Genomic DNA, 72,089 nt, shown 5'->3' with positions numbered 1-72,089 from the left:
TGAAGCAGAAGAGTTGGTATTTTTTTAGTTTTCACTCATCATTTAACATCTTTTTGTTTGTTTGATTGATTGTGCGTCTGTTTGTTCGTTCGTTCGTTTATTTGTTTGCATGTACATATGTTAGTTCGTATTTTTTTACCTTTTGTTTAGTTTTCTCCTCACGTTTATATCTTATAAACGAGGTTCGTTTCTAACTTTTAGTATTCTCCATTCAACGTAATTCTTCCATTCCATAAAAGATGGTTGTGTTTCAGCATATATATTTATATTTGTTTGTTTATTAATTTATTTTTTAAATAAATAATTCATCGTTAAATTTGTACCTGGGTCAGATTATTTGAAGGCTTGGCAGTACCAAACGACAGGGACTTTTTTGAAGAGTTGGCGTCGTACGTTGTGCACGAGGAGACGTGCGTCCAAGTTGCTGCATCGTCTGCCATCGCACTGGCCCTCCAACAGCATCAACAGTTTCTCGATTATATTCTGAAGCTGATCATCAATTATTATGACGATAAGTTGTTTGTTAGTGCCATTTTTCACACTTTCAAGTGATGCTTTTGTTTTTACAATTTCCAAGCTGAATTTTAGTCCATATTTAAGTTATTTTTTTTACATATAGACACATTATCTTGATTAAATTTTTGTATGATTTGATGTGTTTGTTATATTTCTATGCAACCTTTTGACGTGTTTGTTATATTTCTATGCAACCCATCAGATTGCTCCGCCAATCAAGGACCAGTTTGGTCGCATTGTTAAAGAATCTCCACCTGATGATTACCATTCCAGACACGGCATTGCCATGATGCTTGGGAAGATTGCTTCACTCCTCAACCAAAACACTGTTGAAATTTTATTCGATTTTTTTGTGAAAAAAAGTTTGTCTGATTGCAATGAAGAAGTGAGACAGGAAATGCTGAAATCTGCATTATTGATCATCAATGAACATGGAAAAGTTGGTTGAGCTTTCATTAAAAATACTTTTAATTTTGATTTCTTTTTTGTACAAAATTAAGTTTTTTCAAATTTTCTGTTGAAAATATGCTTGGATTTATTTAGTTTATTAACTTATTTGTTAAATTGTATACTACAATTGCAAACCAACCACCTAGGACAACATCGGATACCTGCTGGGCGTCTTTGAAGACTTTCTGGAATCGGCTCCAGTGACAGCATCGTACGATTCAGTTCGCCAATCAGTGGTCATCATGATGGGCACCCTGGCCAAACATCTCGATGCAGATCATCCAAAGTTGAAGCCCATCGTCGGTAGGTTGATCGCCACCTTGGCTACTCCTTCTGAACAGGTAGTTACGAATGCTTCTTTTGTTGTAACTTAAATGCGTAATAATCAAACAGTCCCAGTGGTATTGTTGATTGTGCATGTATGCATTCAAAAGCATTGTTTTGCATATACAGCGTCCCATTTAAATACGACGCACCTTAATCTAATACAACGTACCATCCAAATACAACCTACCCTTGGAAAATCACATACAAATACGAGATACCATTCAAATACAGCATACCATTCAAATACAACCACATTAAAAAAAACAACCACATTAAATAAACGTTCTTTTAACGTAAATTCTCATGCAGGTTCAAACGGCAGCAGCCAACTGCCTGCCAGCGTTGGTTCCATCAATGAAGGCAGATGCACCTGATCTCGTGAGAGACCTCATGTGCCGTTTGTTGGAGTCGGAAGTTTACGGGGAAAGAAGAGGGGCGGCCTACGGACTGGCCGGCATGGTGAAGGGGTTAGGTATCCTCTCGCTTAAACAACTGGGCATCATCAGCACAATTACTGAGGCGCTGCAGGACAAGAAGTCTTTGAGACGAAGGGAAGGTTAATATTGATTGATTGATTGGTCGATTGGTTGATCTATTGGCTATAATTGGCTTATTGGTTGGTCGATTGATTGGTCGCATTAAATCAGTTTATCGTGATTTGGACATGTTAATTTTCAACTTTCACATTTGTTTTTAGTTTGTTGACATTTTCACAAATTACTTATTACTTACTCCCGTGTCGTTCTTCTTGTTACTTTGCACTGTTTCGGTTATTAATCTTAATAATCGCAGCAATTAGTGTAGTGCTGCATTAAATTTGAAGTAATTGTTTTACAATGATTAATATTAATGTTAATTAACTAATCATTGCAGCAAGCAGTGTAGTGCTGCATTAAATTTGAAGTAATTGTTTTACAATGATTAATATTAATGTTTCTTTGTTAACTATTTTAATTTTGTGGACTGGCGGCCTGTACCAGAAGTTATGATAGATTTTTGCTTGACTGGATTTAAGGAATAAACGAGCTTGATTTGATTTATTAATTTTTGTAATAATATTATTTTGTTCATGTAATTCTGTGGCTATTAATGTATTATCATGGAAATACTTAACACGTGTTAAAATTGAAAGGAGCATTGTTTGCTTTTGAGATGTTGTGTCGAATGTTGGAGCGTCTCTTCGAGCCATACGTTGTGCACCTACTGCCACACCTGCTCCTCTGCTTTGGAGACAACAGCCAGCACATCAGGGATGTCGGTACCGTTCAATTCAAATTAATCAAAGTCGCTTCTAAATTTTTAAATTCAGCTGCTAATTTATACATTTTTTAAAGCAACTATTATAATTTGTAACAGTTTCTCAAGAGCTTATTATTTAAAAAATGTTTTTATTAATGTCAACAATGAAACAAAGCAAACACAAATACAACAACAGGCAGCAGATGAGACGGCAAAAGTTGTGATGAGCAAATTGAGTGCCCACGGTGTTAAGTTGGTGCTGCCCTCACTGCTGACTGCTCTGGAAGAGGATTCTTGGCGGACCAAATGCGGTTTGTTTTGATGGTTGATAATTGTTTATTAAATTGTGGAAATAAAAAGTTATTAATTGTTGGAATTAAATTTAAAAAATTATTTTTTTAAATTTTTTTCAGGATCAGTTGAGCTGTTGGGAGCCATGGCATTTTGTGCCCCAAAACAATTATCTGCATGTCTACCAAATATCGTTCCAAAGTTGACAGAGGTTCTTTCTGATTCTCACCAAAAGGTTCAAAAGGCTGGTTCACAAGCCCTCAAACAAATTGGTTCTGTTATAAAAAATCCTGAGATTCAAGGTTTATAACATTTTTGAAATCGAATTTGGGTTAGGAATTAGCTCAGACCGTGTCATGTCTTGTCTTGTGTCATTGTTATTGCTGGTTCAAATACTGTCGGTTTGAAATTCAAATGTGGTGAAACTTGTGTGTATGGGGCGTGATGCATGCTTGCGGAGCATGGGGTTGCACGCACGCGCACGACAGGGCATCAGGCAGGTTCGTCGTATGGTCGTGTGGGGTGGATGTGCATTACCACAAAATCATGTTCATTGCCAAATAAGTAAGGAATGATTTGTAGTCAACTCTGCGCCATTTAGAATCGGAAAATAAAATTCAATCGTTTGTTCAGTGTTTTTATTTTTAGATTTTAATTATCCAATTCTTTTACTGGCATTGGTTTTTTATGAAGAAAATGACGTTCGCTATAAAATTGATAGAGCAGATAGTTTCATAAAAATTTAACGCCAACAGTTGTGGTTCCTCTGCTTCTGGAAGCCTTGCAAGATCCCACAAAGAAGACCACAGTAGCCCTGCGGAAGTTGTTGGACACAAAATTTATACACTTCATAGACCCTCCGTCGCTGGCCCTCATCATGCCTGTGGTACAGAGGGCGCTGTCCGATCGGTCAACTGAAACTAGGAAGATGGCGGCTCAGATCATCGGCAACATGTACTCACTTACTGAACCAAAGGTGACCGCGCCACTTTTTGCTTCTCATTTCTACTTGTAATTTTAGCTGCTGTATTTTTTTTAGTAAACATTTGTTTAATGTCGATTTTATTGAAGAAGTTTTTGTTGTTCGTTTCTTGATGACTTGAAATAAAGTTATAAACTTTTGTTATTTTTAATATGGGCTTATTGTTAAATTGCGTCTGCATATTATTTTGTTAGAATTGTCAATAAAAGTATTTCGATGTGCGTAATGACTAATTTACATTTCCATGGATGACAACGGCTACTCGCCTAACAATGAAACTTGCATTTGATGTGTTAACGCTTGTTTTTAAGAATTTGCTTTATCAACATGATGTTTACACGACATTTTCATGAATATCACATGAAAATAATGAATGATACAGGGTTTGTCTCCTTACCTTCCAACCATGATTCCCGGATTAAAACAATCCCTCCTTAATCCAATGCCTGAGGTCCGATCAGCATCTGCTCGAGCGTTTGGTACTATGGTGAAGGGCATCGATGATAAAAGCGTGGACGATCTGATTTCTTGGCTCATGTTGACGATGACCTCGGAGTCAAGCACTGTTGACAGATCTGGAGCTGCTCAAGGTGAGGCTGTTTATAGTGCTGCATCATATTTCTTCTGTCCAGTGTTGTTTTGCGTTAGGTGTTTTATGTCGCTTTTAAAATTCATCTGTTTTGGGTGATTTTTTGATTTGTAGTCAATATTAATAATGTATTCTTATCATTTGAACAATGAATTGTTATGGCCTATGCTGACAGCTGATTCTGTTTTTCTTCACATGAAGTTGAACAGCATTTAAAAAGTTTTATTCAACATCATCTGACCAGGCTTGTGTGAAGTACTTGGAGGGATTGGCGAGCACAGACTGCACAGTCTCATGCCAGATATCATACGCATCGCCAGTCGAACAGATATCACTCCAAATGTGAGGGATGGATATATCATGCTCTATATCTATCTGCCTGGTGCTTTCAACAAAGTATTCGTTTCTTATCTTGGAGATGTCATACCAACTATACTCCAGGTTAAAAAAATGTTATCATATTCTTATCATTTGAACGATGTTTTTGCTATTTTTTAATTATTCATTGTTAAAAATGCCTATAAAGTACTAATCGAATCGTTTTCAAAAGCGCTCTCACCAATTGAACTGCAAAGGAATGAAAAGTTGTAACTAAATTGAGTCTGTTCAAATCAACAATAACTCAAAAAAATTAATAACTTTTAAAATATCCTTTAAAATTATTGAGTCTTTGATCAGAATTCCTCAAAGATAATGGCAGACTGCTTCAAACAATGCAGTGATATCACATAATCTAAACTGCAATTGCTGATATTTTCACAGATTTCTACCTCCCATTTCAATTTTCATTGCTACCATTCTCCCAATTTGGCTTTTCCAATAAGTTTTTTTGTTTCACCTCGTTTTCCAATATTATGATCACGACTCAATCATACCTGATTCAGTTCATCGATTATTAATTTTGATTTATAAATATATAATAGTAATAATAATAATAATAATAATAATAATAATAATAGCAGTAGCTTATAATGAGCTCAAACTAAGAAGTCAGCATGCCCATGTTTAAAAACATAAACCGTTTAACAGAATATATATAACCAAACAATGGTGTCCATGTTATAAACAAAAATAAACCATGCAACAGTATATGAAAATCAAAATAATCAAAAATAAAGTCTTTGTAAGCCATATACTTATCAAGTTTAAATTTAAATTCGACGACAGTATCAGATTCAATAATTTCTTTTGGCAAGTTGTTCCATAGTGAAAAGATCCTGTTGGTAAAGAAGAATTTTCTGTTATTGTTATATTTCTGCACTTGTATTTTGAAATGATGTCTTCTGGTTCGGGATTCAACACTAAAATCAACTTCTGGAAAGAATCTTCTGTCTACACGACTAGTGGCGATGTTGTACATTGTTATCAAGTCTCTCCTTGTTCTTCTATACCTCAAAGTAGGTAGTTCCAACAACTTCGAGCGACCGATGTAGCGAAGTCACGCACCATCTTAGTAGCACGCTTCTGCACTCGCTCCAACTCCTCAATTTCCTTCTTCCATGGTGACCGAACAGTGGCTGCTTACTCGAGTTGCGACCTTATTAGAGATTTGCAAACTAGTAAAAATGAATTTTTATCTAATTATTTAAAAGTCCTGTTTATTATACCTAATCAGCAAAAACAATTATTTATTATATTGTGTATTTGGTTAGAAAAACTTAGGGAACTGTGAAATAAAACCACTTGATCAAACAATCATTTATACCGCATCTACTGAACTTTTCAATTAACAAGCTATGCGGGACCCTATCTAACGCTTTTGAGAAATCTGGGTAAATAACATCTACACCCAATCTATTGTCAATAGCCTAACTCCAGTCATCAAGCAGTTTGAGCAGTTGAAGAGTGGTAGACATATCTTTTGCAAATCCATACTGCTTACTATTATTATTGAAAAGGCATATCAAGTGATCTTTAACGATGGATTTTACCAATTTTCAACACATTTACAACACAAGAAAACCGGTTTATAATTTTCAACTCTATGTTTATCCCCCTTCTTGAATGGGAGCAATAATACTGTTTCCAATCATCCGGAATATTACAGCAATTTACCGGGACCAATACTTTTACTGTTATTACCATCGTCATGATAACTGGATTGCCATAATCACTATAAACATTGATCTTTCTTGCAGGCGCTGGCAGATGAGACTGAGTACGTGAGGGAGACAGCGCTGAAGGCAGGTCAACGGATTGTCAACCAATATGCTGACACTGCCATTGAACTGCTGTTGCCCGAGGTCGAGAATGGCCTCTTCGATGAGAATTGGAGAATCAGGTTGGTGTGATTGCTGAAGGTTGTTGTTGCTGAATGTTGTTGTTGATGAATGTTGTTGTTGCTGAATGTTGTTGTTACTGAATGTTGTTGTTGCTGAATGTTGTTGATTCTTTAGTTGGATGTTGTTTTTTGGTGTTGCTTCTAAACTTAGTTCGTAGATTTTGTTTAAAAATGTTCCGGTATAAATCAAAAATTGCTTGTTGGAATTCATTTTTCTTTTGAAGCCCTTTGTGTCAAAAAGACTATATATAGATTTGAATGATGATTGAATGTTTTGTGGAGCATGGAGCACTGGTATAAGTTGAAAAACATTTCAACCTGCATAATATTTCATTGGAATTATTTATTAATTTTTTTAAAGTTATTTTTTCAGATTTACATTTTGTATCACACAATCCATTTTCCGGAAATACAATAGATGTTTTTTTGTTAAATTCTTGCATTTTAATTATTCTTGTTTTTGCACCGACCAGGTACAGCTCCGTCCAACTTATGGGAGATCTTCTTTTCAGGATATCAGGTAACAACGTTTCATTCATTCCAATCCATTTGTTGTTATTTCATAGTGCTAAAATATTTGTTATCTTTGTTCTATATTGATGATAATCGCAATAATTTGTAATATAACATTTGTAACAAATGTTTGTAAGAATGTAATAAAATGTTAATTACTTAATATTATTGTAAGATGTTTATTGGAAGTCCAAAAATGTGAATATTGAACGAATGAATGCAGGTGTTTCTGGCAAGATGTCAACAGTGGGAGTGGATGAGGATGACAACTTTGGATCTGAAACATCTCAAAAGGCCATACTGGCCGCTCTTGGACCAGAACGGCACAATCGCGTGTTTGCAGGCTTGTACATTTGTAGGCAGGATAGTTCACTTAGTGTTAGGCAGGCTGCCCTACACGTCTGGAAGGTTAAGTTCAATTTATTTGTTTATCATTTTTCATTAAGATACACAATTTAGGTTACATACAAGCATTATACACTTTAACTATAATTCATCTAATTTAATAGAAAAAGTTATGGTGATGTTGTTAGGTTATAGTGATCCACACACCTCGCATGCTGAAAGACATCATGTCCACCTTGTTCCATCTCCTTCTTGGCTGTCTGGCCAGTCAAAGTCCTGATAAAAGACAGGTTGGCTGCTTTTTCATTTCAGTAATTACATTATAGTAGGTTCATATTTCATTATTAATTATTATACATTATACCAGAGTAATTATTACTTTAAAGGTTACTCTTTCTTTTGCGCTTGCTTCAGAGGTTTCGATGACAAACACACACACACAGCGTATATGAATACGCGTGAAAACCACGCTTCATACACATTGCATATGATAGGCGGGGTTCTCTTTGTATTCGAACCCAGACCAGGCGCTTATAACCATTGAGCCATCATGCCATTGTGTTTATATTTCTTCCTATTAGAGTAATTGTTTTATAGTATTTTATATTTTATTGAATCAAATCAAATTAAATTATACATATATTTCAGTATATCAGATTAATTACGCTGTACTTCATTATGTAAGAGTTATACGTTAAAAATGTAGTCATATTTAATCATATCGGAGTAGGTACGTTGTAATTGTGTTTATTATATAATTATTATTTTCACATTTCATTATATCAGAGTAATTTTATAATTTTTGTCTTAACATCGTATAGCATGTCAAAGTTTTTGCACGATCATTATGTTTAAGTTGTTGAGGTAATTAAAGTTGATTGATTGGTTTAATCAGTTAAGTAACCGTTCTGTCATCATACCCCAAAATAGAGCTATACTTTTGTCAGATGATAACTACAGTTTCCATTAATATTTGTATTTATGCTGTAAGGACCACTAACACTGATAATTTCAAAATTTAGGCTGCGTTCTTTTTTGTTTTTATAATGGTAAATTCTGTTTTAAAAAATTTCATGAGAATTGTTTTTTTGGCGGCACAAGTTGCAAAAAATGTATTTTAATGAACGGCTTAGTTACAAAGAATATGTAAAAGATGTTGGGTTAAAAACGACAGCACTTTGTGACCCAGCATTTCAATTTGTTTTTACTTCGATCCAGTTAAAACGATTTTGATTAAACCTAAGCATAAAATGGATGGTCAAAGCAAGTTATTAAAGGGCAACTTATTATATTAGGTTATTTCATTTTAACCAGACAAGTTTTGATTGAGTCGAAACATAAATTGGTACAGAGACAAATTGACGACGTAGTGAAAATGAATTTTAGGTGGCTGCTCGGACGCTTGGAGATATCGTCAAAAAACTTGGGGAGAAAGTTCTTCCAGAAATTATTCCGATTCTTGAAAAGGGCTTGGACTCGGAGGATTGTGACAGGAGACAAGGTGTTTGTATCGGCCTGTCTGAAATCATCAATTCAACCAGCAAGGATCATGTTAGTACCATTCAGCCGGTATTTTGTTGTTTAATAAATAATTTATTGAAGTTATTCTTTGAAATTATATAAATTTTAATTTTTAATTAGCAAATTGATCGTATTTTAAAATAATTTAGTTAGAAATAATAATAGTTACATCATTTCACAATGTAACACAATCATATCCTTATCAGGTTATGGCGTTTGCTGACAGTTTAATACCAACGGTGCAGAAAGCTCTATGTGATCCTCTACCTTCCGTTCGAATTGCAGCTGCCAAAACATTTGATACCCTGCACACGAATCTTGGGCCCAGAACGCTTGATGACATTCTACCAAATCTTCTAAAAAAATTGGTAACTATTTTTTGATTTGATCTGCTTTCTCCCTCTGAGACAGTTAAAATTTCAATGTTATTTTATTATTAATAACTCCATTGCAAAAAATTAATTTGTTCAGAGGAATAAAAAAACATTTATTTAATCAATATAAAAATATGTTAACCACGCAAATCAGGAGCATGAAGAGATATCAGAATACGCACTGGATGGACTGAAACAAGTCATGGCAGTCAAGAGTAGAGTTGTACTGCCTTACCTGGTTCCTCAAGTTAGCGGCAATTTATGTTTTGCACACATGATAACTTTTACTTAATCAAATTGCTAGTCGTATCTGTGTTTCGTTACTTTATTTTGTCGATGATCAAAAGTTATATCTGATTTATTAGTAACTAGAAAGCTTTACTAATGTTAACAACGCAAAAACAAATATTAAGCTGACGGTACCTCCCGTTAACACTCGTGCTTTGTCCTTCCTTTGTTCCGTGGCTGGAGACGCTCTAACTAAACACCTGCCCAAGATCCTGCCCGCCATGATGTCATCACTTGCGAAGAAAATGCAAACACCCGACGAAGTTCAGGTTCATTGAGCTGCTGTCGTCCTTTTGTTCTTCAATGTTTTAATCATTTTTTGTAGAGAAAAATCTGTTAAGTTGTTTTATATATGATTAATCCACAATTTTAATAATGACATTTCAGGAGTCTCAGTATTGCAAATCAGTAGTATTATCGTTACAAGAGGAATCGGCAGTCAGATTTGGTATGGAGGTGTTGATTGGAGGAGCCACGAACGAACGAGCGCCTGTGGGCTCGCGTGTGGCTTCGCTAAACACACTCGTTGTTTTCTGTGAGCAGTCCAAAGTTGATTATTCAGAATTCATTCCTCAATTGTTGCGTGCGCTCATTCCTCTTGCAGCTGAGCAGGATAGTGAAATAATAAATTCGTCCTGGGATTGTCTCAATGCTATTGTCAAGGTTAAATGAAAAATTTGATCATCGTAGCTTAGATTTAATTCGTTTTTACAAGATGTTCGTTTAACCTTTATTTTTGAACAATAAAGAGGTTGGATGCGTCCAACATGATTCAGTACATCAGCCATATTCGACAAGCTGTTCGATTTGCTGTTAATGACATAAAGGATGATCAAGAATTACCTGGATTTTCTATTCCTAAAAAGGTGTTCAACTTTTCGTACAAATTCTAATATTTTCAATTTTTATATTTAAATGAAATTTTAAATGTTTATGTTTATTGCTTCAAGTCATCCTAATCAGATCTTTAAAGCAGCCATTCACAACATAATCACGATGATTGCTTACCAGTGTACCTCCTTTAGAGATACACGGAAAAACTGATCCATGATCATTTGAATGAATTAAAAAAATTAATAAAATAAAACGTTTTAAAATGTGATCATAGATATTTTAGAATTAATTGCACTTGAAATCTGTTGAAATATTACAAATTTGTATCAATAATTTTGTTTGTTCCTTAGGGCGCGGCGCCACTCATGACTATTCTCAGAGAGGGAGTTTTAAATGGGGGTCCTGAGGTCAAAGAATCGGCTTCCATTGGTGAGAAGAATATTTATAAGCTTTGATGTTTATAAAATATTTTTTAGAACTATTCAAACTGTTTTTTGATTTTATACATTATTTGGATTTTTTAAAAACAGTTTAACTATCTTTTCACGTTTATTCTAATTTAAACTGATGAAAGTCGTCGGCTGCATCACTTCACCGTGACATTCACGTTAGATTTCATTACACATTCATTACGCGTTCACGTTGTACATGTGTGCTCAATGGAAAACTCGCAGGATTAACTGAAATCATAAAGAGGACCAACACCGAAGCCTTGCGTCCATCCGTCGTCAACGTCACAGGAGCTCTCATAAGAATTCTCGGAGACAGATTTAGCTTCAATGTGAAAGTCGCCATGCTCGACACCATTAACCTCCTGCTTGCGAAGGTTGGTAGTGTACTTTGCTGGACGGAATATTTATGTATTTATGTTTAATCAAGTTATTTTTATATTGTTCCGTGATTTTATACAATTTCATTTTTCATTGTTTATTAATTTGCACGAAAATCAAAATTATTTATGTATTTAAATTGTTGTGTAACATGCAGTGTGAGACCAACTTGAGACCTTTCTTGCCGCAACTGCAAACAACGTTTGTGAAATCTTTAATTGATGTCAACAGAACCGTTCGCCTTAAATCAGCATTGGCTCTTGGCAAGGTAATTTCAATTCACAATCGCATTGATGCACTCTTTACTGAACTCATCACTTGCTGCAAAACTGCTGAAGATACTTCGATCAGGTCAGTCCTCATTTCCGCACCAAATTGCTTTTAAGCTGAATAAATTGTTTTAAGCTTTTTACATGCTAAACTTTGAATTTAGTGATGACTCTATATACATATTATTTATTTAGTAAAACGTTATTCACCACCATAAATTTGTTTAATCTTAACGTCCAAACAGAGATACCGTAATCTACGCCATGAGACTCTGCTTGATCAATCCCAGTTGTAAACTTTCAGAAAAAACCCAAAAAGAAATTTTAATCTTTTTGGAATCCAACAGCAATAGTTCAGAAGATTCTACAAGGCTCCTAGCTTCCGCATGCCAGGGGGCATTGTGTTGTGTCGTGGAGACTGAACTGATGAACACCATAATACTGTCTTGCATCGGTTAGTTTTTAAATACATGGCGCTGTCATAACATATCACTGTCAACAGTTTTCCAAAATTTTTTAAGTAAATGTCAATTAATAAAGAAACAAAATATGGAAGCCGTTTTTATAAATGCACATTACGAAACCGTTTGAATTTTTTATCGTGCTTACAGATTCTGAACCATCTCAAGATTGGACAGTGCGATATAATAAGGTTACTACTTTGAGTGTTGCATTGAAAGAAGCTGGTGGCAAAATCTTGACAAAACTTAACAATGACGTCAATGTTAAAGTAACGAAATCCCTTGTTTCCTATTTCAATACGGACAGGGTTTGTAAAATCTTTCATTTTAACTTCAACATTTTTGGTAATTTTGCGTAATTTTTTCATTGATTTATTACATCCAGAAAGTTTTAACTTTATTGAAACAATCTTCAACTTATCAAACAGATACCCATCTGCCTGGCAGCTTTAAGGGCAACAGCATTTTATTTGAGACAACAACTTATGCTAGGTACATCTCTGGACGAAAGTCTCAATAACCTACTAGTCAAAGTCAGCATTGCTATTTAATGAAAGATCATTGTTTAAAAATAAATTATTCTCGCTGATAACATTTTTAACCCGGTAATTGAATGTTTGGCAAATCTTTAAATTGTAGTCAATGAAACTGGAATCAAACGACTTAAAGCAGCTGTGTGCCCAAATAATGTCATATCTGTGTCACGTCACACCAGAAAGAGCATTTGATGTTTCGTCACTCAAAATATTTGTGCCGATGTTGTTGAGTGGATGTAGGGAGAAGAATGCTGCTGTGAAGTCATTCAGCGAGCACGCATTGCTAGCCGTTTTAAAATACAAACAAGATGAATCCATATACCAAGTGAATACATATTTTACAAAGTTCATTTTATTTTTTTTTATTTTTTCTTTTAAAATACTAAATAATGTCCATAATTAAAGAATACTGCCTTATTTCCAATTTTGTTATCTTATGAACACAATCATTACCTGAAAAATATTTCAGCGTCAGCGTCTTAGTATCAGATTAGTTACAACTGCGATTATAGTAAGCAGTAACATTACCTCTCACAGCCATCACAACAACAGGAAGCAATTGACGTTTAATGATTAAAAAATGTTTAATTACCGAAAAGCCATTTAAAAATTATTCTTATCTAATTAAATATAATAATCTCTTGTAATGTTTTATTCAGAAATGTCTGGAATTTCTGGAAGAAAATTCTAAAGAAACGTTAACTGAAGTTACTAATAAAATTCTAAAGAAACTCGCGGCTCAACCTGAGGGAATTGAGGAAGACATAGATGTCACTATACTTAAATGAACATCTGTCGCTAAATCAAGCAAAAGTATCAAAGTTTAACGTTGGTGAACGACTTGTTGATTTGAAATGAATTGAAATTGTTAACGTAAATGATTTAGCTTAATGTCTGGGTTGTAAGTGAATTAAGTAAAAATAATAATTAACAAAATATTTGACGCATGTAAATGGGCACATTTAGTGTCAACTATTTAAATTGGTTTTAATTAATCAAATTTTTAAAATAATTCAAAAGTTATTTTTTAAAATATCAAAAAATAAAGGGAATAATAGCTTTTCTGTCTTTTGGATAATATTTAAATGTTTTTTTATACCAAGTATGGTTCATATGGGCAGCAACGATTTGGTTGACAATCACAAAAAGAAAAATGTAATTCAGTATTTCTGATCCAAATGAGTCAACGAGGCAGAAGCTGCAGTAAATAAAAATTTCACAGAGGTAGTGGGGGCACGAAACGTGTTTGAACATCCATCCTTTTGGAACGTGGTGGTTCAAATCTTTAACTTTACCTGCTGTTTTGATTATTTTCAATTGTTGAAGTTTAAAATAATAAATGCTCTCTAATCTATCATCAAGTATCTAAAAAAAAGAGCAATTTAAAACTAATTGCAAATCTTCTCAATGCAATCAATGTGTGTGCAAGATGAACAACTTTTATGCAAACATAAAAGAAGAAAAGGTAGACTGATAGAAACACAAAAACGATGGTGCATTTGGTGAAATTTTGCACGAAATTTTATTTTTCTCTTTATAACCAATTTTCATCAAAATCAGAAAATTCCAACTTCTGTTTTTATATAAGATAACTTCGAAGCTTTGTTTTGAAATAAGTTAGTTGATCACCTTAACATGGACGAAATACAATGTACTCTCTATAATGACCTTTTTTGTATATATGAGGCACTCCACCACACAGCTGTATTGAACGGCGGGCCAGAACTTTGAACAACTTATGGTATAGCTTGTTTATAGTTTTGTTTATAGTAAACAAAATAACATAATTATATCTAGCTCAATATGCTGGGATTTAATGCACAATATTCTTCAAACAAGCGAAAACACACAAAAAATTTTATTTCCTCAAGATAGGTAAATAGAAAGTACTTACTATAACTAAACAAAACTATAACATAATAACAAAAGTTATTTACTTTTGTTGTCGAGTCGAAGCTCTGCTAAGGTTTTGTGGGTTGAACGTTGGGTGAAACTGGCTATGCAGAATAATAAAAAGCCCAGAATGTGTTGGCAGGAGATTTGCATCGCAATTGAGCCTGAATTATTTCTATTCATTCACTTATTGTTTCAAAAGTTATGTAAAATGTTGAACAAAAATTAAGATTCTTATAGGCAACATGACCATGATATGAAAATAAATAACAAGAGTTTTTTGAATATAAAGTGAGCAATTAATAAAGGCAGACGGATGTACAGACCAGGCGTAGCAAGCATTTTAGCTAGCATCAAATGCAAATATAAAGGGCATTAGCATTTTATATGTAGAAATAAACATAAATAAACAAATTTATTTAAAAGTTACTTTTGTTTGACTCTGGAGCTATTGCCTGAGTCAAAATTGACAAAGGAAATGTTGAATAGACAAACACTCCTGTCATGAAGTGGAAGAGGTTTATAGTTGAATGTGAAAAAATGGAAGTGTTGACGCATTCCTCATATCTTCTCCAGCACTGAACCGCCATCATGAAAAGTATAAAAAATGGAGTGAAGGCATCTGTGTGTCCAGATAGAAACTACATATCATACATAACTTGATAGATTTTAAATTAAAGAAACAGACATGAAAAGATCACACATCAAAAATTAGTAAAACCTTTTTATTCAATATAATATGCATAAACACAATAAATGGATAAAATAATTGTTGCATTTGCTAATTAATTTATTAAAACAATTTCGTCAAAGATAACAAATACTTGTCTGAGTAAGTGAACCATTTCCTAAAGAATGTTTTAATAAGGAACTGATAATTGAGGGAAATGCAATACGGCTTGTATAAAAATATAAGCATGATGTGGCAGCAATACTATTGATGATACCACCCAATAAATAGAAATACGTAAAGGACCTGAAATTGTTTTATAAAACTTTCAACAGTGGTTTTATAAAATTATATTGGAATTGAATTATTTTATTTATAATATATATAATATATATAATATTCTAACTGTTTAGGCATTTCCGCAAACTTTACGAATGTCTGCGACTCATTCTTTAGTTTACCGTAATAAAACGTATCTTTGATGAACTGCGGTAGACTAGGCAAAAAAATTATCAGTAAATACGTTGCGAGCAACACAACAGTCGCCGAAAGGTAAATTAACGCCAACAACATCTTAACTTGAATCTTGCGTCAAACGTATATATATTTATGTTTAAAAGTGAAAATGGTTAACAATCATGGACTTACATAAATAACTGAGTCTGGAGTTTAAAAAACGTTGGTAAGTGACAATAATTTACATAGCTTACACTATTGCACTAATATACTTACAATTGCATTGTCTTGATCAATTTTAGTTGAAAATAATTATAATATGCCCTCTGCTGCTGCACTATTAAATAATTATAGTTGCCCTTATTTTTAGTAAAGTTTAATAAAAAAATATGACATCGCAATACCATTGTGAACATGGATATATATATCCATGATTGTGAATCATAATATCGAAATATTACAACGCTTACGACCAAATTTTACTTCGAAGTAATTTCAACTTTTTGTTATCCTACATTAAGTTTGATTTTGCATTGTTTCCTCATATCCAAGGCCGTAGCTGGGAGGCTGCAATTTTTGGAACAATCATTAATTATTTGTTTATTTTAATGCCTATCCGTTAAATTGCATGGTAAAATACTTGCAAAAAATGCATGGAATTTTATTTTAATGCTTATTTGTCAAATTACATGTTAAAATACTTGCAAATGTAATTGCATGAACGTTTATTTTAATTCCTACTTGAATGCAGTGGCGTCACTAGGGGGGTGCGGGGGGTGCGGACCGCACCGGGTGACACCCTCACAGGGGGTGACACCAAAATATCACTGTATATGTTTTTATGTCCCTCCATGAAATTATTCTTATCATTAATTCAGCCTAACCCGCCCAGCGCCCAGAAATGTATTATGAATAAAATTTTTTTCGTTCAAATCATTTTTGTATTCTACATTTATACCATTCAAATTCGACGTCCGAATTATTAAGCGCCGCGGCCGAGCACATTTAACTTGTTCGTGTTTATAAATTTTGCTAAGAATGCTGTATGTCTATGGGGTGTCATGAGAGGGGTGACACCATGAGTTACCGCACCGGGTGACACCAACCCTAGTGACGCCACTGCTTGAATGCCTACTATGTAAAAACTATCTCTTTAAAAGAATAGCGATTCTATTATGTTAACCATGGATATATATATATATATATCCTAACCATGGATATATATATATATCCATGGTTAACACACACACACACACACACACACACACACACATATTAAAAATTATTAAATAATTGATGAAAGTTAAAAAGATGTTATGATTTATTAATTTTTTAAAACTTTTTTCAGTATTTTAAATTTATATATTTAAAAAAAATTAATAAAATACAATTTACTTTTGTTTATATAATTTTGTTGGGTTTTTTTATTTTGTAAATAAAAGCTGATTTGATTGGATTTGTGGTTTTTTCCTTGATTTTAATTATAAAAAAAGTATTCCGACAGCCCTCGAAAAATAATCATGACTAGAGTCTATAACTGAACCGAAATACATTTGTCTAAAAAACTACCCTCTTTTTTGTTTTTAATTTATTTTATTTTTGTTTAGAATCATTTTTTTAACATTTATGATTCCGATTCGAAGCTCTTAGTTTACATTTGATTTGGTTACCCATCCTAACAAATACTAGAACAAGCGTCGATTTTTTGTGTCAAGCTACCTGCGAATGAAGGCCGCTTGATCAAGAGACGAACTTTATTCGTTTATTTCATAGGTTAGATTACAATTGATGAATCAATTCATTTATTTATTTTTAATTTAGCATTATTTCAACCTTGACTAGCTCGCTTCATCACTGTGTTTTTGTTAAAAATGAAAATAAATGTTAATGTGTGGTAGTCGTTCATATATTATATATATAATTATATATGTATATATATAAAATTTATAAACATATATACGTATATCCATTCTGATATATATTAGATATATATATATATATATATATTATGAATACTAGTAATATCGAAGTTTAATTTTAAGCAGTTTAGACAGCATAGAACAACGTAGAATAATTGAAATAGATATGAGAGTTTGCGTGAAGATGGTAGCGAAAACAAATGTAAACTAGAAACCGCCAATATTGCATATTAAGCAAAAAAAAACAAGAACGATGGAAAAATAGTTTTTTGAACTGTTTTCTGATTTATACAACCTAGTGAAAAAAATAACAGCGACAAAAATGTTGATTGAAAGCCTGTACAAATAAATAATAATTTGCTCTACTTAATTTCATAAAATTATAATATTTATTTATTTTTTTAAATTTATATTTATTTTTTCTTATTTTATCATTTTGTGAACTATTTTTAATTTTTATATTTATTTATTTATTTTATTTTATCAATTTAATAAGCATAATTGATTGCAATTGCTAGAATTTCTGTTGAATTTGTATGTACCCAGATGATCAAATATATATAGACACAGACATATATATTTAAACACCGAAAATGGAATAAGAATACCGAAACAAACTTTTTTGTTCTATCATGCATAAAATAAGCAAAAATTTTGGTTTTGAACCCAAGGAACTTGAAAATGAATTACGATCAACCGTTAGAAAAATCGAAAAGTTAAATTGAAGGCTAACTAGCGCCGAACATGCTGTGATTTTCATCAATATATATATATATATATATATATATATATATATATATATATATATATATATATATATATATATCTTGTCGAGCGTCTCCAGGAGCCAATTATAATGGATACCTAACAACTTTATTACTGCTTTTTCTTCCGGTATAGTTTATAATGCATGGTCCGTAGTCGTTGGAAATTTTTTTAAATAGAGTGGATTTTTAGATCTTTTACGTTAATTTGTTGGCTTTTTACAATACTTTTTACCTTATTTATAAATGATCTATGCCACATAACTACATCAGCTAAATTTTTATTATTTACTGATGACACGACTATATACTTTCATACTAAAGAACCTAACAAAGATTTAAATTTTATCAACAATGAAATTCAATCCATCGCCAATTGGTTTACCTTTAATGATTTAATAATAAACTATACAAAGTGCACATATATGATATTTGGACCAAGAATACTAACCAATTGTATCACAGACTTAAATATACAAATCAATGGTAATCCCATACATCGATCGAGCTCAACAAAATTTTTAGGTATCTTCATCAACGATAACTTATCCTGGGACACGCACATTAATTTTATTTCCAAAAAAATAAATAAAACAATAGGTATATTATATAAAATTAAAAATAAAATAACAAAAAGTGTATTATTAGAATTATATTATACCCTTATTTACCCAAACCTAACGTATTGTAATTTGCTGTGGGGAAACAGTCCAAATTTACACTTGCAACATATTTCCGTTAGCCAAAACCGTTTCATTCGTCTCTTTTTCAATCTTCATCCTCGCTGCCATATTTCTAATTATTACAATATTTTACAAATTATGAATGTTAAAAATATCCACTTGTATACCTTAGCTCTTTTTATGTTTAAATATGTACACTGTGAACTCCCGTTGTTTTTTAAACATTTCTTCAACTTAAGAAGCTCGATCCAAACTAAAGTATTAAGGAATGCATCAACTTTTTATCCCAGTTATTCTAGATTGAAAATAATAAATAATAGCTTAAAAATTTCTGGTCCAAAAGTTTGGGATGAAATTATTAACACAGAAATTAAAAATATATGTCAAAAATATTTATTTAAAAACAAAGTCAAAAAATTTTTGATCGAGCAAAATACTTTTTTTTTAACTTGATATCAAAAAGGCAATCATATTTTGTATGTATGTGTGTGTGCGTGGGTGAGTGTGTGTGTCAGGTGTGTGTTGGGTGTGTTTGTGTTTGTATGTATCATAGTAACCCTTTCTTGAACAACATTTATTTACATTTATTATTTACTAGAACAAGAATTTCTTATCATTTGGCCAACTTATCATGTGTATACGGTTTTCATATGTTTCCATAAATGATATTTTTAATACGTAATTGTAGTAAATATACTTCATATTTAAATCATTATGAATTTTTATAGGTATGTATGTATCTGTGTATTCGGGCAGCGTGTTTTAGGAATATGAATTATGTTGGGCTTGGTTGGGTCGTTAACAATCTGTGAGATTCGATCAAGTTCGACGAAATATGTATGTGTGTGTGTGTGTGTGTGTGAGTGTGTGTGTCTAAGGGTGGGTATAGGTGCGTGAGTGCGTGTGTGTGTGTGTGTTTGTGTGTGAGCGGGAGTGCTTGCGTGAGAGTGTGTGTGGGTAAGTGTGCGTGAGTTTGTTTGGGTGAGTGTGCGTGTTTATGTGTGTGTGAGTGTGTCTATGTGTGTGAGTGTGTGCATGTGTATGTGTAGATATGTGTATATATGTATATAAATATTGTATTCTAGGAGCGTTAACCAGGGTACAGCGGGGGTGTATGTGGAGGGGCACATATCTATGTGTAAGATGTCCATTCACTAGGCTGTTCCCTGAGACATGTGGCCACGCCCTATATGTGTATGGTGTGTGGCCATATTTATTTATGTGTCTATTTATTTGAGTGTGTAAGTGAGCGTATGTTTGGTTTCCAGATCATTTCATTTCATCGATTCTGTTTCTTCAGTTCTGTATAACAGTATTGTGATATGAATTGTAGTATGGTGCGTGTTTGTAAGTATGTGTGAGCGTGAGTTTATGTGTATGTATTTCATGACATTTCTGTTACATCTATAGTTAGAAATTTTAGTTAAGGGTGGCCTATCCACAAGTTTATCTTTTTTGGTCATCCTTCAAATCAAATAAATAAATAAAATATATATATATATATATATATATATATATATATATATATCTTGTCGAGCGTCTCCAGGAGCCAATTATAATGGATACCTAACAACTTTATTACTGCTTTTTTTTCCGGTATAGTTTATAATGCATGGTCCGTAGTCGTTGGAAATTTTTTTAAATAGAGTGGATTTTTAGATCTTTTACGTTAATTTGTTGGCTTTTTATAACGTAAGGGTAACTGTGTGTGTTGTTTGTTGCAAATATATAACGCCTCATTTTAAAGATTAACGAGCATAGCCTTCTATCAAGAATCTGATAGCGTACAAAAAATAGTTAAAATAATGTAAAACTTGAAAAATTCCATCAGTAAATAAATTACAGTTTGGTCATTGAAAAATAAGACGTAAAAGATGGTGACTGAAAGTTAAAATTTACGACAACGGTTAGACAATTTAAAATTGCCTAAGGAATCAATGGCAAATGAAAGAAACGATTGATTTGCAGGAGAAACTTTAAACAAACATTTTTTTCATACAAACTAAGTTTTTGAGCTCCAATAAAGCTGCCTTTAATCTACTTTTCGGTGCGACAAGATGCTTCGATCAGAAGATTTTATTCTGTTTTGATTAACCTTGTGCTATATTTAGTTTAATTAACAATGGGTCGAATCAATGTTGCGTTTTTGTTTTTTGAGTGGTTAACATTAGTGACACTCCAATATGTTATGCTAATTATAAACATTAAATGCATGTCGAATGAACAGAAATCCAGTACATGTTTGAATCTATAATAAACGAACAGATTAAAACTTCAAACAAAAATGGACAGTGAACATAGAGAAAAATTGAGCTCCATACATAGGCCATTTTTAGTGAAAAATCTTTGTTTAACAGAAGAATTTTTCGTAATATTGCTCGAGACAAAAACTATGACAAAAGAACTGATAGAAAAAGTTCAGGTTAGTTGTTTAAAAGTTTATCAAAGTTGTATAGTAGGACAAGCTAAGCAAATTTTTTTAAATTATATCACCAAAAATGCTTGTCAAAAATTTTTAATTAATGACGGTTAGTGTGATTTTTCACTTTTTCAAATTTTTCATTTGAACAGCTTGATAAAAGTGATCCCATAAGTTGCTTTTTGGATCATCTTGTGAGAAGAGAAGACTCAGCATATAATTGTTTTTTAGAAGCACTTTTAAAAACTTCGCAAGAAAATATTGTAAAAGTGTTGGAACCAAGGTTCACTTACAATAACAGTAATTGCACTCGTCCAGTAAATGTTAATATATTTTCATTATTCACTTAATATTTTCTGTTTTTTCTCTTCATTGAGTTATTGAGATTTATAAAGATTCCATGGCAGGATTTTGATCTTATTTTGATTTAAAATAAACAAATATGATTTCACCAAACACTCTGCCTCGTGGTACCGTTCATAGTATCGGTGTTTACAGCGTGAAATTGTTTAGATGGGTTTTGTGTTCGTTTCTTTTCAGTATGGTCAGGCTTTGTTTACAAATGATTTTGAAACAGTTTTGAGCTGTATACATTTACGCCATCTCCATTTTTGAATGCAGATTTAAATTGTCATCACCGTTATTTACCATAGTCAGTTATTTTACTACCAATGTATTTTATTTATCATGGATTTCACAGACAAAGAAAGATAAAAATTCAAGTATTTCTGAAAAAAGTAACTTATCTTAAATTAAAATATTTATTAAGTACTATAAATTCTACTATTAAGTACTGTCAATTAAGCATTAATATGAAATTTTCAATTCTATTTTAAAGAAGTTATGGGAAAAACGAATCTAGTTCCACATTGTTCCAAACAATCTGCAGTTTCTAAAGTAACACCAAACCTCAAATGTAGTCCGTTTATATTAAGTTTAATCATCATCAGCTTCACCCATTTTAAATTGCATTAATTTTTCGTTACTTTACATTTTTTTAACAGTTGAACAAAGAGATGTCAAGCCGCACGCTAGCAATGAGGTTTGTTTGTTACTTTTAATTTAGATGTAATTATATTTGGCTGTTATTAAAATGATCAAATGAGTTTTAGTTGTTGCATTAAAACATTTTTTTAAATTCACGACATTTTAATAAAATTTTCATTAATATTTTGATAATTTTTTGTCACATTTTAAAAATTAATTGAACATTCAAAGTAGGCTTTTTAACAAATGTCCTGTCCTTGTTTTTTTTCTGTTATATTTTTAGTTATTCAAGTTTACTTTTGTTGATTACTTTATTTAAAAATATGTTTTTAAATACACTGAAATTATGTGATTTAATTTTTGATAAATTCAAAATTTCCTTTATTAAGAGAAACTCGAATTTAGTAGAGGAAAAGCAAAATTTAGAAAACGTAAGTGATTCTTATAACTTTTTTGTTAAACATTCATCGAAATTCAACATTAATTTGATAGATCATGTATAATCCATATCAAATATCATTTCATATAAATGATATTTGATATGGATATTTGGTGCGAATTTTCTTTGAGTTTTTCGAGTCTGTTTAAATAGTAGTAGAGCTATGTTTGCTATGCGATGACCAAGTTCGAATGTTATAATAACCTCACTTGCGTCTCAAATAACGGGTTTTGTTTTTCGTCAGACGTTCTTTGGTCCCTGCGAATTGGCTCAGTCGATAGGAGTGCCATGTCTTGCGCTGCTATTATACGATGATACGGTTCAAATACTATCTGTCCGAAACTCAAAGTCCATCATGTGCGTATGATGCGGTGATTGCGCGTGCATGCGTAATGTGTATGTGCGTCATGTGGTGTACATAGTACAGCCTTTGTGGCACGAAAGTTTAATAACAAATGTAGAATAACGTGTAAGCGCCTCTGCGCATTACAAAGAATAAAAAAAAATTTATGAGCTACTATGAAGATCGTTATCGAGCAGTTAAAGGATGGTTACCAACATTTTGTTTGAAATCAAATTACATTACAACGAAAATTGTTTTGGATTTTGAAATTTAAATATTTCAGAATTATCGGCAAATTAAGTTGGGTGATTCGGGTAGTGCCTTCTTTCTTAAAACAAATTCAGTTTATCTTAATGGTTTGGAAAATGATGATTTTGAACAACTTGCTATTAACTTATGGAAAAAGTCAGATGATTATTCAGCTCTTTCGCAGATGATCAGGAGTAAAAACGTATCTATTATTGTTTCCTTGTTATGTTATTAATGAATTTATAGTTTTATTAATTTTTTTCCTAAAGGATGTAACTGAATTCTTGAATAAAAACGTTGAAACAGATCAAATGGTTATCTTTTTTTGCACACGTGGTTGCAATGGTGAAATGTTAATCGGTCATTCATTTGAAAATAATGAAAATAATGTTCTATCTGTCCTAGATATTATCACCAAATTAGATGCAAAATATGCCAAGAAACTAATATTCCTGCTTTTTTGCTTGTATCAAAGAGGTCATTATTGAAAATTTTTGCAGAACAAATAAATTTTACAATGTTCAACTTTTTGATATGAGGAAGTCAGTTCCAGTAAATGCATTTTTATTAATGTTTTTAACATTGTTCAACAGATGGACCTCAGTGTTCTGAGGAAGAATCTGAGAAATTAGATTTTAAAGGTAGATGATCATTTAATTTTTCTGATCTCATTATTTACAGTCGAATATATTTTAAATTTTCATATTATTTTTTACAAACTGAAATATGGGATTTACCAAAGTCCAGCCTTTCTAGAATGCTTCCACAATATACTTATACCACGTAGCATTCAAAATCTGGTTTTTATCGAATTTTGTAGAACTTTTCACTTTTTTATTCGCTCACTGAATTTAATTTTTTTTGCCAAATTTCAATAATTTCTATTCAGTTCAATATTTTGATTAATTTTTGGTCAAACGGCTTTTTTATTGCATGACTGATGTTTTATCGAGCTTTTTATGGTCACATTTTTTAATATTTCAAGATCATCTTCAATGTCTGATTACGTAACTCATGATGTTTTTTTAATAATTTATCTAAGCCCTATTATCATGAACACATGTACTTCTGTACTTTTTAGCCATTTTTTTTAGTTTACTTGTTACTTAACAGTCAATGATTTGCACACAATTTCTACCGCACGCCGTGTAAAACTTTATTGTCATCTTTTTATAAATACTTTTGCATACGTTAAAGATGAAACTTTTCAATTGTTCTCCAAATCTGTCAATTTTCTCAGTCCCACCAATTTCCCAAACTTTTCTCTAACTCAACAGTACATACCCAGTATTTTCGGATCTTTATTCAGCCGTTTTTGCTACACTCAACTGCAATTTTACATTATTTATTGTCTGTTTGTATTTGTTGAACAGAACAGTTGCATTAAACTTTACAAATTTGTTCATTGTTCTTGCTCTGTTTAATGCGTAACTAAATAATAATTACTTTTTTTTAGAATCTATCCATGTTTATGAAAAGGCTATGAATAGTCTAAAAATCCACTTGAATGAAGTCACAAGCAATAAATTTGTTGTCATTTACTCAGAAAAGGAATTGTTAGTTAATGCTATTTTTATTTTGAGTTATTTGTTTCAATCGCAATTAATTTTTGTTTTGTTAGGTTTCTCTTGAATTTGTATTTTTTACTTCATAGTGATGCTTAAAATTTCATCGAAAAAATTAATAATTTTCGTTAGTCTAGTTAAGATTTGTTAAATTTAAGAATTTAGTCGAATCAAAACATTTCAAACCTTTAATAGTGGTTCGTAGGATGTTGGTAATGAATAAATGGTGATGCTGTATGATGAAATGACTTGTTTTTGTATCAAGGTTCAAGTGCCACACTGTTAAAATTAAATTTTTGAAGATAAATTGGATTAATTTGATTACCGACTATTATAAAACTTTCTTTGGAATAGATTTTTATGTTTTAGATAGATTTTGTAAAAGATTTTAGTAAAACATATCTAGATGAAGATTAGGTTGTTTGAAAAATGGGATATAGAAATTGTTATCAGGACTTTAATTTAATTGTTGACATTAAATATTTTTTCATTATGAACATAAACCGACTTAGTTTAAAAAATTTCCTTCAATTTCCTTCTGTTTCCTCTATACCTATGGCATCTTTTTAATGCTGTTATATAAAACTGTACTATATAAAATTATATAAAATTATATACTATATAAAATTATACAAAATGTTCTTTATTTTGTTGAAATTCAGATGTTTTTTTTAAATTAATAGTCACAACAGAGAAGATTCAAAGCGAAACTGGCTGCTCTCTTTGATGCTCAAATGCAGCACTGAAAAAATTTCTGAAGGACAAGATCCAATTAAAACTTTCATTCAAAAGGTTTTTTCCCTTCATTTTCTTTAAGTCGTCTGAATGTTTTCGATTCAATATAATTAATTTTAAAATATAGTTGATTAAAATTATTGCCGTTCAATTCATAAAGTTAAATTTTGACTTAACCATTTACACTTTAAATACATTTTAATAAATAATTTCTTTTGCTAGTTAATTTATGAGCGACATAAATGTACCCTAAATTTTTAATTTTGTTTTTTTAAAGCTTCATGAAGAAGTAAAAACTGCAAACTTGGATTCATGCAATATCTTGATGTTCACCAATGTCTGAAATAGCACGTTTTAGAAAAACCAGTTTTTTTTCATTTTAATAATGAGATTTTTTTACTGCTTTCCATTTTTTACAACTATTTTTTTAAATTTTAACAAAATCCATTTCGAAAAAATATTTCTACTCAGATTTAAAATGTATCGAAAGTTTTTTAAATATCGAAAAATATTGTAGACTAGCATGGAGTGATAATTGTGTTCTGTAAAACTAAAATTTTAAGATTAGATTTGGAAGCAAGCACGCTGAGCTAAGGCTTGTCCGTTTGAATCATCGAAAAAAATGCCACTGAAACTTCACGTTCAATGGTATCGTGTATGTTACTATTGTAAAATTGTAACTTATAATGGTGTTAGATCGTAGAAACCAAACAAGCTTTAAAATTTAATATAATATATTCCCCCTCGGGTTGAAATAATTAGCTATTTAAGTACATATGCGGCTCTTCAAGGTCAAAATAGTTCTCAGTGCGGCCCTCACAGCAAAAAGTTTGCCCATCCTGCTTTGAAGCTATTTAATTTTCGATTTATTTTTCTAAGAACAATTATATAAGTTAGTTTTAAACATGGACAATGATGCGAACCCTTATAAATAACCTTCATTCGGAACTTCAGAACGGTTTGTAAAAATATGCTGATCCAACAACTGCTTATTTATTTTTCAACTAACGTCTCTAAATGGATGTTTTAAAAAAATTTGATTGTTTTCATTCAGAGAAAAAATTTAATTTAATTTAATTAAAAACTTTGAAATAATTATCAACTTTTATCAATTTATCAATTGAGTTCAGGGCCGCTTTATCAACTAGGCACAGTAGGCACTGTTCCTAGGGCATACGGAATTTTCAAGGGCCTACAAAAGCCAGAAAACATGAATTAGACTTGGTTATCTAAAATTACTTTCGTTACTTTTGAAAATTTTAAGAAAAAAGAAACACAGGATTAGCTATAAACAACGAATGCGAACCTCATGATGTTATTCCGGTGCTTGCATAGAGACTATAGTCTGCATAGAAAAAATAATAATCCTGAATGTTTATTTAGATTTCAAATCGCAAAAAATATTAAAAACAAAGCCGGATCGCGAAAAATATTAAAAATGAAGCCGGAGAGGGCCTACGATTTTGAAAGTGCCTTGGGCCTACGATGACCTTAAAACGGCTCTGCAACTAAGTTTTTATCAAATTCTGTTACCATGTCTGACAAATTTTGATTTTGTGTTAGCGATTCATCGATAGTTATGAAAATTTTAATAAAAAAAATTTGATAGCTTTGCTTTCAAAATCTGCATCCTGTCTGCGTATATCCTACAAACACGCAAAAACATTTTCAGATGTTCGTCAACGGTGTGCGACAGTTTGGAAGTGTAGTCTTCGCACTCTCATTATATTAATAAATGTTCTAGGTTCTTTGAATGCTGAAATTTGAATGCAAAAATTCTGACGTCACTTTAGCTAGCGCCAAATATTAAGTTCAATTTTTTTTAAGACAAATATCATAGATAGATATTATTTATTTATTTCGATAAACTTTCGAGATATTAATTGCATTCGAGTCGTAGCACTGAAACGCAGAGCTGGGTGCATACGTTAGCAACAAACCATCGTTAAATAACATTACAACTGCATTGCTGGTAATTAACAATTTCAATGATTTATTCATGAACAAAATTTTAAAAAATTATAACAAATGTTACCGGATAAATTTTAAGTTTGTTCATAACCCCTAAACAATTTTCACCAACATTTTAATTTTATATTGTTTGAAAATTTATATGATCAACCAATTTTAAAGTTATTCACATGTTTTATCTAAGATGTAATTGGTTGCTGAAGCCTTTTCTTTCAAGTTGTTCATGTCAACTGCACTTGCACTTGTTTGTACCCAGCAGGGCGGGTTGTCCGATGGAATGAAATCCGCAACCTGAAATTAGTATTGATCTTGGTCTATATATTAACTAACTAGTATTATCTAGAAAATAAAATTGCTCAAAAAATAATTTTGATCTATAAAATAAAATTTATCCGTAAAATTATTTTTACATATAACGTGCTAGTTTGTTTTGGATCATAAAAATAAAATCTTTATTTTAAAATAATTTTAATTATCTTTCAGAAATTTTAGCAAAAATATTCTAATAGAGTGAATAAAACAAAATATTAGATGGTACACAATTTTTATTTAAAATCTTTTGTGAATGAATAACTCTACCAAAAATTATTGTTGATTAATTAGATAGAAATTCAAGTAAATGTTATTTTGTAATGTTTTAACTCACGTTGCATGCTGGAGTATTGTCACAATGATTCAAACACAGATCTTCTGTCGCATAATTTGCCTGACTTAAGCCAGGGTAGTACGTTTTTTCATTTACTATCCAACACAATTCTGAAATATAAAAGTTAAAACTTTTGAAACTAATAAATATAGAAATAACTTAATTAAACTCTTTGTTTGTACTTAGCAACATAATGTTATAACTTGAGAAATTTGAACTTGGTCAACACCATTTACCACAAGTCCTAGCTAAAGTGTCCTATTTCGTGAATTTTTGTTGTACTTTATTTATTTACGCAGCTATATCACTAACAAACCTGAAATTTTAACGAATTTTAAATTGAATAATAATCTGCAGCAAATAACCTGAACTGTAGAGTTCGGAGTAGTTAAAATAACTAAGGCACTTCCTGTCTAACAAAAAGTTGTCAGTGCTATCCTGATTTTCAAAATTCTGTGGGTTAAATTGTTCCTGATCTTCCCACACAAAGCATGGTGGAGATGCTTTGGGATCGTAATCAACCATGAAGCAACTTGTAATGCTGGCACAGTAGTTCAAACAAGAAATAAGGCTGTTGTAAGGAAGGTTCTTCAATCCTTTGTAATGGTAGTTCTCTCTTCTTGCCCAACAGAGTTCTAACGTTGATGAATAAACAACTTTATTATTCAATACTGGTAATAAATTGCAAAAATTTCAATGTTTTAAAATGTAAATTATAACTTTTATAAATTTTAAAAAACGACAATTTTTTGGAAATATAACCAATTCCTAACCAACGCTGTATGGCACCAAATTAGGCTCCAAACAGTTTCTATCTAACATAAAATTGACTCTACTCGGATGACTTGTGAGGCTATCAAGGTTGACGGACGCCGCAGTGGATTGGACGAAGCATGGTGGATCAGCTTTGTGATCAAAATCGACAACCAAACAATTGTCCAAACTGACGCAGTATCTCAAGCAACTATCGATATTGTAATAAGGAGCCTGAAGAAGACCGGGATATGTTGTTTTCAGCTTTTTCATCCAACAGGGGTAATCGTGGTACATCGGCATAATTTCTGGTTATATTTAAAATAAACCATAAAACGTACATATACATATTAATTTTAATTTAAAGTTTTAAAAGCACTTGAAGGTTTTCAGACTAAAAACAAGTCACAGGCGATTTACTAAACAGAAGCAAGTGTCACTTATTTGTAATTTTTCAAAACTAACGAAAAATTTAATTTTTTTAGAAGCGTTTTCTAAATGCTATAATTAGTTTAAATAAATGAGCCCAAAGTCATTTTAATTATTACCAAAATCACAAACTTAAGCATCCAGTTTCGATGTTAAACGGATTGGAAAAAGAGAGATTGTTTTTGACCCAGCGTGGAGCGGAGTGCAAGAATAAACAATTTTTTCAATATTCGTCAATTTCGTTGTAGTAGATAAATTACTGTGGTGTCTAAAAGTAAAACCATCACGCATGCATTTTTAACACCCTTCGTAAATAACGGTTGTTATTTTCAAATGATACGATACGATGCGAGATGATTTTATAAATTTTATTCGCTTACCTTTATCTCTCTTAGATAACTCGATCATTTATTTAATTTCTTATAACTGCTAACAAAATTGGTTAGTTATTTAACTATTTACATTAATATTTATTCAGTCTAATCATTATGATTTTGTTTTGATGTAAACCCATTGAATAAAATTTGCAAAAGTTCAATGATACGCTATTTTAAAATGCTGATAAAACGTACCAAAAGATCATTGTTTTATTAATCTTTTATTTATTTATCTAATCAATCCCGTTGCAATAAGAACATCAGCCGAAAAACTGAACCAACATAAGATTGTATAACTAAAATGGAAAACATAATTGAATGATATAAAGTAAAATATACATGTAAATAAAATAATTGAAAAAATGCATAAGTATGAAAAGTAAAAATAAGTTGAATGTATCAACAAAAATGGAAAAGACAAAAAAATTTGTTCAACCATATAAACCAAATCAAATTTCTAAAATGACATGTTAAACAAACAAATTAAAAAAAAACAAAAACAAAAAAAACGGACTATCGAAAACACATTGCAACATATGATTAATTGATAAACCAAAAAAATAAAACTGGAATAAAATGAAAAAATAAAACAGTGGATCGCGACTAAAATTTTTGACTCTGAAAAGTTCAAACCAAAAAAGTTACAAAATTCGATAGAATGTCAAGAGGCATGGCTAGGAGCTTTGATGAAGTCACCAACAAAAGAACATTTCTCGGTAATTTTTGTAATAAATTTCATGTTTCAATAAACCCAACTTGCGTCAAAATGTAAGTACGAATAAGTTTTTCTTGTACAAACTTAAATAATTTTCAAATGTTTAGACTTTTTTAAAACTTTGAAATTAAATTTTAAATCACCATTTAAAAAATATAAATAGTTTTATATATTTATAATAGCTAACTTGGCTCTGACTGTGAAGGAGGAGTTGCCAAACATGTTCTATCCAATATATGATTGACATTTGATTTATGAGGTCTCAAAGTTTCTCTTCTGACAGGTCCTTCCTTTGTTTGAACCCAGCATGGAGGTTTGGTTCCAACATCGTAATCAACAATGTTACATTCTTTCAAGCTAATGCAGTACTCGAGACAACTGTTCTTGTCATTGTAGGGCGAGTGAGTGAGGCCAGGGTAATGAATCTTTGGACTTACTGTCCAGCAGTTTGAATTGGCATGTTTCTCTTCAATACTCTTGACTTTGCAAAATAATTCATTGCGGTCGAATCATTAAAAGTGAAGTTTTTTTTACTAAAATTTCTATTCTCATTTCTGGAAACGACCCAAAAGGAGAAAATCAAGTGTTTTTGCTAATTTGTATACATGAAAAAATCCAACACTGACAACACAAAATTTGTAACAAAAAGCAGTGCATATAAAAACAACCAGTACATAATAAAAAAATAAGAGAACTAAAATAATTTGAAAATGGAAATACATGAAAATGCATTAGCAAATAATTCAGTATACCAACAACGGTTATGGAGTCATAAGCGTTAAAGGATTAAAAGTCTATAGCACTCTTCCTGGTTACGCTCTTCCTATGTTCAGAGGTACAAAAACACGCAAACAGCGTGTATGGAAACGGGCTAAAGGATACATCACACACGAAGTAAGTAAAAGGCGGGGATTTTTCGTTCATATTTGAACCCGGTGACTGCACCAGACAACATCACCAAGCGACCTTAACCATTAAGCCACCACACCGTCCAAAACAAAAATGCAACCAACATTTCTTGCAGTATAAAGTTAGGGTGGATGATGAAGGTTGGAAAACTTTACCCACTTTAAGAGTGGCGAGTGTGAACAAACAACATATAAATATAAAAAATTTAATGACAATACGATTAAAATAGGATTTGATTCTGAATGAGTGATTTCAATAGCTATTAAGTAGATTTTAATACTGATTCTGAATGAGTAAATAAATAAAAAACCCATTGAATGAACAAGTTTTATAATAATAAAAAATAATAATAACAATGTAATAACAACAATTGCAATTTTCATTTATTACATTAATGTAAACAGGCAAATTTTGTAAAAAATGTAAATTGAAATTGCGCCAACGAAAAATTATAACGTTAACTAAACTGATACCGAAAACATTGCGTCCACTCCACTACAAACCAGACTCTAAAAACACCATGAAGCCATTTCTGCTGATATTGCAGAGATAACTTAAAATTTTTTCATTATAAGTGTAGGTTAATATTTTAATTTATGAATTATAATTACCTGAATTTATAAAAAGATAGTGCAGTTTTTTAATACACCCTAAATATTTAATCTGTTCTTTCCGCGTCTCTTCACAGTCATAAAAATTTCGATTCCGTTGTAGAACATTCAGTCACTTACAACTAGCATTTATGACAAATTTAAAAATTTTTTCCTTTAAAAAGTTTGCTTTTATGGAAAAACTAAATGATTAAAAAACGTTGAAAAATGAACTCCTCGAAAAAGGAAATGTAAACGTGAGTGATAGTGTAAAAAGAGCACTCATAAAACGATTCCATACAATATTCTACTTAAGGGAACATATAGGCATATGATTTAGGGTCTATAAAAATAAGTGGATTAATTTAGCCTTCAAAACTTACTGTATTACAACTTTGTTTAATAATAATTTATTATTTATTTATTTATACTGAAGTGTAAATAAGTGCTCCAGTCTTAAATATCTGCAGCAGCATTTCAGAAATGTTGGAAAAAGTGGAATGTTAGACAGTGTTCGTGATGATGTAGATGGCAACATGTCTTTCCACGCAGCTTTTAACATTTGATCAAATGCCAAAAAAATGTGTTTCTTTGACACGTAAAATGTGAAAATAAAATGAAAATAAAGATCAATCGTTCATTTTATTCCGTCTTAGCTTTATAGTAAATTTTTCGATTTGATCGTCAGTAAAAATTCCTGGCCGAAGTCTTCCGCATCAGGGATAGGAATTTATCGGCATCAACAATTCAAGTAAATTGTAAACTATCTGAAAAAGAAGTGGATAGCGAAAACTCTATCATTTAATCAATTTTACATTGTACATGAATGAATTATAGTAGTCAAACACGAGTACTATTTTCGGTTTCTTAAATAATTGAATTATTCATTAATAGTTAAAAGATCGGTGTCAATTAACTATTATACAAATCCATAATTTATACTATTATTAAAAAAGGTTCAGACACAGGTTGCAACTTTCTATTATACATATTAGGAATTTAATTTTTTGCTGTAAAAATTGTTCAGTATTCTCAAACTTTGTCATTAAGTGAAGCAGCATTTTAACAAAATTTGTTCAGAAAACAGAAACATCTTGAGATAAACCAAACCAGTCAGTATTACCAATGGATGCAAAGTTTTTTTTGTTTTGGAAATTTATAAAAAATTACAACCATTCATAGAGTAGCACCTATGTTTTAGTTGGTATATTATGAACGAAAAGTATGACCCAAGAAAAATATGATAAAAATAAAAAAGATTACTATATGGAATGCATGTAAAAAAATAAATGGATATCAATGCAATGTACTTTACTTCCTATATGTCATTGCAGTTCTTATTGTTAGATATAAATTAGGGCTATATCGGATTTGATCGAATCTGCAAACAAATCGGCCGAAGCCGGGTTTGTGAATCAGTTGGATTTTATGTTATAACCAGGGACTATGGCTTCATTAGCTTGCCTATACTGGTCTCAAACCTATCGTAAAATCTTTTCATAAAATATCTCCCTCAATAACTCAACAAATTAATTTAAATCTGATTTAAATTGAATCAGTACTCCTTTATCTATTTTCGTAAATTCTATCGTAAACGTGCATGCATCATTAACATTTTGAAAGAAATTTTTCACTTGATGTTAATAACTCATAATTTAAAAATAATTAAAATATAATCGAGTAAATAATTAAGATAATCAAATCAATCATATGATCCAAGCAATACATTCGTATTTTTTCCCGCTAACAGATCATCTTGCATATTTACAACACGTTTATTGATTATTACACACTCACATACTTGTTTACAACTGAATGTACAATGCGTAAATACAAACATACACCAACACATAGATATATACAAATATATATTTTTGGAATAGTCTACCAAAATTACTAAGACAGCCCGAACTGACAGAAAAATCATTCAGGAAATTATTGAAATCATTTTTGTTTTCATTATAAGATTTGGTTTATTGTAGCAATTGAACTGTTTTTTTTTGTTTTTTTTTAGACAGTGCTTTTGAAAAACATTTTGTTTGTAATTAGCGCTATACAAATTTTCGAATAATTTCGTATAATAATATATACATATATGTTCAAATTTGAATGACAATTTTGAAACGAAATCCGGCCCAAATTTTGGGTGGAGCCGGAGCCAAATTCCGTTAGAGCTCCAATGTATTGAAATTGATAGCTACAATTTCTATTAAATTACAATCGTTACAGATAGGAATTTCAATAAGAGCATTTTTGAAGACTAACCTGGAACAATTGGTATATCAGTTGGTGCCAAACATTTTCTATCCAAAATGTAGTTGACATTTGTTCTGTGAGATTTCAAGGTCTCTTTCCTGACGGGTCCTTCCTGCGTTTGCACCCAGCATGGTGGATTGGTACCAATGTCGTAATCAACAATGTTACATTGCTTCAGACTGATGCAGTGCTTGAGGCAACTGGCCTCGTCGTGGTGAGAAGATTGTGTGAGGCCAGGATAATGAATGAGTGGACTTTTTGTCCAGCATTGAGAAGCAGGCAGGTTTTTGTCAACTTAAAAAAGAGTATTTGTATCTCTATTGTTAGAATTACGCATTAATTTTTGTAAATAATTATAAAATAAATTTTATTGAACTGTCAATTATAATGAAGTCATAAAACGCCCTCAACGATTCAATGTTAGTAAATAAGGCAATTGTTGGGTTTACCAATGCTTATTATACATTTAATTGAGGAGTTCAAGAAGGTATTTAATTGATAGTAGCTAACTTGCTTTCACAGCTATATACTGTTTTAAACTTATAAATTATATTTGAAGATTAAAATATATCGACAACATGATCGATCGTCGACAATCTCCATCCAGACACCTATGACATTATACAAAGGACGTTATTATTATTATCCAAATCTTAAAATATTGCATTGAATGGAGATGGTTTGTGTGGAGAATTTAACACATTAAAGAACATTTCTCTCTAAGAGTATTCCTAATGTCAAACTACGACCTATGGTGAGTAAATGTCACATACGATGGCTGCTTCTTTGCGGATTTGAATTAAAAACTCTGAAGATCAACAATTCAAAAAACTTTTTTAAATGTAGAGTTATCGACAAACGCTCAGTTTAGATTGGACAAACATAGTAAACAAAGCCATGAACTAAAGTAGCAAAAAATTATAATGATTATAAAATAGCGAGCTTATGCTCCAAAAAGTGCAAAATATTTGGCACTTCATTTCAAAATTCGAGAAAAAAAAGGAACGGTGTGACAATAGTAAAAAAGTGTTTTGGTTTTGGAACATCTAAGCCTAAGTAGGGACTCATGAAGCGAGAAAAATATTAAGTCGCAAGAGAACAAGCCCCTCGTTTAAGCCATTGTCAACCATTTCATTTTATGTAGATTTTCACAAAAAATGTTTTAATTTTTCTTCCATTTTGAAATCATTAAAATCAAATCAAATATAACTCTGACAAACAATATAAATGATAATAAAATAATAACAATCAAGGAAAAGAAACCCTACCAGGCGCATGGTCCCAACTTCTGCTCTTGTGTTCTCCATGTCCTCCGTGGCCACCAAACAGGCCAAATAGAGGGGCCACTGAAAGAATAATTTCAAAAAATCCAGTTATTAATTTTAACCTTTGCCAAAAAGACTAAAAACCAATTTAGTTGAATTAGATATTTGTTATTTTGAACTCGTAGAAAATATAATAGGATATATATTATGGATTAAAATAAGTGTCAATAATAGCTTAAATAATGTTTTTGTATTAAACACATTTCCACGACAAAAATAATTATAATCATGTTTAATTTTAAAATAAAATTTGAAATTTACAAATATTTTTTTGCTCGTGGCTGTGGCTTTTATGGCCCCCTCCTCCCCATCCAAATCCTCCTCTCATTCCAAATCCACCACGTCCTATGTGACCATCACACGCCACCAGGATTGTTAACAGCACTAATGTTTTCCTCATTTTCTCTCCAGAACTTCTAAAATAAATATTTTTAAATTTTAACAATTAATTAAATTATTGAATCCTTTTGATCAAATTGTTTTTTTCAAGCAGATGTCAATAAAACTAATAGTTTCCAGTGTTTATTGACTTATAATCATTCGATCAGACAACTAGACACACATATTTGCAAAATAGTACGTTTCACCAATTGAATCAACAAAAATTTTTTCTTCTCAAATTTTAAAAACTTTTCATACAAAATTGACATATCAAGTCATTTTTGGTTTATTGATAATAATACTATTAAATGATTATTTATTCTTTCGAGTTACATATTCAACCAAATCCAACTATCCAACAGATCAACAGTACACACACTCACCGGTCTAGAATTTCCGATATATCTCAACTCAACAAAACTCGTTTGAAAATATTCCATCAAAGAATTATATACCCGACGTCGTTGGTGTTTTTGCAAAACAACACCATAAAAAACAACAACAATAACAACAACAATAACAACAACAACAAGAATAATAATAAATGTAATAATATTAATAATAGCAATACCTTTTGTAATGCTCGCATAGAGTTAACTGTAAATTTTATTATTATTATTGTTATTGCTACCTGTTTTTCTGGGTGTTTATCGCAATCTCTATCGACCAATGTGATTATTTTACGACGAAATGTGAAAAAGACGCACATTTAAAAAGATGCAACATAAAATGCCTCGGCACGCAATATGAGATAAAGTTGTTAGTTATAAGCCAGCCACGTGTTACTCTGGCTGGTAAAGTGAATGCTAGATCGGTAAGAATAATCATATCTAACATTATTTCTTTTTACGTTTTTTTTGATAATACTGTATATTGAATATTTTTTACTTGTATTATTATATTTATAATAGATTTTTAAAAATGTTTTCATTCAGTTCGTAAAGTTATAAGTTGGGGATAACATTTAAATCTGCTGATCAACAAAAAAGTTCGTCCTTTATATCTGAAACTTTCAAATTAAATTTTAACGCAGTTTGGATTTCTACTTTTGAAAGTAGTATTATTAGTATAATTTATTTAAAAAATACTAAAGTTTTTTAAATGATAGCAATAATAAGAAAATTAAAAATAATTCAAAAAACAATTTGTAATAAACAGGTAATGTTCATTCGTGTTCACTTAATAACGGCTCAACAATTTATTGCAACTCATTTCCAAGGATTGATAATTTTCTTGATAATTTTTTTTTACGAATCGTTATATCATAATTGTTTTTTTTATTTTACGAGAGCATTTGCTTCGATATTGCTTCGTATCGTGTCATCGGTGAACAGTTATTGATGAGAAGAAAAAACACTGCGAATCTCACCACGTCAGTGAATGATGTATTATGATAACAACAACAATAACAACAGCAACAAAAACAATTATAACAGTAACATAAAGTGATAACGATGAAAAACAACAACAACAACAACAACATTGATTTTAAACTGCACCCTTGAGCTCTTTCAAAGTACTCCGTATTACATCAATTTTATCAATTGCTAGTTGTTTTTTATCTGAGGTGCGCTTTTGTTGTCCATTCTTATCTACATTTCATCTCTTTATAATTTTTGTTAACGTAAAAAATCGTATCATTTTTTGCGGGCATACTTTAAGATTTCTGTTTTCGTTTATTTGTTCACTCAATCGTTTGTGGCTGCTTTGAGGTGGCGAGGGAGCTTTCCACTAATAAGAGACGCTTTTTTAAAAAAGGTGGATACAAATTTTTTCAACTACGTTTCCATAATTTTTTGTATTTATATTTTTATATTTTTTAAATTTTACCTACCTAACCTTACACACACACACACCACACACACACACACACAAACACACACACACACACAATATAATATAATCGCACACACACATGCGTGAACATACAAATAAAATGTATATGTAAAATACAAAGACGAGCCATTTTTAAAATTGTCTCACTGCCAGAGGTAAGAATAATGATGACGTCACACAATTGCTTCATTAAGTTTGCCAGCCAGCCATCTAAATAATAAATATAACTATAAATAAAATAGAATATAACGACAAACTCTTCGTTTTTAATGCTATGGCTCAATACATATATGCTAAATTTCTATGTTTTATTCTTATGAATGCATGCGTGTGTGTTAGCATGTATGAGTGTGTTTGTTTGTGTTGTGTGTGTATTATTAATGACCAGATCGATACAAACGGGAATCGGTAGAAAATGAATAAATTAGTAGTCGGATGCGAAAATGTAAAAATTCATAACTAATAAATGACGATGCATTGAGACGTGTCAGTCCATTTGGGTCATGATAATTATGATTACGATGATGATAATGATTATTACTATAATTACTACTGCTACTAGTACTAGCTGCTACTAGTACTACTAATACAACTGCGCTACTAATAGTACTACTTCTGCTTTTACTATTACTACTGCTACTACTGCATTGGTAAGATGCACCTCTTCATGGAAGCATTTATAATTATATTAAATAAAGCAAATACAGGCGCATGGCAGCGTATTTAAAGCATGTGTATCAGTCTTCCTGTCTCAACATACATCGTTAGAAAATTTTTGGATGTTCTTTCGCTGTTCATAACTGGCATGATTCAGCATCTTTAAAAGATGGACTTTTTTCAAAGTTGCCCAAGCATGCAATTGTTACACCGTTGTTGAAAATGTTCAGGCTGGACGCGTCTGTTCTAAGTAACTGAAGTCCGGTTTCCAAACTAACTTTTTTGTCAAAGGTAATGGAAAGAGTGGCTGTACGACAATTAGTGCAGCATTTAAACAAACAGAAATTAATGCCGTATGCGCAAATGCCTATCATTCAACAGAGACAACGCAAAAACGTCTATTGATGAGGCTGTTGATAAGAAAAACGTGTCTCTCTTGGCACTTCTGGACATGAGTGCAGCTTTTAACTGCTTCAATCATAATTTTCTTTATCAACTTTTGAAAAATCAATTTGGTTTGAAAAGCAAGTTACTTGGTTGGGTAATCTCATTTGTTTGTGAGAGAAGCTTTGAAGTTTTTTTGAGAAGGACAATCATCAGCGGTGACGGAAATTAAGAGTGGAGTCCCTCAAGATTCAGTGCTGGGACCTTTCTATTTTTTACACTTCATGTTTAGCAATTGTGCTATTGATAAAACATGATGATCTACATGTATACTCATACGCTAATGACATAATGACCTGTGCTGCTGACGTGGGATCGGTGACAACAATGGTCAAATCAGTGTCAGAAAAACTACTGTACATTTAAAATTGGTTGGACGCTTATAGATTGAAATTGAATGAGAACAAAACACAAGTAATGTTAATTGTAACTAGACAGCAACTTTTAAAGATCAATGTTGAAGGCCTAAAATTTTGGCCAGTAATGGTGCTTTTATCCGATGTGGTAAAGAATTTCGGTTTTTGGTTGGATGGTACACTAAACAATGTTATGTTAAACATGCATATTGGCGATATCATCAAGAATTGTTCATTCGAGCTTTGACAGATCTGTCGCATCAGAACTTCTCTTGATGTGGATACAACAAAACTTTTGATGCAGCCTTTCGTAGTCAGTCGAGTTGATTATTGCAACAGCTTACTTAGCGGATGCTCAAAGTTAACATTAAACGGACTGCAATCAATTCAAAATTAAGCGGCAAAGACTCTAATAAAAAAATATGATCATGACGCCACTACTTCACAAATTACATTAGCTGCCAATTGAGTGCAGAATTGTTTTCAATGTTTTGGTGGTGATGAAAAGATGTGTCAAAGGTGAAATACCGAAACACCTAATGTATTTATGCAAGAAAACCTAAGTGACCGAAGGTGGGAGAATTTTGAGGTCCTACAGGAATAATGATTTTCAGGTACCGCTGGTTATGTTATCAACATCTTCAATAAGTTTCGCCGTGTACGACCCAATGATGTTGAATAACTTGCTAACAGAACTGAAAATAAATGATACTGAAGAGACTGTTTTTAGAAAAAGAATCAAAGCGCCCCTGTGGTAAATGGCGCTTGTGAGACTTGAACGGGCACAGTATATAAACTCTACATATAATAATATTAATAGCTACGTACAGCGCGTAGAAAACATCTATACGCAGCATATTTAAGCAAATTTTAAATTACATATGGCCTATATAAGCTCACATAAAGCATTCATAACTGTTTAAAGCATATAAAAGCATATATAGCATTATACCATAACAACATTTGTAGCAATAACAACATTATTGACAACGATAAACAACCACCACAACAACAACAACGGCAACATTAATAACAAAAACAAATCAACAGGTAAACATCAACAATTCCTTATAATAATAACATCTGTTTTCTTAACAATGATCGTTATTCTTGGCGTCCTACACCCAACAAATTCTGTTACGAAAACATATTAACTTAGGGATATACAAGTAAGCAAAAAAAAACCCATCAACCATCATCATAGGACTTATTTGCCACTTTAAAATAAAATAAACTTTTTGGAACAGTTTTTACTGATTCTGACTTTATTTTTTGGCTGGCTGGCTTAGCTTTGTGTGGACCAAGTCTCGACATGTGTGTTTGAATCGTTAGTTGTTTTCTACTGCAGTTCTATTACTCTTATGATTGTAATCAACTTTTTTGAACGTGCAAGTCGTTTTTACTGAGACCTTCCTTCCTATTGATGTTTTGTTATGATGGTGTTTTTCGACAGGTTTATTTACGTGAAATAATTACAGATCTACATGAAAAGGATACAAAGAAGAGTGCAGTTCTTAACTAGTGTTTGTACTTTAAGTATCAACCCATAAGCTCTGACAAAAAAATAAAGAGTAATTAAACATGTAAAAAGCCAGTATAAAAAAGTACAAGAACTTTATGAAAACATTCAAAAATAAAATATGCAGTTTCGCACCCAACACGAGTCCCCAAGATAATTTAAACATATGCAGACGTTAGCTTCATTTGTTGTCGATTGGATGATAAATTGGTGTCCTGCATGCCATTGATTTAGGCATGAAGATGAAAAACACATGTTCCAATAAAATCAATGAGAAACACTAGTTTTACCTTAACAACTTAACTAAAAAATTAACCAGAGATTTGTTAAGATTGAAAATTCTGATATTGAGGCTTTCACTTTAGATAATGATTTTATTTCAATTTTTCGATCGGGGTAGGTGAATGTTGATCGAGCAAAATGTTTTCGCAACTAGCTTGTTCGACCGACCCAGTCAAATTTTATTAAAAGATGCTGTTTATTTTATAGCTTGGAGAAGTTAAAAATCAACTATAACACCAGAACAGATTCATACCCATTATTCATTATTGTTCATAATTATCAAAAACTGTGTCTACATAAGTTGTGAAGTTTTAAACATATCTCCATATCATTCACATGTTTTGTCTAAAATGTAGTTGGTAACTGACTCTTTAGAGTTTAAATTGCTGAGATTGACAGCATTTCCATCGGTTTGAATCCAGCACGGAGGATTATCTTTTGGATTGTAATCTACAATCTAAAAAGAAAATTTTTTCATGACTAAAACAGTGAACATCTTTTAAAATGTGAAAAGTAACAAATGTATCAACAAAGTTTAACTAATAATCACTAGCGCAAGATTTTAACTCACGCTGCACTTTGGTGAATCGGAGCAATGATTGAGGCAGGAATCCTCTGTTTTGTAGCTGGCCTTTTCCAACCCAGAATATTTAGAGTTCTCGTTAACAGTCCAACAAAGTTCTATTAATAAATTATTTTAATAAATTAATAAATTATCAGTAGTTTATAAAATTAATTAATAGTTTTTATTGTTATTATCAAATATTTTCAATGTTTTAAGAAAAAAATTAGGATAATCAGTGACAAAAATTATTTATTTTGTGAAATTCATATAAGATAAACAGTCAATGAGCTCTTTACATTAAATTATAATGATTGTTCATTAATCATTGAAATTTAGTATGGTGTTAATCTCTTTGTTCAGCGACGCCTCCCAAAACACTGAAAAATTTGAAAAACACTGGTCATATGCATAATAGGCGTGCAAAATAACGTATTCTAGTGTTTTTTAAGGCGGCTATTTGTATCTGACTTCTAGCCAGGTCAAACGACTAGACGCTCTAGCTATTGAGTCCTTCTTGGGCTACCTAATGATTATTATTGAAAAAAATATTGTAATTGGCAGCTCGATTTGAAATTATAGGCAAAAATCAAAAAATAAATTTTTGTTTATGTTTTAAATATTTGAATAACATGTAGTGATCAAGTTTAAAATTTATAAAAAACGTCATTACTTTTTATTTTATTTTGGTTAAAATAATTCAACAACTTTTTTTCAATTGCACTATATTTAATTGTAATCCTATTTTTAAATGCGACAAAATATATTTGATAATTTTTAACAAATAACCTGAACTGTAGAATTTGGAGTAGTCGAAATAACTCAAACACTCTCTGTCTAACAAAAAGTTGTCTGCACTTGTGTGATTTTCAAAATTTTGCGGATCAAACTGTTCTTGATCCTCCCAAACGAAGCATGGTGGAGTTATTTTGGGGTCATAATCAACCATGAAGCAACTATCAAAACTAGCACAGTAGTTCAAACAAGAGGGGAGGTTGTTGTAGGGCATGTTCTTCAATCCTTTGTAATGGTAGTTTTCTCTTCTTGCCCAGCAGAGTTCTAATGTTCATTAAGTTAATATTTTTTATCCGATATTGTTAATAAATCACAAAAAATAACTTTAATGTTTCAAAGAGTGATTTATGATTTTCTTTAATTTAAATAAAAACATTTTTTAAAAATTACAACTGATTCCTAACCAACGCTGTATGGCACAAAATTAGGCTCCAAGCAGTTTCTATCTAGCATAAAATTGACTCTACTCGGATGTCTTGTGAGGCTATCAAGGTTGACGGACGCCGCAGCGGATTGGACGAAGCATGGTGGATCAGCTTTGTGGTCGAAATCGACAACCAAACAATTGTCCAAACTGACGCAGTATCCCAAGCAACTATCGATATTATAGTAAGGTGCTTCTTTCAGAGCTGGATATGTTGTTCTTACACTTTTCACCCAACAAGGATAATTATAAAAGCTTGGAAAGTCATCTTGTTTATCTGATATATTATTATTTTTTAATGAAATTATAAAACTGGTAAAAAATTTGTTAAAAAAAATAATCTTTTCAAATTTTGTAACTCTATTTAGTTTAGTAGCAGTTAAATATGAGACTCGTGTAGGCAGAAGTTTAATTTATCCACTACCACGTAAATATATTTATCATAGAAAGAAATTACAAATTATTTTATGCACAAATATGATAAACAAAATTAACGCTGCCTCAAAAAATGTTGATGGTGCCTTGACAGGTTTGAAACAACTTGTGTTTAATTTCTTGTATATTGAAGTGTTAAAACACAGATAAAAAAGCAATAATAAAACCACAATTCTCATTATCTAGTATATGTGCCCTAGGTAATCTACCTAAAAACGGTTATACAGTGTTCCTATCGCAATAAATGGCATACGGTTTAATAACTGAGTTAATTACTTTGTCCGTTAATGAAATAGGCCAATCACTAGGATATCCAGATTGTAGCAAAAACTGTGCCTGAAATGCTTGGATCGGTTGCAGATCGACTCGCAAATTGTTTGTCTTATATATATGTTTGGATGGCGCAAAATGATATTCAGATGAACCAAACTAAAACACAACTTTTACCTATAGGCACCTGGCAACAGTTGTCCAAAATGAATGCTAAGTCCATTAAATTCAATAAAAATGTTATAAATTTTTCTAGTTCAGCGACTGTGCTTGGTTTTATTTTGGATTTCAAGCTGTTGAAGAACCAGCAAATAAAGTTTTTGTTTAAATCTTGCACATTTCAGCAACGTTTGCTGAGAAAAACGAGAAAATGTTTAACCAAAGACACATTTTGAACCAAACTTTTTGGTTCATTTTTTCATATATGCTCATTTGGATTTTTATAACAGTTTTTATTACGGAATATCAAAGCGGGATTTATCTATGTTGCAGTCAATTCAAAACAGGGCGGCTAAGGTTGTGGTTGGGTGTAGTTGAGTTGACAATGTGAGCCCAATACTGAATGAATTGCATTGGTTGCAGGTTGATAAGAGAATTATTTTTAAATGATGTGTATTAATTTGTCAAAGGATTCAAATGTTTTGTGTGCGCCAAAGACAAACCTCAAGATTGGATCTCAAAACTTTGCTGTGGTCAAACCACGATTGTGAAATACCCTTCCAAACACTTTGAGCAGTGGTGATTTTGCTTTAAGTCAATTTAAGAGACAGCTGAAAACCTATCCGTTCAGCCCTTAATAGCATTTAATATATTGAAGCGCCTGTGACGATTGTTTTTTTTCAAACGGGCGCTATATAAATGCAATGAATAATAATAATAATAATAATCAGTTTTAATCGATGACACTTTAACAGTATTAAAAAATCCAATCGGAGTAACTTCAAATGTTTTTAATGCAATAGAGCAGATTTTATAGGAGGTGTTCAAACATGATTTCAAGCTGTTGCTGTATTTTGATTGTTTGTACATTTTAGACTGGATCAGATTCGTCTCGTGGCACACTGTCAATTAGATTACCTCTATCTTTCGGTTGTGCAGAATGAGTGTTGAACAGTTGCGCCATCGGTAGGACTCCGATCGATACTATATCTGCAAATATTAGGCAGTCCTTAGAAGAACATGCCATCAACCAGTTAATTATTTCTGATAGAATTTTATTATGTCTCTCTGTATATCTTAACAGGGCCGCCTCAAATCCACAATTGGACATCTGTCTGATTGTCTGTTGCGCACTACAAACGGGACGGGACATAGTGCCTTGTGTTTTTTCCATCTGTTTAGATTTGCGTTGATCGGTAGTTGCTGAATGACATATTTTCTTGCAAACCGCACTACAAACGGGACGGGACATAGTGCCTTGTGTTTTTTCCATCTGTTTAGATTTGCGTTGATCGGTAGTTGCTGAATGACATATTTTCTTGCAAACCTTGCAAACCTAATTTTTTGGACCAATGAGTTATTTGAGATGAGGATAATGTCGCTGTCACAGATTTGATAAGAGTACCTTGATTTCACAGAAAAACAATATGATTCCAACAGACATCTATCCGGTTTTTTTTAAGAATATTAGCGACTGAAATGTTGATTCCGCACATTTTGAAGTCTATTGCTGTTTCCCGTCAATGACATCAAATTTCTGTATTTGAACTTGTTTTAAAATAGTTGCGGAGTTTGATTCTCATTTTCAACGCAGAGTCTTTTAGTGAAACATTATTTTGGTATCCAATCATCAACAGCAGACCCAACATCTCTAATACACAACCGCTGAATGGCACTGTTAGCCAATTTCTGACTGCTTCTACCACTAGGTTGTCCAAAGCATTAACGATCCATGTCAGGAAAAAGTTGTAGCTCTATAGCTCAAATTTTAATTGTAAAGAAATGAATTTTCTTAAAATTTGTAACTTCATTTGTGCTGGAACATTAAAATTAGTCGGAATCTTTAGCAGCCGTGACAATTTGGCAACCATTTCTTTTTTAGCTTTTGTATTTTTCAATTCCGAATCGTATATTTTATTTAAGTATTTGAATCCCGAGACCATTTTCACGGCTTAAATGGGAATATTGTCAATTGTCAATCTAGGCAGAAAAATGATCATATGAACCTTTATTCTTCCTCATTCTAAATACAAAACAACAATAATAATATAGTAATAATAATAGTAATAATAATAATAATAATGTAGAGTTAATACAAAAATGCCAAAAATAAATTTAATCTTGATCTTATTTCTCTTATTTTTTTGCTAAATCAAACCCTTTTTTGATTTGTAGTTTTTAGATGATATAAACAAAAAAAGTGTCAAAAAAAATATAAAAAAACAAAATAAATAAATTTAGTGATTCTGGATGCAAAAAAAACAATTCTAATTCTGATTACCTATAATTGGAACAGCAATACCAGATGATAGACAATTTCGATCAAGAATGAAATTGACATTTGTTCCATGAGGTCTCAAATTTCCATTATCGACAGAACCTTCTGCAGTTTGCACAAAGCATGGCGGATTAGCCGCAGTGTTGTAGTCAACAACATTACATTGTTGAAGACTAATACAGTATTCTAGGCAACTTTTCTCATCATGATAAGGTGACTGTGTAAGACCAGGATAGTGTATTAATGGAGTTCTTGACCAGCAGCCAGGATTTGGAATGTTTAAATCAACTAAAAATATTGAATTTTAAAACAGAAAACCTCAGGCCTACATAGTTTCAAATATGTTCTGAAACATCTAATTAGACATAATTTTTAAAAGAGAAATAAAAAACGTTTTTTCGAACTCACCTAAATTCACTGCAGGCTGACCTGGCATTACGCACGATCTATTTAAAATATAATTGACATTCGTTCCATGAGGTCTCAAATTTCCATTATCGACAGGACTTTCTGCAGTTTGCACAAAGCATGGCGGATTAGCCGCAGTGTTGTAGTCAACAACATTACATTGTTGAAGACTAATACAGTATTCTAGGCAACTTTTCTCATCATGATAAGGTGACTGTGTAAGACCAGGATAGTGTATTAATGGAGTTCTTGACCAGCAGCCAGGATTTGGTATGTTTGAATCAACTGAAAATATTGAATTTTAAAATAGAAAACTATATATGACTCATACTAACCGACATATTTACATATATCTATGTACAATAAATAGTATATATATAATAGATAATATAATGTAAAATAAAATATATAGTATATACTCTATATATATGTATACTCAATTTTTTGATTTTTTTTTCTGCAGAATAAGTTGTACATCTCTTGCGACTAAAATGTGTTTTGTGAATTACTTTAAAAACACCTTTGTTTGCAATTTTTTCTATTTGGATTACTCAGATAAAAAATAGACAAAGCGGTTTATTTTACTCGGGCTACTGATGGATAGCGTAATAGACAAAACGTGTCTAACCTAAAACTTATAATGCTCCTTTGATCGTGGTTGGAGACGGTGTACGTTATGTACTTGTAGTGGCCAACGTGTCTGTATGGCAGATCAACTATTTTCACCCATTATATTTATTTTATTTTTCTGTCTGTTTTCTCCATCCAAGGAGTCAAAAATGACTTGTCGCTATCCGTTTCTGTCTTTCGCAATCTCTTCTAGTGTTGTCTACTCCTCCTGCAAGAGCTTTCCTTTTTTTAATTTTTTTTCCTATTTCACTTGCCTTGTTAGTTTGATTTCTTAAATAAATAAATTCTGATACTGTTTCTATTTATTCCCCATTTTCTTTCATCTGTGGCCAAAGTCCGTATGTCTCTGGCGTTATCTTTGTTTTCTTGATGTTTATATTTTGACAGAATTTTTCACTTTTTAGTTATAGAACGTCGTTTAGCTCCATTACTTCATATCTATGGGGCTACGCTTTTTCCAAGATTTTCAAACTTTTCCAGTTTTATCAATATGTTGCCCAGAGTGATGGTGAATAAGATCGGTAATAGAATGCATCCTTGTCTGAAACTAGTTTCCATCTGGAACGACACAGATTATTTCCCTTCTACTCTTATATTTGCTAAACCGTACTTTATAAATTTTTGATCAATCGAATTACTCTTCGATGTAGCCCATATTTTTTGAAAATTTCCCATGCTCCTTCTTTTCAAATAAAATCCTACGTTTGGACAAAGTCTATGAAACATATGTAAACTTCTTCATTGACCTCATTTTTTTCTTTCTTAGCACAAAAATCTGTTCAAAACATCTTTTACTTTTCCAAAATCCGCTTTGGTTTTTTCTGAAAAGACTTATTATGGTGTCACCATCACGATTTTAAATTATTTTTAACACCTTTCCCGGTACAGTGAGCAGGCTTATTTCTCTTGAGTTACCTAATTTATTGAATTATTGTTGCTTTTTTCCAATCCTCTGGAATAATTTCTTCTTTCTATGAAACGTTTATTACCCTGTAAAACAAGTTAATCGTGTCTGCTACTATGTTTTGCAATAATTCACCTGTTATATTGCAGATTTCTCATGTTTTGATCTTCTTAATCTTATTAATTGCCATTTTTACCTCCATTACATCGATGTTATCTGCCATCTCTTCTTCTATCTCTGTCATAAGTAAGCTAGTTGATTTTATTTTGTGAGTGTCATTATTTATTTTTAGGCTCATGTCTGTTAAGCCACTCACTGAAATGTACGTTCCATCACCTTCTCCTTTGCTGCTATTATCTTACCACTGTTGTCAATAATATGCTCAATCGTGATAATTTTACTATTCTAAATTCCGGTTAAGTTCTTTATATTGTCAAATAGTTTTTTGTTGTTTACCACTTTTAACGCCTTTGCTGTTTCCCTGGCTATTTCTTCTAAGCACTTGTTACGATTTTTACTATTGCTTTCTTAATAACTTTTTTATTTTCATTGAATAATTCTTCACTGCTGTTGGTGTCCTTTGTTGCCACTCTATTAGTCGCTATTTTAGACTCTTCCGATATCAATGTTTTCATTTTAGGTTTTTGAATCTCAGTTCATTTTTGGCCACCTCTTTGATTACAATTTTAAATCTATTTGACTCTTTTTCTACGCACCCTCACTCTTCTGTTACCATTTCCAGTGCCTCAATTTCATTTTTCATCTCTATGCAGCATGGTTCTCTCACGCTCTCGTCTTTTAGTCTTCTTATATTTTATCTTTTAATCAAATTTTACGGACTCATTTTATGTAGCTTCATTTCTATTTTTGTCCCTATTAGAGCGTGATTAGATTCGATTTCTACTGACCAGTAAGCTTTCGTTTTCATCACTAAGTAAGCCACTCTTTTTCGTAATTCTGTATATCTCCATTTGGTGACTTTTACGTGACCTTTCTATTTGGTTTCTGGATGAACTGAGTGTTTATGACGCAAAGCTAATTATTTGAACATAACTCCAGGAGTCTCCTTCTATTGTCGTTTTCTTCTTCACTACCATGACTTACAATGGTCTTTCTCCAGGTTTTAATATCGCATTATATTTTTGCATTAAAATCTTCTAATAGCATCAATATGTCAATCATATTTTCGTATTTTGTCGAGTACCTCTTGCAAAATTCCTTGGCAAAATTATCACTATCCTCGCAGGCGCATATACGTTTATGAACGTGATATTGGCATGTCTGAACTTTGCACGTATTTGGATTATTCTTTTAGTCACGTAATTCACATTCGTTACCGTTTTAATCAGCTTGGATTCCATTGCTATGACTACACCTTTTTCATGTTTGTTTCCAATATCTGGTTCGCAGTACCAGAGTGTGTATCTATTTGACGTCATCCTGCCACTTCCCGTACAATGTGTTTCACTGATCCCGCATATCTTGATATTAAGTCTTTTCATTTTTATTTATTTAAAGACAAATATAAATGATCACTGAAAAATATAAATAAATATAAACAATAAAAATATAAATGTCTAATTATAAGAAAATATGAATTAAGTTAAACTAAAAACTAACAAACAAAAACAAAAAAATCAAACAAATTTAAATAAAAATATTAAAAACAGTATAGTTGTATGGAAACACGTACCGTGGATTTGTATAATGAGCATTAATATTTCAAATCAAATTTATCGAATTGCATAAACTTTCTTTGAATATAAATTTAAATGAATTTTTTGAACTAACCAAAAGCTTCTTGACTTTGCGCTAGGCACGACCTATTAAGAATAAAGTTGACATTAGTCTGATGAGGCCTTAAATTTCCATTATCGACTGGTCCTTCTGCTGTTTGAGCCCAGCATGGCGGATTGGTCGCAATGTCGTAATCAACAATGTTGCATTGTTCCATGCTTAGACAGTATTCAGGACAACTTTGTTCATCATTGTAGGAAGATTGAGTGAGGCCAGGATAATGTACTGAGCCCGTTCTTGTCCAACAGGCATCATCGCTATTATTTGCCGAAACTGTGATTAATGAGTTAAATAGGATTTTTTCAAAGAGGTTTATTCATGATAATAATAAAAAAATCATGAAAAGGATATTTAAAAAAGAAATGCTTTTAACTAAATTAATAATTTGACAATCAAATGTCAGATGAAATGGTGCCTCTAGAAATAGTACTTGTAGTATTTATGAAAATAAGTTCTATCAAGGTGTTAGACGACGACGTGGATCTCGTTACAATATTGATTATTGGATAGATGGCGAACATTTAAAGCAAGTTTAAAAATCGTACACCGGTTGTGGAGTAAGTAGACACACATCAATGTTAAAGTTGCCAATTAAAAAAAGTTTGTGTTCATTAGCAACATAATTTAGTATTGTTTTAAACTTATCAATGAATATACTTAAGTCGCACGAGGGTGGTCTGTAAACATTCGTAACAATGATATTTTTTCATCCGTAGTATTAATGACCTCGATAGTAATTGATTCATAAATTGTGTCGTCTTTAAAAGAAATATCATTTCTAGTTATATACTCAATTTTGTCTCTAAAGCCGTGCCCCTCCAATACCATTTATTCAATTCTTGTTAACGAGTCGCAAGCGAATGTTGCTACTTGCCTTATTAACTTTCATATTTTTTTTAAATCAGCTAGCTCTATATGTATTTGAGCCAAATCAATGCGATATAATTTTTAACATTCACATAGCTAGAAGGTGCACTTGCTAAATCGGTTGGTTTGTTCCTTCATTGAATATTGTTTTTATTTAGTAAATAATTTGTTGATGAAATGAATTGATATTAAAAAGTAAAATTATATAATTGTTGAAAACAAAAATGTAACGTGCTTTCACTGTAAACGGTTAACACTACTTTTATACCAAATGCTAATTTTTTTAATTATATATATATATATATATATATATTTATTTATTTACTTATACAGCATTTTATTAAAATAAAAAAAAATGTTTTATTATCGTTGTGTTATTGCACGTGTAGATAGAGTTGGGTTATATATAATTTTCTCATCGTAATCTCGGTTGTAAGAATAAATACATTTTTATGAGTGCAAGTGTAGTGATGCATTTTATGATAGTAATAAAACGTGGTATCAAATGGCCATCATCATCATTGTCCTATTGTTGTCGTTATCATTTACATTGCGGAACACACTGAAGTTGAATGGTCCGACGGTCGCAGACTGTTAGGCATGAGACTGGGGATGGTTATACGTGAAAGTAATGAAAGTATGCAACACAAGAAAATATGGAATGATTTTTTTCATAAATGATAATAAATAAAAATTATTTTTAATAATTTTTAATCTAAATGAATTCAACGGTGTTTTGTCTATTTTGAATTGTTTTTTTATACGTTTTGTTCTAATGTTTTGGTTTAAAACATATAAAGTTTCACATCATTTTTTTTGTTTTAAAACTTTATCAAAATTTTGTTAAAATAACAATCTTCATAAGGACATAATGAGGTCAAAATTATCATACAACTTAACTTCTACTTACATTATGCTCCTTTCATCAAATTCTTTTGCCAATTTTTTCTATTTACACAATTATTATAAACATAAATAAATATATAAAACTATATTTCTATTTAATCTTTTTATTAGTTGTTTGGAAGAAAAAATTATTGTTTATTGATATCAAAGTAATAAAAAACAAAGAATAAAATTGTTTTCAGCGTTATTTTGAGAGCAACTAACAATAAAAATTATATTTCTTTTACCGTTAAGAGCCGCCAAGAGGCAAGCGATCAATGAGACAACATTTGCTACATGAGACTACATTCTGCAACGTGAGACAACACTCTGCAGCAGATATGCCTCAATCGATGACCTATGGTAATCTGGTTCGTTTTTGCCTGTTGCAATGTCGAATGAAGGTTGTCTTCTTGTTATGATAATGATGTTCACACAGCATATTGATTTAAAAAATAAATAACATTGCTGATCATAAGACATATAGTTTTGCAGATAGTAATTGAGACTGAAATAGCTTTACTTGAAAATGTTATTTTTGCTTAACATTGCCAAAGGCCTGATGAACTTGTTCATCTAGCCAAGCAAGCTATCATAAAAACGTTAATCCTTGGCGGTCTATCACGAACAGTTGATTAGAAACTGCGGAATTTGAACAAAATACTCCAAATTTGGGACCTAATTTTTTTCTAAAAAATAACGAAAAAAATCATTATTTTGGCAATTAATTTTTAAAAATTAAATAAATTTCTTTCTTTCTTACATTAAATTCATTAAAGTATTTTTTGTTTTTATTGTATTTACATACCAAACTGTTTCTATAGAACAAAATTAATTACTCTATAGCGAACAGAATTTATAAAAGTTAAAGAAAATATCCGACCAGCTAATATCCTTTTGATTGATATGAGCGGTGTTTTTGTACTTCGTTAATTCTCTAGAACCATATTTAATGCTTCATGTTCTAGTATTCTGGCTATTTTTGCGTATTCTATCTCAATTAGTTTCAATGGAATCGAAATCATCGTTGCATAGAATAAATAATAAATTTCACTTTAAAAATTTTATTTTTTACAATTGTACTATGTTTAAGAGTTGTTTTTTCATTAATATATAGCACCAAATAGCATATAAACACATTTTTTGCAATATAGAATTTTTTCCAGATCAAATTCTATATTACAAAATTTCTGTATAACAAATTTATTTTCTGGGTCCACCAAGTTTGTTGTACGGAGGTCCGACTTCCGACTATATTGTTTATATACATCACTGAAACACATAAATTCGTAGACAAGGTAGCTCTCAAAACACGACGAAGGCAAATGATGAATTAAATTTATTAACATTAAAATTTGGCCAATTACAAGCAGTTCATTATTAGCAACCAAACGCTAATTAATTTGTTTATTATTGTTTAACTATTTTATTGAAGTTTGTAAAACTTATTCACATGTCTTGTCCAGAACAAAATTGGTCACCGAATCTTTAGGCTTCAAGTTGTTGAGATCAACCGCACTTCCATCGGTTTGAATCCAGCACGGTGGATTGTCCGATGGATTGAAGTCAGCAACCTGTTTAATAAACAATGACTAATTTGAAAAAGGTCTTGAGCATGAAATGGGCAGATAAATAGTTCAGTGGTTAAGGCTCTTGGTCCTTTAGTTGCAGTGAGCGGGTTCGACTGCAACGAAACCACTGGCTGTCTCGTGCAATGTCTGTCTGATACGAAGATTCCTGCATATCCACGTGCATAGTGTTGTTGGTAGCTTTGTAAATCAAATTTTCAAGATATATTTTGTTGTGTAGTTATTTTGATTGTTCACAAAAAATTAGTAGACACAATAAAGATAGATAGTGGATTATTCCATGAATATTGTTAAACAATTAACTACTGCCATGAAATTATTTATCAAATTATTAAGTGCTATAAATTGTTTAAGTCAAAAACAGAAAACTTAAATTGATTTAGAGTTGAATAATGTTCAAAAATAATCTTACGTTGCAAGTGGCTGAATCGGCACAAGTGTTCAAGCAGGAGTCTTGGGTGGTGCCGCGCGTCTGTTGCAAGCCAAGGTATTCTGAATTCGCCGTTTCTGTCCAACACAGCTCTAAATAATAGTAATAATAATAATAATATTATTATTATTTTAAACATTTATACAGTGCCATACGCACCGCTGTTTCAGAAATGTTAAAAAAAAATTTGCATTTGTAAACGAAATTGAAATTTTTGTCTTGGTTTAAATGTCATCAGGGGTGCGTTGGTTTCGGAATGTTTATTCGCTAGACAATTACATGCACTTTGATCTGGCTTTTACAGTTTTCGCTCAAAATTAATTTTTACTTTTTTCGTATTAAAATTTAACTTGGCATTTACGAGTGAATGGATACTTAACAAAAAGTTTATGATTGAGTGGACACAAAATTTTGTACCCAGAAAAAAAGTTGGCTTAAAATAACAAATATTTTTTCACATTTTAACAAACTCACAAAACAAAAAAGAGGTAACTGTTTGAATAAAAACATCTTTAAATAAACAAATGCTTTTAGAAATATAGAGAGAAATTACACTACATTTGTTTAGATTTATCATCCCATCGAATAACCTGAATTGAAGAATTCTGAATAGTTGAAGTAACTGAGACATTCTCTGTCTAACAAAAAGTTGGATGCAGTGTCATGGTTTTCAAACTTTGAAGCATTGAACGGACTTTGGTCCTCCCAAACGAAGCATGGTGGAGTTACTTTGGGGTCATAATCAACCATAAAGCAACTTTCATAACTGGCACAGTAGTTCAAACATGAAGGGAGGTTGTTGTAGGGAACGTTTTTAAGACCTTCGTAGTGGTATTTCTCTCTCCAAGCCCAGCAGAGTTCTGCCATAAATACGAAGATATATTTATTTGGGCAAATTTAGGAAAAATTGTAACAAAAAATTTTTTTAATCTCATAAATATTTTCCAATATGTACAACTTAATGCAACACCTTGAAACCATTCAACATGAAAATTAACTGACCGACACTGTATGGCACTAAATTTGGTTCCAAGCATCTCTTATCTAAAATATAGTTTGTTCTACTTTGGTGAATGGTGATGATATTTTCATTAATTGGGCCCGGTATAGATTGAACCAAGCATGGCGGATCGGTTTTGTAGTCGTAGTCGACAACATAACAATCCTCCAAACTTATGCAATATCTCAAGCAGCTGTCCAGGTTATAGAAAGGAGCCGGAACGAGGAATGGATACGAGGACTTCAATCTTTTCATCCAGCAAGGGAAATCCGGGAAATTTGGCGATACTGTCTCCTCTTGAATAATTTATTTTTAAAAATAGTTATATTTTTATTGTTATATATTTAAAATTGTTATATATTTAAAAAACAAAAAGGAGCGTCATCAATTGCATTCAAGTGGCAGATGCTGCTAAATGCGATTTCAAAACTAAATTAAACTTGAATGAAAATAATGAAAAAATTGCTAAGTGTACACACACACACCACACACACACACCACACACTCACACATATACACACACCTAAATTATCAGGAGGTGGTGCGGGTGTTGGAACATTAGGTGACTGGGGCAAGGACGTCAGACACATTCTGTCTAGTATGTAATTATCATTTGACGGATGCTCTCTGAGAGTTTCAGTGAGGACGGGACCTGGCACCGTTTGGACGAAACACGATGGTTTCACGGCCACGTCAAAATCGACGATGTGACACTGCTCCATCTGCAGGCAGTATCCGATGCAAAGGTTTCTGTCAGTGAAAGGCGCCTGAGTGAGGCCAGGGTAATGTATTAAATGACTTTTTGACCAGCATGTCGAGGCGGGAATGTCAGCTTCAACTGTTGATTTAATTGATGTCGCGTTAACTTTATAATCACGTGAATAAAATATTCAAAAATCAATATTATCATATAAACATTTTTTATAACTTTTCAATATTTTTTAAAATAATCGAATCAATCAGTGAATAATTAAAATTCAATATTTAAATATTTTCAAAAAACTGAAAAACTTTATTTAAAAGAATTTAGATCGAATGCAAATCGTTTAATTATTTCAGTTAAAAAAAGCATTTTCTTAAAAAAATTATTGTTTATTTAGTTATGTTTAGGCATATTTATGCGTCTGTCTTACTATAACCAAATTTCTTTTTGATCTTATCGATGGTAAATACTTATATTATTGTATAAAAACATGTAGCGTGCAAAATTAATTGCTCATATATGAGTCAGAAATAAAATTCAATTAAGAAAACGTTTGATATATCGATCAATGAAGTTTACGAAACTAACCAGGCGCTGCTGCTACTGGAGGTGCTGGTATGCACAGTCTGTTCAGGATATAGTTGTCATTGGTGGAATGTGGATACAAAGTATCGAATGAAGCTGGGAATGTTTGCACCCAACATGGTGGATTGGTAGCAACGTCGAAATCAACCAGTGAACATACTTCCAAATTGAGGCAGTGCTCAAGACAACTGTTCACATCACTGAATGGTGACTGAGTGAGGCCAAGGTAATGCATGAGATGTGTTTTCGTCCAACAAAGATGATTGACGCTGCTAAGAGCCACTGCAATATTTTGTTGAATTATGTAGTTTTAAATTAACATTCAAAGACAAAAAAAATTAAAAATGATAATTCCATTGCAAAGCAAAAAATTCGTAAACTTCCAACTAACCGTGAGGTGGAGGAGGCAGGGTTGGAACTGTCCATGCATCTGGCAGACATCTCCTGTTCAGAATGTAGTTGTCATTTGTTTGGTGGGGCCTCAAAGTTTCCGTCAAAACGGGACCAACAAACGTTTGAACCCAACAAGGTGGGTTGGTAGCAACGTCGTAATCAACAATGTGGCAGTGTTCCAAGCTGAGGCAGTGTTTAAGACAACTGATACGGTCGGCGTAAGGCATGTTGGTCAGGCCAGGATAATGTATCAAGTGTCTTTTCGACCAACAAGCTGATTCTGGAAGATCTGCTTCAGCTGTATTGAATTAATAAATAATTTGATTTTTTAAAATTTCATAAAAGTATGTTTTTTAATTTGAGCTAGTGAATATATACATATATTGTAATGCATACAATTAATTATTTCATACTAATTGACTTCACTACAAAATGCAATGCAACAAATCCTGTCTCTATGGCGTTTTCTGCTGTCCATAACAAAATCAGCAACCTTAACAACTCCAGCAACATTAACAACAATGACAACACAAAACTTAACAACACAACAACTTAACAACTTAACAAACAACAACCGCATCACAAGATATAAACGACATCTTTTCATACAGCACTTTATCCTGTACAACAGCACTCTTTTAGGCGGCTTAATATGTTTATATGAACTATTTAATAAAATTTGAATATGCGTAAAGTTTATTTTACTCTAACCAATTACTTTTACTTGAATTATCTAGATAAGGTGAATGTTTATAAGTAAAACATCAGCAAAATTATCAACGATAAGAAAGAATATGAAGGAGGGGTATTGAGTGAAATGTTAATGACATAAAATATCGTAAGTTAAAATCGTTCAAGGTAATATTTGAAAACCAGAAAAGGTCATAGAAAACAAAATAAACATGTTCGGACATTTTTTAAAAATGAAATGTTCTATAGGTATAATGAAAATTAATGAATAAAGAAATGAAAAAAAAAGTTGAAATCATTTCCAAGAAATGGATTTATAATTTTACAAAATGGGCTAAAGGGAAACGTCGAATTTAATAAAATGGCGGAAAATAAGAAAATTTTTTAATAGCAACGTCAGAATTGGATTTCATCAGCTTCATTATCTAAGAAGCACAATGATCCGTAATTAAAAGTTTTCAAAACTTGTTCTCGTCATAAACGATATATCTGATGTTTAACATGATACATTTATTTTTTTGATTTGATTATATTAGATTATATTAGAAATTTGATTAATTAAATGAAAATTACAATAATTTTTTATTTTGAACTTTGATAAAAAGGACATTGACATAATTACCTGGTTCGATTGTTGGAGGCGACTCCAGACAAATCCTATTGAGAATGTAGTTATGATTGGTTGAGTGAGGTCTCAAAGTTTCAGTTTGAACGGGGCCAGCATTTGTTTGGACCCAGCACGGAGGGGTAGTTGCAACGTCGAAATCAACAATGTTGCACTGCTCCAGACTGAGGCAGTAGTTGAGACAACTGCTTGAGTCGGTGAACTGAGAATTGGTGAGGCCAGGGTAATGTATAAAACGTGTCTTCGTCCAACATATTGGATTATCAGCTGAAAATTCATTTGTTCTAAATTTTTTCATTATATTTAACTTTTTTATTATTAACTTTTATTAGTAATTATTTAATATATTAAAATTTAAAAATAACAAATATCTTTACATCGATATTGTTAATACTAATAATCATAACACAATTTGCCCTCAAAATAGAACACACTTCTTTGAACGCTTAAAATGCAAACAGAAACATTCAATGCTAACTTTAGACTAAATTATTTTAACTATTAAGTTAATGTTAGGGTACATTTGCTTACAAACCCAATTTTCAACTAGCTAATTATTTAGACGAACTTTCAAACACACCGTGTAACAATTATCATGCTTGTTGGTTTGCAAGTGCGCTAAAGCCCGGCATATTGCATAGAGAATTAACATTAAACTATTTGTCTCTCAAGTAAATTATGCTACCGAGTATCAGATAAATCTTCATTCGTTTTTAAAGTGATCCGGTTCAAATTCAGAAAGTTCTGTCATTTCGTCATAACGTCATCCCGAATGATAATAAAGGAGTGTAGTGACTGTTCCAGTATTTTGATGACATCGTTTAAAAATACGCCATCACGCCGCCTAAAAAACAAGGCACACCTGAATAATTTAAAAAAGTACCTGGCTGAGGAGGGAGAGGAGGTGGTGGTGGTGGAAGTGAGACGAGGCAAATTCTGTCGAGTATGTAGTTGTCGTTAGTCGGGTGATATCTCAAAGTTTCAGTGTAGACAGGACCCGCTGATAACTGCGCCCAGCATGGTGGATTGGTGGCGATATCGAAATCAACTATGTGACATTGCGGGGTGTTGTAACAATAATCGAGACAACTCTGCCGGTCGGAGTGGGGTGAATTGGTCAGGCCAGGGTAATGAATCAGATGTCTCTTCGACCAGCAGGCTGAGTGGGGAATATACTCCTCAACTGCAACAAATAAATTTGTCCATTTATTAAATATAAATTTCAGCACTTTAGTGTAAAATAACTATAGAAATATTAAAACATTGAAATAAATTGTATATTTTATAATTTAAAAATGTGATAACATTTTCAAATTTTATTCACCAAAAAAATCAAAAAATTAAACATCAAAATTCAATTAATTATTCGACCAATCAAATTCAGGCAATAAATATGTTTCAGCACTGCATGTTAAATTTTGAAAATGAACTTGAACAAAAATAAGCGCATTGCCAATAAATGTAGAAGTGATTGTTTTGTAATTAATTTTTAAAAATACCACTACCAATGAACTAACTTTTCAAATTTTTTTTTCAAATATTTTTGTTAATGAATGAAAAATTTATTTCAAATCAACCTTCTTCCATCGCTGGAGGTGAGGCCAGACAGTTTCTATTTAGTATGTAGTTATCATTTGTACCGTGCCAAACTAAGAGGTTATAGTCAGGAGCAGCGGAGAATGTTTGTATCCAGCAGGGTGGATTGGTCCCGATGTCATAATCAACCATGGTGCATTGACTTGTATCTGAACATTCCTTCAGACAACTTTCTACATCATTATGTGGCTTATTTTCAAGGCCAAGATAGTGAATGTTGCTCGTTTTCGTCCAGCAGATAGAGTTAGGAACGCTTGCTTTCACAGTGACAAATAGTGTTCAGTTAGGGTTATTTGTAAAAGAGGTACACATTTGTTTTAATTATTTAAAAAATTACAAAATTAAGCTGATGTGTTTTTGTTTTCAATACTTTGATTCATTAATCGCGTACATCATTAATATTTAAGGTTTAGCATGAACTGAGAATTTCAAATGCGGAAAAACTTTGTTTAACTATATTTTGATGAGGTAGATATTTGAATAAAATTAGGCGATGTTTGGAACGTAAATAACATTATGTGCTTTTAGAGATACATACCTATATGACATACTCAGGTATGAGCATTGAACAACTTTGTTTGCAAGATCGTGCAAGTACGTCTGATAAACCATCAATCTCTTCAATTTCACCTAACTTATATTATAACGTAGGAGGCACAACACTTCAAAACATTTTGATGACCAGAATTATAATGGGCTCCTTCAAATACTTTTACTACTAATGAGCAAACCTAAATTTCTTCCAACTATTTTTGTGAAAGTAACTGTCAATTCAGTTTCAAGAAAATTCAAAATGGAAAAAATAATGTAGGTACTTAGCTTACATATCAGCTAGCAAGGTTTTTAAAAACAATTGCTAAATTTTATCACTGTTGTAGTCCGATTATATAAATGTGTTAACATTTGAATTTTCAAATTCAGCACAAATGCATCTTTCTCTCTCTCTCTCTCTCTCTCTCTCTCTCTCTCTCTATACCATTTATATTTATATATTTATATATACATTTATTGATATACATTTGTTAATTTATTTATTTACATTCATATATATATATATTTCATAGTGCTTTGAAATTTTTGTCCAATCATAATAGTCATCGATATCGCAATTAAATTAACTAAAATGTCGGCATACGAAACGGGACAAATACGCGTCCGGGGGACACCAAAGCAAGAAACGGGGCATGGGGGCACAATTTGAGACTGGGTTTAGGATGGTTGGCAACTATGTTTACTCTCCCCATTTCCATAACAAACGACTTGTGTAAAAAATGATTTTTCAAACTCGACAATTGATAAAATGCAATGTCCAGAGAAGATTTACCAAATTATTCCCTCTATACGTCATCTTCCCTATTGTCCAAATTACATGCAATTGGATTGTAAACACTGGAATTTTCGATTTGTGCCTTTCGTACAAAATACTACACAACCTCATGTTAACTGACCTAGGTGGTCATTTCATTCATTACTTTATTTTTCAACTCGTGGACATCAAAGTCGCTTGCAAAAAATTTCAACACCAATGACAACACAACTAAATGATTATTCTGTTAGCAGGATCGTTCATGTATGGAACGCCTTGCCAACAGAAGTGGTCTCATCAACCTCACTTACTATTTACAAAAACCACCCTACTGAACTGTATCGATTTAAACAAATTTCTGATTATTAAATGACCCTCAATATATTGGGATATTCCCATATCGTTAAACACTATTTATTATTTTCGTCCGATTTGTTTTTATAAATCGTTCTGAAATTTATGTGCGTCTTTGTTATTAACAGGTTTTATGGAGCTATCATTGTCATTTATCCATTTATTCTTTTATTATATTGCATTGATATTTAGCATTCACCATTGAATTAACTAATTATAGTATCAAATGATTATTTTTTTTTAATAATTTTTGAGGTAGGTTCCTAAAGAAATTGTTCTTTTACTGGCTGTTAAAGGGTTAAATTTATCAATAAATACAAAATGATAAAATGAATGAGTAAAAAATGATTGAACAAATAAATAAATTAAAAGAGAAGAAAGTTTATCGTACAGGATAGTGTTCAATTAGTGTAACAATTGGTCGTACCAGCGTTTCAAAGTTTTGTTGCTCCATTTCAGAACATATTTAGCCTAAACTTTATTGCTTGTTACGGTTTCCTGTAAGAGTCTCAATCAATTAATCAATTAGTTTATAAAGTGCTATTTCATCAGTGCTCCTCTATGAATATTGCAAACAGATGGGTCTTGAGATCCGCTCTGAACTTCGTAAATGATAGAGAAATAGCCAGAGAAGGAGGTAGAAATTTCCAGAAAAAAAGACCAGAAAAGGCAAAAGCAGATTTAGCAAAAAAGTGTTTAACACGAGTTAAGAAGAAGTGAGAACAAAAAAACGATTGTAAACCGGGGCGTTCAATTTGTATTTGATAAGTCTAATTAAAAATTGTTAGTTAAATATAGCTTTGTTGACTGAACTATTAGCATTGATATTAAAAACACACCGATGCATTCTTTTGAGGTCATCCAGCTTTCCGTTTTTCAAGTTTCAATTTCAAATTTAAAAGATTTGCTACAACAGTGGCGGATCTAGACAACTTGAGCCGTACGCCTGAATTTTGAAAGTTTTTCAAAGGTTGAACGGGGGGGGGGAATTTTGGAAATGTTTCAATGTGTTTTAAAGATGACCGGGAGGTCAACATTTTAAGGGAGGCCAAGTTACATTTATGGCTAACGACATTTTTTATCTTATCACCTCATTTTTCCGTCAAAAAGGTATCTTTTTGGTGAAAACAATGCGTTTCACTGACTTTTAATGAAAAATTGCTCACAACGGCCCACGAACCTCCAGATCCGCCACTGCGTAGAAATATATTGAAACTGAGGAAATATCGTTGATTCAACGTTGGACCCCGTAGAATGCGCCACAGAAATCTTTTCATTAGGAGCTTCAAACAATTAATGTACAAATTCATCATCTTATGATAAGCGTTCAAGCAGATGAACCTTTTAATTACGTTGTACATAATTTCTAGATAAAAATTTATGATAATGATTCCATTTCGTTGTTAGAAGAAGCTGCTATATTTAAAATAACATAAGAAAACAAATGTTGAAACATTTTGTGCACTTTGTCAACAAGTGAATTGTAATAAACATTGAACAATTTCAAGGAATCTTTGATGGCTTGATCAAAAAAACCTATAAAAAATTTTTATTTGTGCCTAAGAACTGGTTTCAATATAGTAATATTTAAAAACATCTTGACTGCACTTATAAGCAAACATGGATGGAATAAATGACTAATAGCGAATACAAATTTATGAAATAAAGGTAAAAATTATAGCAAACTAAAAACATGGAAATATTTGAAAAAATTTACCAGTGATTGCTTTCATTTCAAAAATAAGCGCGACAAATACCAGTGGCCAGAACATCTTGTCCATGTTGCTATCGTGATGGCCTGTAAAATTATTATCTCTATATAACTCAATGGGTCAATTTTCAAACAATAAGTTCTTCATTATTTCGTTTAAAATACATTCTTTCATCCCATTTTAATTTTTAGATGATTCAATCAATCAACAAACCAGTTATGTAAACAGCCAGCCAACCAAACAACAACGCATCAAACCAATCAACCAAATAACTAACCAACAATGCAGCCAATCAACCAACTCACCAAACTATGTAGTTTGATATCACGACACGAAAATAACTTCTTTTATTTTTCAAATCTAAACAACTATCGCCTTTATACCAGTTGTTCTTAACAAAAATAATAATTAATTAATTCATTATTATTACAATTTTATTATTATTATTCTTGTTGTTGTTATTTTTGTTGCGTGATTTTAAGAATTGTTAATTTTATAAAACTCCCTCGCTTCACATGAAAGAATATTTTTTTCTTTCCTCTACCGTTACACTAACTTTTAACTGATGATAACAGTAATGATGACGATGATGATGACGGGGATGATGATGTTGGTGATGATAATGGTGGCAAGGATGTGGACGACGATGATAATTATGACCCCAAAACAGTTAAAAAACATCCCCGCTTGATCTGTCAATCATCAAATATTTATTTGTCAACAAAATGGATTGCATTTTCAAATTTTATTAAATATGTTTTATATATCGGAATTAGTGTTGTTACTTAATTATTCAAATGATATTTATGAACTTATTTTTTTAATTTTGGTCAAAAATGATATCAATTACTTGCTGATTTCATTATTTTCCATTTAAAATCTTTTCATTAGAAATTGATAACACACCGCCTAGTATTCCTAGCTAACTTACCAAAATTTCTGTCATAGACAATAATAATTATTTTTTATGATGTGTTTGAAAAGAACTTTTTATTGATTAAAATACTAACATTAATTCCTACCCCGTTACATTGCTTGTGAATGTAAAGCAACACTTATTAATGCCATCATCGTATATAGTTTGCATTATGTTTAACCTAGTTAATGCTGTTAATAAATCGATACATCAATATTATTGTCATCTCGATCGTAAGGATAATTTTTTCTTCTGTTGCTATTTTAATGTTATCGAGTTTGTAGAGTAAAAACAACAGCAACATCGATAATTTTATTGTAAAAAGATATTTTTAAATAACGAATGATCGTGCGGCTGGCTTGTGAACAACATCGTGCAATCGTATCCTTCTTATTGATTTTACAAGTTTTCCCAATAACATCACACAGTTATTTTTTTTGCTAGCAGCCTTTAATATATTTTTTTAAAATTGCATCTATCAAAACAACACTGACAATCCTGTTTGTCATGTGAATAGTGCTCGTTGTAATAGTGATCATAATAGTAACGCTATTTTTTTTATAAAAGTTGAAGGATTTCATATTATATATATATTATTATTATTAGGTAGATTTATATAGCACCCTTTCATCAAATCTCAAAGGCGCTGAAACAAATCACAAGGAAACAACAACCAAAGCGCTCATTGCGCAAACAGAAAAGTTTTTAATTCACTCCTGAAGGATAAAATTGAATGCCCCGAAGCACGCAGTTCCAAAGGCAGGCTATTCCATACAGATGGCCCAACAACTGAAAAATTTTTGAACCTGTAACAAGATTTGTTGGGGCCTCAAAAAGTAAGTCACGATCATTAAAATGTAACTTGTAGGAATCCCCTGTAACAAGACGTGCAGTGCACCTATCAATTAGATAGCCAGGTGCAATACCATTCAAGCATTTGAACATAAGCATTGCAATTTTTAAAGTAATACGTTTTTAACAGGCAGCCAGTGTAAGTCTCTCAAAATGTGGCTGACATGATCAGATCTAGAACATTCAGAAACAAGTTTAGCAGCTCTATTCTGAATGGACTGCAACATCTGAATAACTCTTTGTGACAGTCCATAGAATAGGCCATTACAATAATTTACTTTAGAATTTATAAAAGCATGGACCAAACAACTCAGTGTATGAACATCAAGTGAATGTTTTACTGATTTCAACAACCTTAGTTGATTTGAACAGTCTTTAGCAAGACGCTTAATATGTGGCTCCATAGACATATTTGTGTCAAATATCATATCCAGAATACTAGCACTCATACAAAAATCAATACGCATCCCTTCAAAAAATAAACCCTTAATATCAATTCTAGACAACTGCTGTCATGTGCCAATGGGCAAAATTTGTGTTTTACTATTATAGTAATATTAATAGTAGTAGTAGTAGTAGTAGTAAAAACATTGTTTGTAAAAAAAAGGCGGTAAGAGCCGACGAATGCATGAAAGTAGTAAAAATTACATACAGCAATTTCTTTTATTACTTTAACAACGCAGCAACAGTAGTATTTTTCTGTTATAAATATATTGTATTTTATATAAACTCTCGAGAATGAAAAATTGTAAATCAATTATAATATGAAATGTGAGAATTTTAAAAATAAATGAAAGTAATATATGTTATAAGTTTATAATATTTGATAATATTCAGTTGAATTTCATAAATTTATAGACAACAATCTTGTTAAAACTAATAATAAGAATTCATTTAAAGATTTCAAATTTGTTTAAAAAAATAGTTAAAATGATGAACTGGAAAAGATGAACGTGATTTCGGATTTACTGAGCGAAAGAACGCTGGAACATAAGGTTTTGGATTTTTTGTTGGATGTCTACAAATTTAATTAAAACCGAATGATTAATTTAAAAAACGGGTATCATTCAGTTAACTTCTGCAAACTTAAAAAAATGCGGCTTAGAAATGAACCAACTTGTTTGTTATTGTCAACTTTTCGTAAAATAATCCGATAGAAGCATGTCAATATTTTGTTGTTTGTTTATTACAACATACCCCCATACACCAACCCTCGAGTGTGGAAATATTGTTTTAATCACAAATTGAAAACAGTAAAAAAAATAAAACAAAATGCTAAATAAGAATTAATTAATAAGAACCATACTCTGATAAGGTTTAATTTTTATATTAAACTAAGTCGTCAAAACTTATTTACATATTATTCATCTTTAAGATTTCATTAATTACTTTTCGTACTTTACAAACAGCCGATTCCAATCAAAATTAACGTTTTGTTAAAATATATTTTGCAAGATAAACTTCTTCCTCTTTCAACTTCGATTATTTCCATAATACTGAATGACTGGGTTTATTATTATATTTTGCTGGTTGTTGTTCGATGCAAAAGAAGTCATGTTGAAATATGCACTAACCTGTAAATTGTTGTCTGTCGGTTGATTATATCCATTTTGGTTAAATCCTGCATTTGCAATAGTATGACGAAAACCGCTGAAGTTGTTATGCACATTACATATTTGTGTAGGTTCTACAGAATTCATTTGGTTGAATAAATATGTACCACCAGGTTGATTGAATGAATTTTTTGTTGCATATGCAAACTGGTTATTTTGATCAGAAATCTTTTTTGCAGTTTGATCATTATCATCATTACCAGAGACGAAAAATCCGTTATTAGAAAAGTTGGATCTATACGAATTGTATTGCCCAACTGCATTGTAGTTTGATTGATGCTGTTGATAAGCTGTTGAATAAATATTTTGGTTTGCTGTTGGGTCATTGGAAAATGTGGAAGTATAACCATACATCTGCGGTGAGCCAACGGAAAATTGATTTGATTGTCTTTGTGTATTTTGTGCAGTAGATGAACACAAAAAGTTGTTACTACTCGTGCAAAAATTCGATTCGCTATCATCACAAAGTGCGCTGAGCCTCTGAGTTGTTGAGGTGACGTCCAATTCTTTCGGAAGTGACAACGCCAATAAATTGTCCTTATTTTCCTGCAAATAATAAACTAATTTTATTAAAATTTATTGTTTAAAATATTTTTTGGTGAGAATTTTTGCTAAAATTTTTAGAAAATGTTACATTATAACAGAAACGAAAACATCCGCATACCGTTCTTAATTGGTTGTATATATTAACATCAAATACCCAATACCTTCCCCGCTGAGTTGCATTCTTAACATCCGTTTTACGGAAATAACTTTTTTTGGACAAGAGATGTCTCACATTGCCCTGCCAAGTGATATCTTTCAAAGTGAATGTTTTGCTGTTGGCTACGATGTAGTTATATAACTGACTGACAGTCAATCCATTGGGCTCTTTTGTCAAAGCTTCAATGAGCAACTCTTTGATCTTCCTTTCGCCGTTTTTAGCTGTTTTATTATTTGTTTCCTGATTTGATGCAGCTAGCGACATTTTTAATTTTATGTTTTACGTTGTTTCAAACGAAAATAAACGTTCAGTTTAAATTCAAACTCATCAAAATAAAATTCATCAAAATTCTGATAAGAATATCGGTCGTTCAGCCTCATATATAGTCTTGAAGTTAAATAGCTTGTGTTTTATTGGCCCAGGTAAATTCTAACAATGGTTTACAACGCCAAGAAATTATTATCTGATTGAAACTATTGGCTAAAAGTTTTTATCTAATGTGCTGTGGCTAATTAATGGAATCGGTGGCTACTAATTACGCAAACGTGCAATGAAGAATCAGAATTCTAACAATGACGTGATAAATAAGGTTAACATTAAAACCATCAAAGTATTTTTTCACGCTTAAAAAAATTAAAGGTGAATTAGAGCTGTTATAATTTTCATTTTCAGTAAGGATATTTAATTTATCATTTATTTATTTCACTGCTACACGCACACACACACACACACACACACACACAAACTGTATATATATATATATATATATATATATATGAGTGTGTGTGTGCGTGCGTGTGCGTGTATTCATTTTATTTTTATATAATTACATTAACGCAATGTGAGTGAGAATGCGTATGTAATGCTAAAAAATATTTGTTGATACAACTTTTCACTTTTTGTTACTACTTGACAATTTATTATTGATCCTAAATTAATGGTTACATCAACAACTTGTCTCATTTGAGACGTTACACTTTTGACTGCTCGTGTTTGCATTCCAGGAAAGATTTGAATTGAAAGAATAGATCACAAAAACAAGCACACTTATGTTTATTATTGAAAACTTACACATTTCAATTCTATGTATTTCAATTTATTTTATTATTCCAGTAAAAATCGATCGTGAAATTCATAACATGATAACTGAATATAAAACAAATAAGTTCAATAAATGACGTTGTACGTTGTAAAATAATATTGAATTGTTAGAATTTGCGTTTCAAACTATAATAAATATGCCAGAGATAAAGACACTAACATTCACGCACACAGACACACTTACCCAAACTTAAACACACAAACATACATGCGCACGAACTTAAGCACACATCTAATGGAATGCATAAACACACAAACACACTCACACGCGTTTACGCAAGCATCCAGGTACAGAATCAAAGTTTTAAAAAATAAAAGAAAAAGAACAAGTTGAAATACGAAAGTACGTACAATGGATGCAAATATCAACAACTATGGTTTGATGATAATTAACGTGATATACATACTATGTTAGCGGTACATACACTTAAGAAATTGTCAACTCCAAGAGAAACGATCGTCATGACATTTGCGGACACGTTTGTTTGTAACAAAATCAGACCGAGTTACTATGAAGTAAAGAATGAATAAATAATGTAATCATTCAGTTGTTAATACTTCGGTTAGAAATATATTATTAAACAAATAAATAAAGTAATGTTTGAATATTTTTGGAAAAAATGTTGCACTACACTTATATCTGTCAGCCGCTGTCGTTAGCCGCCGCATTCGAATTTTTTCTGTTTAACCGCCAGCCGCTGAGTAATTTTTTTGGCTAGCCAAACTTGCTGCCGAACGTTAATTAGACTTAAAAATCAATCAATAAGCTTATAAAGCGCTATTTCCGCGATGTTCAACAGCGCTCCTCAGTGAATTTTGAAAACAGATGGGTCTTGAGATCCGCTCTGAACTTCGTAAGTGATGGAGAAGTAGTCAGAGAAGTAGGTAGAGAGTTCCAGAGAAAAGGGCCAGAAAAAGCAAAAGCAGATTTGGCAAAAGAGTGTTTAACACCAGTTAAGAAAAAGCGAGAAGAAGACGACCGTAAACCGGGGCGTTTAGGTTCAATTAATATATCTGATAAATACTTAGGAAATAATTTAGATTGAGACTTATACATGAACGTGCAAATTTTAAAAATTATTCTATATTTTATAGGTAGCCAGTGCAAGAGAACAAGATATGGAGATATATGAGAAAAAAAAGGGGCACGAGCAACTAGACGAGCAGCAGAGTTAAAAGCTTTACCTAAAGGATAGAGTATAGAGTCAGGAAGACCATAATAGAGCGAGTTACAATAATCAATTCTAGATAAGACTAACGAAGTAACAAGAAGGAGAAGAGTAGGATCATCAAGAAAAGGCAAAAGTTTTTTTATTCTACGTAAATAAAAGTAAGAGCTTCTAGCAACACTATTAATCTGAGAAGAGAGAGACATAGTAAAATCAAAGATAAAACCTAGACTACGAAACTTATGAGAGACATCAAGAGTTTTAGAATCAGGTAAGATAATAGGAGGAATAGTAATAGAGTGTTTAGATTTATTATTATTATTATTAATGCACTTTAACGGCGTTTCAGCGCTACTGGCTATCTTTACGTCCTTTTTTCTTTTGAAACAAAGTTGTCTTAGGGTTCTTTTGAGTTTTTTTCAAATATTTCTACATTCTGTCGAGTATTTTTATCTCCTGAAGATATGTTATTAGATTATTGATGTTTTCTCTCTTGAAAATTTTTTCAATATCTGAGGGGATCTGATATCGTTTCCGAATATCATCATGGTTTTTGCATTCCACCAATATGTGTTGTACAGAAAGTTTTTCATCACAAAAGTTGCATGCTGGTGGATTTGTTTTGTTGATTATCCAAGAATGAGTGTATTTTGAATGGCCTATTTTTAACTTATTAATAATTGTCCTCAGTTTACGGTTTAAACCCTTAGATTCATCTGGATTTTTTTTTATAAACACTTGGCATGGATAGTTTAAGATAATTGGTAATCTTATTCCATTCAAGTTGCCATCTTTCATTCATAATTTTTTTTGTCCAAGTTCTTAAATCACTGTATGGAATTGGTACATTTAATATTGGAATAGCATGGGCTTGTGATGCGAGTTGATCTGCTTCTTCGTTGCCATGAATTCTTATGTGACTAGGAATCCACATCAAAGCTATTTTATTACTATTATTAGTCAAGTTATTATGTATATTATTTTGTATTTGCTTTATCAGATTATGTTGAGGACTATATTGATTAAGTGCAGTGATTGCAGATAATGAATCTGAAAATATTAAAAATTTGTTACTATTGAATTTAGATACATAGTTTATCGCCATCTCAATAGCAATGATATCTGCCGTAAAAATTGATGTATAGTTTGGAAGATGTTTCATGAGCTTATGTATAATCTTTGATTGCTGGTAAACAACTATTGCTGCTGACGTTGAGAACTCATTTTTTGAGCCATCCGTATAAATTTTTGTGGAATTGGGATTTTTATGGATTTTTTTTCTAAATAAAATTTTTGTTTAATTACTAAATTTGTTCATAATCCATTTCTTTCAAAATATTAGTTTTGTTATGATCTTTGATATATTCATTAAGTCTTGCTGGGAATGTTTGTATAGCTTTTGAATTTATTTGATGATTCTGGTTTATAAATTTGTAGTTCTGATTTTCTGGCTGAGACCTAACTTTTAAATAATAATTCAATGCTAACTTTTGATGTCTAAATGTTAAAGGCATCTCCCCAGACAAAACATGTAAACTGCTAGATGGCGATGTTCTGTAAGCTCCCAAGACTTTTCTTAATGACTCGTTCATTATTGGTTGAAGAATTTTCAGATATGATTTCCTTGTTGATCCGTAGACAGGACTAGCATAGTCTGTTATTGACCTTATCATTGCTTGATAGATTGTCATTAAGTGTTTTTGGTCTGAACCCCAGGTATGATGAGATAGAACTTTTAGAAGGTTGAGTGCTTTTAAACATTTTATTTTGGTTTGTTGGATGTGCGGAATAAAATTAAGTTTGGAGTCTAAGATTATTCCCAAATATTTATATTGCTGAGTAAATTCGATGAAGTTTTCTTGAAATTTTAATTTTGGGTATATTTTTTTTCGTTTTTTTGAGAATAGGATGGCTTTTGTTTTAGATTCTGAAAAATTTATTCCATGTTCAATTGCCCATTTTTCTAATGAAATCAAAAATCTGTTTATTTCTTCCTTCATTATTTTAATATTTTTATTTCTAAAAGTTATTGTTATGTCATCCATATACAGTGAAGCTATTGCTTTTTTTGGAATTATACTTGTTATGCCATCCAAGAGTAAGCAAAACAGTTTTGGTGACAAAATGCTTCCTTGAGGAATGCCTAACTCTGGATGGATCGGTTTATTAAAAAGTTTTGAATAAATTTGGGTAGGTTTCCTCTTAATCCTGCTTGATGTAGTACTCTAGTAATTCCATACCTCCAGGCTTTATCATAAGCTTTTTCTATGTCTAAAAAGATTGTTATCACCTGTTCATTGTTGTTTAAAGCTTGTCTGACATGGGTTTCTAGATATAGTATGTTATCTAACGTAGATCTTCCTTTAATCCCACCACATTGAGAGTTTGATATTATTTTATTTGTTTTCAGATACCAATTTAATCTTTTATTAATTATTTTTTCCATTATTTTACAAGTGCAACAGGTTAAGGATATTGGTCTATAGTATTCAGGTTGTAATTTGGTCTTATTTGGCTTATTTATCGGAATTATTGTTGCATGGAGCCATATAGTTGGAAGACTTGAGTTGTACCAAATATTATTGTAAATTTTCAATGGTATCGTTAGTGCATTTTGTGGCAAGTTTTTAAGCACCTTGTAAGTAATTAAATCTGGACCTGGAGTGGAATCGTTGCTATTGTTAATTTCATACATCATTTCTTTCATTGATATAGGAGAGTTGTATGGCTTTAAATTTTTTGAATTGAAATCCAGATCTTTACTTTCTTCTGTTGATTTGGTGTTTGCAAATTGGTTGTTTAAATTTTTTGAATTTTGCTGGAAGTGGTTGGCCAAAATATTGGATATATCTTGGTCAGTTATATATTCCTTATTGTTAACAATAATATGGCTGTTTTTGTCGGTATTATATTTGTTTTTAATTTTTCTGATCATCTCCCATGCTTTTACTGCTGAAGTGTTGACATTGAGATTACTGACGAATGAACTCCAGGAGAATTTACTTTCTTCTCTCACTATTCTACGTGCTTCTGCTTTGAATTTTTTATAGTTTATGAGATTGACTTGGGTAGGGTTATTTTTAAATATTTTGAATGTTTTTTGTTTTTGCTTGATTGCATTTTT

The 72,089-nt window shown here is 31.6% G+C and overlaps 9 protein-coding genes across 9 annotated transcripts in view; 3 read left to right on the top strand and 6 right to left on the bottom strand.

Annotated features, from left to right (window-relative positions):
• HELRODRAFT_107160 (hypothetical protein) overlaps nt 1–13,703 on the top strand; it is a gene marked incomplete at its 5' end in the record, with an annotated part of 23,242 nt that extends 9,539 nt beyond the window's left edge. Inside the window, 29 exons of the mRNA XM_009024751.1 lie at nt 1–12; nt 333–522; nt 719–955; nt 1,113–1,310; nt 1,603–1,849; nt 2,426–2,547; nt 2,729–2,843; nt 2,946–3,125; nt 3,579–3,799; nt 4,188–4,395; nt 4,639–4,835; nt 6,533–6,675; nt 7,149–7,195; nt 7,412–7,596; nt 7,722–7,823; nt 8,920–9,084; nt 9,261–9,422; nt 9,583–9,675; nt 9,842–9,985; nt 10,104–10,379; nt 10,466–10,582; nt 10,901–10,979; nt 11,225–11,376; nt 11,538–11,731; nt 11,895–12,103; nt 12,261–12,418; nt 12,539–12,643; nt 12,750–12,971; nt 13,306–13,703. The exon at nt 1–12 is cut by the window's left edge and continues 119 nt beyond it. Of these exons, the coding sequence (XP_009022999.1) occupies nt 1–12; nt 333–522; nt 719–955; nt 1,113–1,310; nt 1,603–1,849; nt 2,426–2,547; nt 2,729–2,843; nt 2,946–3,125; nt 3,579–3,799; nt 4,188–4,395; nt 4,639–4,835; nt 6,533–6,675; nt 7,149–7,195; nt 7,412–7,596; nt 7,722–7,823; nt 8,920–9,084; nt 9,261–9,422; nt 9,583–9,675; nt 9,842–9,985; nt 10,104–10,379; nt 10,466–10,582; nt 10,901–10,979; nt 11,225–11,376; nt 11,538–11,731; nt 11,895–12,103; nt 12,261–12,418; nt 12,539–12,643; nt 12,750–12,971; nt 13,306–13,434 (4,609 nt within the window). The 3' untranslated portion in view covers nt 13,435–13,703. The remainder of the gene's footprint in view (nt 13–332; nt 523–718; nt 956–1,112; nt 1,311–1,602; nt 1,850–2,425; nt 2,548–2,728; nt 2,844–2,945; nt 3,126–3,578; nt 3,800–4,187; nt 4,396–4,638; nt 4,836–6,532; nt 6,676–7,148; nt 7,196–7,411; nt 7,597–7,721; nt 7,824–8,919; nt 9,085–9,260; nt 9,423–9,582; nt 9,676–9,841; nt 9,986–10,103; nt 10,380–10,465; nt 10,583–10,900; nt 10,980–11,224; nt 11,377–11,537; nt 11,732–11,894; nt 12,104–12,260; nt 12,419–12,538; nt 12,644–12,749; nt 12,972–13,305) is intronic.
• HELRODRAFT_66723 (hypothetical protein) lies at nt 13,682–15,159 on the bottom strand (the record flags this gene model as incomplete). Its single annotated transcript, XM_009024207.1, has 3 exons — nt 13,682–13,944; nt 14,584–14,714; nt 14,981–15,159. Coding segments are annotated over 3 exons (573 nt in total), but the record flags the coding sequence as incomplete, so codon positions are not given.
• A 6,156-nt stretch (nt 15,160–21,315) lies between these two features.
• On the top strand, nt 21,316–21,800 carry HELRODRAFT_162585 (hypothetical protein; the record flags this gene model as incomplete). The annotated part of the gene is made up of 2 exons (XM_009024750.1): nt 21,316–21,453; nt 21,603–21,800. The coding sequence occupies 2 exons, from the start codon at nt 21,316–21,318 to the stop codon at nt 21,798–21,800; spliced, it is 336 nt and encodes a 111-aa protein (XP_009022998.1).
• Nucleotides 21,801–27,901: 6,101 nt separating this feature from the next.
• HELRODRAFT_162584 (hypothetical protein) lies at nt 27,902–29,441 on the bottom strand (the record flags this gene model as incomplete). Its single annotated transcript, XM_009024749.1, has 4 exons — nt 27,902–28,030; nt 28,386–28,495; nt 28,751–29,020; nt 29,159–29,441. The coding sequence occupies 4 exons, from the start codon at nt 29,439–29,441 to the stop codon at nt 27,902–27,904; spliced, it is 792 nt and encodes a 263-aa protein (XP_009022997.1).
• Nucleotides 29,442–30,602: 1,161 nt separating this feature from the next.
• On the top strand, nt 30,603–32,121 carry HELRODRAFT_162583 (hypothetical protein; the record flags this gene model as incomplete). The annotated part of the gene is made up of 5 exons (XM_009024748.1): nt 30,603–30,712; nt 30,943–31,060; nt 31,395–31,553; nt 31,684–31,708; nt 31,973–32,121. 5 exons carry the CDS (start codon nt 30,603–30,605, stop codon nt 32,119–32,121), a joined length of 561 nt encoding a protein of 186 aa, XP_009022996.1.
• Nucleotides 32,122–32,579: 458 nt separating this feature from the next.
• On the bottom strand, nt 32,580–36,829 carry HELRODRAFT_162582 (hypothetical protein; the record flags this gene model as incomplete). The annotated part of the gene is made up of 4 exons (XM_009024747.1): nt 32,580–32,710; nt 34,424–34,619; nt 35,683–35,760; nt 36,752–36,829. The coding sequence occupies 4 exons, from the start codon at nt 36,827–36,829 to the stop codon at nt 32,580–32,582; spliced, it is 483 nt and encodes a 160-aa protein (XP_009022995.1).
• A 4,713-nt stretch (nt 36,830–41,542) lies between these two features.
• On the bottom strand, nt 41,543–49,581 carry HELRODRAFT_162581 (hypothetical protein; the record flags this gene model as incomplete). Its single annotated transcript, XM_009024746.1, has 11 exons — nt 41,543–41,671; nt 41,786–41,895; nt 42,566–42,835; nt 42,976–43,272; nt 46,567–46,830; nt 47,330–47,429; nt 48,276–48,330; nt 48,442–48,443; nt 48,988–49,093; nt 49,284–49,387; nt 49,450–49,581. 11 exons carry the CDS (start codon nt 49,579–49,581, stop codon nt 41,543–41,545), a joined length of 1,569 nt encoding a protein of 522 aa, XP_009022994.1.
• Nucleotides 49,582–53,073: 3,492 nt separating this feature from the next.
• On the bottom strand, nt 53,074–60,944 carry HELRODRAFT_162580 (hypothetical protein; the record flags this gene model as incomplete). The annotated part of the gene is made up of 11 exons (XM_009024745.1): nt 53,074–53,202; nt 53,630–53,739; nt 54,238–54,507; nt 54,650–54,943; nt 55,171–55,485; nt 55,939–56,217; nt 56,327–56,626; nt 57,641–57,910; nt 58,527–58,826; nt 59,221–59,496; nt 60,857–60,944. 11 exons carry the CDS (start codon nt 60,942–60,944, stop codon nt 53,074–53,076), a joined length of 2,631 nt encoding a protein of 876 aa, XP_009022993.1.
• Nucleotides 60,945–65,304: 4,360 nt separating this feature from the next.
• Nucleotides 65,305–66,959, bottom strand: HELRODRAFT_162579 (hypothetical protein; the record flags this gene model as incomplete). Its single annotated transcript, XM_009024744.1, has 3 exons — nt 65,305–65,397; nt 65,954–66,538; nt 66,657–66,959. The coding sequence occupies 3 exons, from the start codon at nt 66,957–66,959 to the stop codon at nt 65,305–65,307; spliced, it is 981 nt and encodes a 326-aa protein (XP_009022992.1).
• Between the last annotated feature and the right edge of the window lie 5,130 nt (nt 66,960–72,089).

The sequence above is a fragment of the Helobdella robusta genome, assembly GCF_000326865.2.
Source record: "Helobdella robusta unplaced genomic scaffold HELROscaffold_4, whole genome shotgun sequence".
Classification (NCBI taxonomy): domain Eukaryota; kingdom Metazoa; phylum Annelida; class Clitellata; order Rhynchobdellida; family Glossiphoniidae; genus Helobdella; species Helobdella robusta.
The sequence above is the reverse complement of the archived record's forward strand: the minus strand, read 5'-3'. Positions and strand labels throughout refer to the sequence as shown.